The sequence below is a fragment of the Lathyrus oleraceus genome, chromosome 1 (genome assembly GCF_024323335.1).
Source record: "Lathyrus oleraceus cultivar Zhongwan6 chromosome 1, CAAS_Psat_ZW6_1.0, whole genome shotgun sequence".
NCBI lineage: Eukaryota > Viridiplantae > Streptophyta > Magnoliopsida > Fabales > Fabaceae > Lathyrus > Lathyrus oleraceus.
The window spans coordinates 409,499,310-409,564,308 of NC_066579.1; the positions used below are offsets into that span (position 1 = coordinate 409,499,310).

Genomic DNA, 64,999 nt, shown 5'->3' on the forward strand with positions numbered 1-64,999 from the left:
GCTTGCTCGCTAGGCGAGCAAATCCTTCGCCTAGCGAACCCCTCGCTATACCGCTCGCCTAGCGAAGCTTGCGGATATCAGAAAATTCTGGGCTTCATTCTAAGCCCATTAGGTCACAAAAGGAGCATTATAAATAGCCAAGCTTCATTCAGGAAAAGGGGAACGAAAACGGAACGGAAAGGAAACGAAGACGGGAGATAGAGAGAAGGCGCAGCAAACCCTGAAGGCTAACTCAGAGGATTCGAAGCAACCCTAAAGGAAACCCTGAAGGAAACTCATTCGCATCAAAGCCACCTCCGCCCAACTCAATCCGACTGGCCAATCCAAGGTTGCGATTCGATTGCAAACAGGTTTGCGTCACTATTACCGCTTTATGTTCTTAATTTGCATGTGATATTATAATCGAATTCATAAACATATTTGAAGTTTTGCATGTGAATTTAAGTGTGCCTGAATATTGTGAATGCTGAACCATGTAATTATGTATTGGATGCCATAAGCCATGCAGCAGGTTGAAGTCGTACTGTTCTGAAATTCAAAACCCGTAGCCGCTCGCTAGCACCTCGCTAAGCGAGCATGTAGCGAGTATTCGCTAGGCCTTCGCTAGGCGAGGCAGAGGCGAACGTGACAGTCGCTAACATTTTGGTTGTTCTGTTTTATGCTTATCTGATCTGTTCTATGTTAATCATGCGTTATTTTGCCTGACATTCTTACTGTTGTGTTTCTTTTTGCGGTGTAATCTTCGATTACACCCTGATTTGGTATCCTGACCTGTGTGCTGAATGTTGTAAAGGTTAACATATTCCCAGGAACAAATAGCTGGCTAGGTATTCCACTTTATTTGTGGGATACCCTTGTGAAGATTCATCCTAAATGACCTGATTATTTAGCTGATTTTAATGTGGAGATTCATCCTAATTATTTAATCGATTTTAATGTGAACCTAATTACCTAATTGATTACGGCTATCTAATTAATTGTAAAACTTTGCCTTTAAACAAGTGATCTTGGACATCTCTTTGTTACCCTACGATTACGGTATTACGGTCATGTCCCGCGAATATGGGGATACACTTAGCAAAGACCCCTCGGTTAAATCATTATAGTCCCTCGAATGTTGCCTTTGTCCCTCGATGACCCTTCGGTATAGCCTACGGTTAAATGATGATCGTCCCTTCGAATGCTAAGGTATCCTTACCAATGTTGCCTTCAATGACCAATCGATGACCCTACGATGACCCTTTTACATCCAAAGGATAAAACTACTTACTTCTCAATAGTAAGGACAGTTTTACCCTCATAAGGATAGGAAATGACCGTAAAGACCTTGGATAACTATAACTCTTAATTTCTTATTCACAACTTAAAATACTTTTCACACCTCACACCTTTCAAAACATCTTTTAGAAAATCACCACTTGGCATACATTCGTACTAGGATCATTGCCGAGTTATATTTTTCTAAACGACTTTCAAAACTAAACGAGATAACCACTTTGTATACATTCATTCAAGAATCATTACAAAGTTAAATTCTCCTTTTCAAAACATTTTCTAAACATTTCTCAAACACTTTTTCAAACAAGAAAAACATAAATGATTAAGCAATTAAGAGCCCATGGATAACCATGGATACAAAGGGTGCTAACACCTTCCCTTTGTATAATGTACCTCCCGAACCCAAAGTCTAAATTAAGGTCTTTCCTGTTCTTTTCCACCTTTCCTTATTGGATAAAAGAAAAGTCGGTGGCGACTCTTGCTAACCGCGACATTTGCTTTCCAAAAGTAAAAACACATAAAGTCAGTTCACCGTATGACAGAACTGGCGACTCTGCTGGGGACACAAAGATAGGTCACCTTAAAAAATCATTTATGTTTTCAAAATTGTTCCTTCTTTTAAGGGAATTTTTGAGTGAAAGATCCTACACCCGGATCTAGTGTACCTTAGGTAAGTAGCAATAGATCATCGCGACTATCCGGCGTATACTGGAATGGTTAAAATGATGGCTACGGTTAATGTGACACTTTGGATGTCCTGATGTTCCTCATGTTTACTTGAGGAAAAATTTGGCATTCGCGTGGTGTCATCAAAGCATTAACCAGACCTTTAGCACCCTAGTTGACTCATCCTAGCCATTAGAAAGTAGTGAGATAACTGACTTCGGTTCCGACTGGGGTTGGTTGATACTCGATACTACACTCTTTGAGATTGGACTTTAGGGAAGCTTTGGTTAACCACTTGGCGTTGCACTGAAGTGGACTTAAGGAAAGGTCAATGATTGGAGATCCTTCTAGAACCCGGTTACTATTCTTGGACAGGTTGAACCAACCAAACTTCAGTGGGGAGGGTACTTACCTATGGAACTCATGCAAGCCTTAAAACCTAGGAATGATTGTTATGTGACTTGCTTGTGCTTGTTATTTACATAACATCATAACATCATAACGTCATAACATCATGACATCATGGCATTATATTAACCATTTCAAGGGCTTTAAACAGTGAAAACATTTCATACATTGCATAGCATAACATACATTGCATAACAGGTACTCTAAAGGGATCAATGTTCTCACGGTTTTCCTCCAAACAGAAAAATGGACCTCGAACAAACTGTCAAAGATCTCCAGGCTCAGAATGCTCAATTCCAGGAGATGATCTTGAACTTATCCAAGGGGCAGGAGGAACTGAAGGCTCTCTTGCTCGAGCAGAAGAAAGACAAGAAACCTGTGAGTTGCATTAACCCGGGAAGAAGGCTTAAAGGACAGGCTCCGGGGGTCAAGTTCAGAATGCCGAAGGATCAAGAAGAGGAGACAGAGAATGATTCAGAAGAGAAGAATGTTGACCTCTTCAACCCTGAGGACGATGATGAAGATTACGAGAATGAACAGTACTCTCCAAAAGATGATAAGTATAAGCTGCTGGAAGAACGCATGCTAGCTATGGAGGGTCAGAAGGCGCCCGGTCTGGATTTCGAAAGCTTAGGTCTGGTCTCTGATGTGGTCATTCCCCGCAAATTCAAGGTCCCCACTTTCACTAAGTATGATGGGGCATCTTGTCCTCAAATGCATCTGAGAGCTTATTGTCGCATCCGCGAAAAAACAACCGGTGGGCTAAAACAAAAACACAAACAGAGCCGCCACTGCGCGTTATTTATCCCAAAATAGGGAAAGGAAACGCTCAGAGAAACCTGGAAAAAGCATGGTCTCGCGACCAAAGAGAAAGGGTAAGGGAGTCAGTTACGCAAGGGGAAGGTATTAGCACCCCTCACGTCCGTCGTACTCGACGGGATCCACGCTCTAAAAGAAAGAAAAGGTTGCTAAAAACACCACACACACACACCGAAAACAACACAGGTGGGGTTAAGAGGAAGGGAGCTCGGTAGGACATCGCATCCTATGCCTACATATCTCGTCTGGAACGAGAATCAGAGTTGCTGTAGTTCGGCTCACGCACGCCAAACAACACAAACACACAAACAGGCAAACATGGAGCCTGAATGCCAATCACTGGGCTTACATCAGCATCCGAACCAAAACAGACACACACTGGAACCCAGATGCCACTTGATGGACTTACATCAGCTTCCAAGCACACAACAACCAAACAAGTTAATAGGGAGTCGGGAACTCGAGCCTATAACTGTCAAGCACACACACAAAAAAGGAAAAAAGTGCCCGGAGAGACCTCGCACGACCTCCTGCCTACATACCTCGTCTGGAACAAGGATCAGGGCGATGTAGTTCCCCCCAACGGGGGAGAAAGACTAGCCAGACACAAAGGGAAGACACACTACCAGGGAGCTGTACTCGAGCCTAGTGTTATCATGCATCATTGCCCTATGTTATGGTTTCTACCTACTTGCACCACAGCAAGCTAATCCTATCCAGGAAGAAAGCAAGCATGCAAGCATCAACAAAACAAAACAAGCATTTCAAGCAAGTATTCACAAAGCACACACTATATCCAGTCAAGTGGGCTCAAACAATGGGTTTGACTGCCTAACCAAGTCATCTGTACAAGGGTAGTGTTAGCTCTTAACCTTGCCATTGAGGGGCTAAGGTGAAGCCAGATGAAATGTGAGTGAATATTAGACTTCACAGCTCTTATCCCTGATCAGGGAGAGCTTCAGACAAAGGAGCGTGGGTCCAGAAAGATGGAACCCTTCTACACTCAAGGACTCTGACACAACTGTACAATGTACAAGATCTTGGGTTTGTGTCCCAATGGATCAACACAGTGGTGTGAGCAGAGGGACGACTCAACAGAATAGTGGGAGATAGACTGCATATCTCTATGATCCACCAATTGCCTTAATCAAGGACTTTTCCTGCTTGGCACAAATGTAAACAAGCACAAACATTGCCTCTTAAGGAGGACTTCAGACAATTGCCTGGCCAAGTAACAGGCCAGGTCTTCCAGACTACATGGAGAATAGAAATTCTACCTCAATTGGTTTAAAAACCAAGCAACAACAAGCAAGTTCTCAAGGAACTGTAAGCAACTAAATGTACCTGAAATCAATCAGGTATCATTAGTACTCAGACAAACCAACAGTAAACAGCAAATGGTTAATCAGTTAATCTGTACAGGCAACACAAATTATGCACACAAGTGCAAGCCATGAGCCCAAACTCAAGCATCTATCCCTACAAAACAACATCATGTTAGTGGACAACATCAAACAAATTCAATTTGCAATTTGCATTTATCTCCTTAAGCTTTTTGCCTTTCAACCTGAAAATCCACACCAAATGTGAGAAACAAGACCACTAGGCCAAGCCTAGGGTCCAAAAGGGATAAAAAATTATAAACAGCAAGTGAAATTCAACCAAAATCAAATTCAAACAAATTAAAAGCAAATGCAAATGGTCCCATGCTCATATCATTCATCATTATCATTTCATGACCAAAACATCACAAACTAGGTCAAATACAACACCAAATGACCAAACAGAACTATCTCAATAAAAAGCATACCAAAACAATTCAATTAATTCCACAAAAATTCACACCTAAACAGGACACATTCAATGTATAGCATGTAAATTTTCAGCTCAATTGGACAAAAGAAAGTTGGTCAATGAAAATCAAGAAGTCCAGACAATTTCAAACAAGCCAACACAAGGCATCAACACAAGCACCAACTTCCATAATTCATAAAACAGTGACAACATATTAGAAATGAATGGGATCAAAACCATGATGTCCTACAATGTGTCTAGAATGCTCATGTCAAATTTCATCTTCATCCAATACAATATGAGCATTTCACAAATGAATTACCAACATGTGTCACACAATGTCACAAAATGAGCCAACAGGGAAGAAAACTATCAATCAATTAGAAAATGCAACACAAAATTCCAGAAAAAATCACATGTTATCTTGACATATCAATGATCATTCATGCAAAAAATTAGAGCAATCAAACATTCCTAGTCCAGGCAAAAAAAATCAGAAAGTTGACCTAGCTTGGTGTGACACAAATTGTCACACCTCAATTCAAAAAATCATATCTAATCAACCAGAGATCCAAAATTCACAAACTATACATGAAAATCACCATTAAGATGTCCAGAACAAGCACAAATATTTTCATCCATTTCTTTAAAGGTATGAGCATTTCATGAAGGTTTTGGCAAAACATACAAAAATGTGACACATTCCACAAACCCTAGGCTAATTAATTTTCCATACGTGCAAAAATTTCCTAAAAATAACCATTAAATTTTACATATAACCATGAGAATAATGCAAAAATTTTCACAAAATTTGGATGTGTTTTGAATGAGATATGAATTTTGTAAGATCATGTAACAAAATGAAAATGAAAAATGAAAAAACCAATTGAAATAATATATTAATTAAATCTGGAATGGCAATTGCGTAATATTAAACATCCTGGCCAAAACGACGCCGCATCCTTTTAATGCGTTGGCGCGTTCCTACTGGACCAGGCTTGGCGGTAAACAACATTTGAACAAGGCAAGGCGAAAGTAAAGATCAAACAGGTTATTTTCATCGTTCTTCATCATCCAATTCCAGAAAATGCAGAAAATTGAAGAACACCAAATCTTAATGAAAATCAACAAATGGATAACCATTGGAACCGTCCTTCAATGTAAATTCCAGATATGTAACTCATTTGCCCTAACTCTAACCACACCTCACGGATCAAACATTTAAAGTTATGGCATCAAACATTCAAATCCACATTTCTCATTCATCAATTCACCAATTCAAAAACTAATCATATCACGACGATCTACAATGCATGAACTACAAAACGCATACGACAATTCAAGAAATGGTGAGATTCGATTTTGCACCTTAGGTTGAAGACAATGATGATTCTTGATGTATTTTGCTCCAATTGTCCGAAACAGATCGAGATCAAGGTCGAGGAAGATGATTGGAAAGGTTAGGTTAGCTCAAGGTCGCTCCAGATGTGAGAAATCTCCAAATGCCATTGATGAGCACAAACATGACAGTCACGAATCTGAAGGTTTCTTGCACAAATTCCTCAAAACAGTTGGAGAGCAATGTATGCTGAGCACGAATCAAGAAGAATCAGCCAAAATGATTGAGAATTGGTGAAGATTGGATCAAAAGAAACTTGATGAAGATTGAAGAGTTTTTGTGAATTTGGAGGGAAAGTTAGTTACAGCTCTTGAGAATTGTGATTATCATCAACATTCTGTTATGATTAATCATTTATACTATCCCTTAATCACCTTGTTAATCTCAATTTAGCAAAAATGAATTTAATTAGTGTAATGTGAAACTTAAGTGCAAGTCCAAAAATGCCCTTGCCAAATATTACACCATGACAGCTCATGACAGCTCAAACAACTTCTAAATGTCATTTGGAGTGTGTTGCAAAAATCCTCATCTCAAAATTCCATGTATTTCTCAACTTGGACCATTTTGCCCTTGGATTTTAATTGTTGCACTTGAAAATTGACCCTTTGCATTGACCATTTTTGATGAATTTTGATTATGCACCATGAAAGTACATGTGAAATGGAGTTTGCTCATAAAAAGATCATCCATTTTGGACATTCCATGTGAAAGTTATGCCACTTTGATTATAGGTCTTTTTTGAAATTGAATGGACCATAACTTGTCAACCATACATGGGAATTTCAAGTTCTTGGACTTTTTGGAAAGGTGAGAACAAGATCTACAACTTTCATGTTGAACAAATTTTAATTTGAAGCTTTTTTGGACATGTAATTTTGTGATGAGAAACTTTCCATTTTTGGAAACTTCCATTACAAGTCACTTTCTATTTTTGGCAATTTTTGTCCTGACTTTATTTTCTTCATTCTTGAGCTTTGACATGTCAAATGAAACTTGTTTCAACATGAATGAAATGTCTCTAACCCTCTCCTACCTCCAAATCCATAAAATCAAGCACAGTTGACCACAGTTGACTTTTTCAACTGATAGATGAATTTGGCAATGCACTGATCAATCTGAGCCCCAATCTTCTGATGAAATGGCTCAAGGGTGAAACCCTAGCCTCCACAAGCTCAATACAATCATGGAATGATCCTCATATCCATCATAGACCCCATCTCCTTGCTATGCCCTGATTGGCCCAATGCAACTGATTAGGGTTGACTAGTGGTCAAAACCCTAATCTCAAGGTATATGATCCAACACTTGATGATGACAAACCATGATGATGATGATGAATCATTTCAATCAAGATGAAGACCAATCTCCTTTGAGAATCACAAAACCCTAATTTGGCCCTTCACATCCTCAGATGATTGATGACCAGTCCAATGAAACCCTAGCTTGCACATGACCTCCTATCTTCTGATCAAGACTTGGGAAGATGACTTGCACAATGTAACCACATGATATGCAATATGCAATGCTTAATGACCTAAAAATGATATGTAATATATTATGCTAGTCCCAAGAGAGGAGGGCAAATTTTGAGGTGTTACAGCTGCCCCTATTCAATCCACTGTGAACCTGTCGATATGAATAGCCTCGGCTTTCAGATGATCAGGATGAAGAGTGATTGAATACCAAGAACAGACGAACAATTTGCGCTCTGATGGGAAAATAATTAACAATGCCTGTCAGAATCGGCAAAGAAACAATCTTGAAAGAAACATCCGTCTGGAACGGAGAAAGCCGGCCTGATCACCGAAACAGCAACGTCGACCTGGATACCAAAATAAATGGTAACGCAGGGATAGCCATGGCCTGAACACCACATATCCGCTGGGGATTATTATCTCTTTTTTATGCTTTTCTTGAACCCCGAAATTTTTCTTTTTCACAAATGATCCCCGATCACTGCATTTGAACCCCGTCATCCTGCTTCTTGTGATAATTCCGCTGGCAACGTCGGAAATAACACCAAATACCACTCTGAGGGCGACATATTTGCGGGTACACCTTCAACCAGACATTTACTGATGACTGGGAGGAAACTCGACGTTTACTGGACATCGAAGCAATGATGTTGACAGACACCAAAGAAAACTCGACCAGACACTTACTGATGACTGGGGGGAAACTCGACGCTTACTGGACATCGAACGATGATGTTGACAGGACATCGACCAATGATGTTTACAGGCATCGAACAATGATGTTTACAGGCATCAAACAAAGATGTTTACAGGCATCAAACAATGATGTTGACAGGACATCAAACAATGATGTTTACAGGCATCGAACAATGATGTTTACAGGCATCAAACAAAGATGTTTACAGGCATCAAACAATGATGTTGACAGGACATCAAACAATGATGTTTACAAGCATCAAACAATGATGTTTACAGGCATCAAACAAAGATGTTTACAGGCATCAAACAATGATGTTGACAGGACATCAAACAATGATGTTTACAGGCATCAAACAATGATGTTGACAGGCATCAAACAATGATGTTGACAGGACATCAAACAAGGATCGACCAAACATTAAACAATGAATGGGAAATGACTCGACGTTTACTGGACATCGAATGATGATGTTTACTAACACCAAAGAAAGCTCGACCAGACACTAACTGATGACTGGGAAATACTGTTGCTCCAAACTCACAATGCTGAACTCCTCGGAGTATCGTCTTCACTGTCCGGCACAACCAAATCTCAAGCGGTAACCACGGCTCGAGTCACGCTGATCGCGTAACATTTCTATCTCTGTCCGACGGAAAAAAAATTCCTCCAGTATCGCACTACTGGGGAATATTGCTGATCTGACGTCATGATGCTAAACCCATCAGAGTAACATCTTCCAACTTCTGTCGAAACCACCTCTCAAACAATAACCACAGCTTGAGACTAGCCTATGCTCGCAATGATGCATGACTTTTTCTACGTAATGCTCCATAATTATGGAAATGCTACGCGATTTATTTTTTCTATGCAATATGCTATGCTTACACTACATGATGAATGTATAAAAACATCCCCCTCAAGGGATTCTGCTGAGGAGCTCGAGACACTCTGCTGAGAGGAACTCGACAATACTCCGATCACCACCCTGCTGGGGAATAGCACTGTTGCTGGGAAAAGGTAACCCTTGTTGGGGAAGAAACTCCTTTGCATCCAATCCGCTCGGGAAACTGCTGGGGATAAGAACCACCAACATTCTGTGGGGATACAACAGTCTTCGACTTGCTGGGGATATCAATCCCGTCTCTGCTTGGAGAAACCCTCACAGATATCTGGCAACTTCACTGGGGAAATGCTCACAAATAGCTCTGCTGGGAAACAGCCACCTTCAGGCCTGGCAACTGGCGAAGCATCGATTTGACACCTGCTGGGGATAACCATCCTGACCCTGCTAGGGGAAACGAATGCCACTCCGCTGGGGACGAACCATCCAATCCATACATAGGATACACTGCTGGAGATGCAGATATTAGTCTGCTACGGAAACTCATCCCATCCACTGGTAGGATGAACACTACTGGAGATATATTTCATTGAAACCCGCTCCACTCGGGGATAGCAACCTTCAGGTCTGACTGCTGAGGAAACACGGTTTTAAACATGCCGAGGATAACCATCCTGATTCAGCTAAGGGATCCACAGACCTTGGATCTGCTGGGGAGTTAGTCCTCTGACTCTGCTTGGGACCTAGCTGGAAAAATGAGAAAAGTTGGCACAGAACACCCATCGACTCGTCGAATCCTGGTATCCACCCCCCAATCTCGCATCAGCTTTCCACTTTTGAGAACTCCCAGACTCGTCTGGACCTTTTCTGCTCCATCATCTTGTATTCCCAACCGCTCCGCGCTCGACGAAGATCGAACTCCTGGGATTTATACAGATTTTTCAATTTTCCGACTTTTGAAGAGTCTTCTTGATTAATTCCAAGGGTCGTCGGACGTCTCGACGTCTCTTCATCGTCCCTCGTCCCTGATTGGACTCCCTGGGGATTTGTTTTTCAACAGCTTCCACATCACAACCTGCAAGTGAGTGAAAAATATCTAACAGTTCCTGCAAAACAGATCGTTAGATAAAACCGTGCCCCAGGCATGTCAAGATTTCAACACTTGGGTCACTCAACCTTCCGAATAAGATTTCAAGCTTCAATCTTATAAACATGCATTGGAAGGGACCTGTATGTCTTAAAATGCAAGATTCTTTATCAAAATAATCGGACGTTTTTGCAATCAAAGCGGTAATGAAAACAAAAAACAAAATTATTTGACTGAATATGCATTTTATTGATTGAAAAAGTGTGGCTCAAATTGAGCAATACAAAGGAAGCAATTCCTGAAAAGAGGTAATTGCGCACAAAAGGAAAAATCTATCCTAATGGCAATGTGAAACCCGTGATCTCATCGAGTTCCAACTCGGTTACACCCCATATGTCCTCAGACTCTCCGTACTCTCTGCCTTCTGAACAAGACGATTCCGACTGATCCCTACCATGTATTATCCATGATGCTTTAACCAAAGCGCAAACGATCATGCCAGACGCAGTTGTTCGTTTCAATCCCTCTTTTGCCTGGACCGCCCTTTCGGGTTTTCAGTCCACCGGGATACCCTTTTTTGCCCAAGTCGCCTTTTCAGGTTTTCGACTTGCCGGGTGTACACTTTTTTCATTTTATCCCTAATTTTCGCCCGAACCTTTCCTTTCTGTTTTTTTTTTTGGTTCGCCGGGATCCCATTTTTGCCTGGACTATTTTATTCTTTTCGTCCAGCGGGTCTCTTCATACGAAGTATTTTTTAACTGCGTCCGCATTCACAGGGGATGGAAAATCTTCGCCATCCATGGTCGTTAACAACAAGGCTCCGCCAGAGAAAACCTTCTTGACCACGAACGGACCTTCATAATTCGGTGTCCATTTGCCCCTTCGATCGTTTTGAGGAGGAAGGATCCTTTTCAGCACCATATCACCGACGTGATATACCCGAGGTCGCACCTTTTTGTCGAAAGCGCGCTTCACCCTCTGCTGGTATAACTGCCCATGACAGATGGTTGCTAGCCTCTTTTCTTCAATCAGGCTCAACTCTTCGTACCGGGTCCTTACCCATTCAGCCTCTTGCAACTTGACGTCCATCCGGACTCTCAAAGAGGGAATCTGAACTTCAACAGGTAATACAGCCTCCATTCCATATACCAATGAGAAAGGAGTTGCCCCAGTAAATGTACGCACCGACGTTCGATACCCATGTAATGCAAACGACAACATCTCATGCCAGTCTCTGTAGGTTACCACCATTTTCCGCACAATCACACCGTCGGTGCATTCAAACGTTATCCGGGCAACAAAAGCTCATTCACCTTAACCTCCCCATCAGACATCATAATCCGTTCGGATTCAGGGTCAGGCCCCTCCTCCGGGATCGGTTACTCTCAATCTTTCGATTAGAGCACCTCGAGATGTCCTCATCAGGGAACTCAAACTTCATCGGTTGATGACCCCCAATGGGTTGCAGAGCGATGTAATCAGACAATACACCCCTTGATTGCTTTCTGAGAGTATCCCAAATCAGTCAACATTCTTTTGCTCTTTCGCAACCCGTCCGGTTAATGCTGGCTTCTCAGATATGTACTTGATCAGATCCATCTTGAAATCCACAAAGTGATATGAACCAGCACATACTGTCTCAGTCGGCGAGCAGCCTATGCCAAAGTACATCAAGTTTTCTCGAACAGTGAATGTACTGTTTCACAGTCGGTAAACTTTTTGCTTAGGTAAATTGCATGCTCTTTTCGACAAGACTAGTCATGCTGCCCCAATACACCTCGTAGACCCCTCGAGGGCTGTCAAGTACCAGATTAACAATCGCTCCTTCCACAGGAGGTATCAGAATCAGAGGTTCCTGCAACTTATTCTTTTATTTTCAATGCCCCTTGGCAATCATTATTTCACCTGACCGTTTGATCTCTCTTTCCTTGAATGGGTTCCCACGTGGCTGTTAGGTGAGATGTGAACCATGACATGTAGTTCAATCTACCTAGGAGACCACGAACCTCTCTTTCCATTCTCGGTTCAGGCATTTTTTTTTTTTAAGCAAGATCAACCTCGATTCCTCTCTTACAATGAACCCCAACATCTTACCGGACCGCACTCTGATAGTGCACTTATCTGAATTCAACCTCAGTTTGAATTGTCTCAACTGGTCCACTCAGCTTGGCCAGATCTACCAGATGCCCCTCTTCTGTTTGGGGACTTTGCTATCATGTCATAGCATAGCATTCAACTTCATGATGAATCATATCATGAAACAAAGTCATCATGGCTCTCTGATACAGGCACTGGCGTTCTGCTTCTCTAGAGGACAATCTTCTCTCCATGGTAGCTTGTGCATAACGACATCGGTATCCGACCCTGGCATATCCTGACATGACCAGGCGAAGGTATCCACATGTCCCTTCAACAAGACTACCATCTTGCTCTCGACTTGCCTCTGAAGCGGCCCCAACTTTCACTTCCTTTCTGACCTCGGCGGTACTTGGAATAACAATCTCGCATCGCCCCTCGAGCGGCTGAATCACCTTCTCCTCTTGTTCCAACAACCTGGCTAATACTCTAGCAGATCACAATCTTCTTCGCCTTCTTCTTCGGCATGATAGATCGGATTGTCGAAGTCATACAGAGGTGTAACCAAATTGTTATCAATGAGATCCGGAGAATTACTTGTCTTAAGTCGGCACGAGACAAATCAAAAAGAAAAAAATGAAAATAAACATTGCCATTTTTATTTATTTTTAAATTGCAAAAATAAATGAAAAACAGGGAACACCGCTTTTTGACTGAAAAACGTCCATTTATTAATGATGCAGAAATGTTGCAAATTATGAACATGAGGTGGCCCTTACAATGAACCATTACGTGTCGGGCAACACGTATGGCTTTCATGCAAATAAAACTGAAAACAAAAATTATTACTCTTCAAGATGAGTGACAGTGCTGATCTTTTTTAGGCCCTCCAGTTCTGGACTTCCATCCCTAGTACGCACGATTTTATCCAACCATCAAACTTGCAGTCACTGTCATTTCTTTCACCTACCGCACAGGCGTGATCCGAATCTTCAGCAATTGCACTCACCATCGCCTGACCATGTACCGGCATGGGATTGGCATTAACATTCGGAGATGGTGCAAAATTGATAGCCTTGGAGTCTACCAGATCCTGGACAACATTCTTGAATGCTCTACAGCCCTCAATGTTATGCCCCGGTGTTCCAGAATGAAATTCACACTGGGCGTTCTCATCATAGTTAGGAGGCCTCTGATCTGATCTCATCGGAACCATCGCCCTCGGCTGCACCAACCCAAGATCCATCAGCTTTTTGAACAGAACAGCGTATGTCACGGGTGGCCTGTCGAAATGGCGATCAATCCCTTTTCCCCTCACCTGGTACCCAGCTCTCTGTTGAGGTGGCTGACGTTGCTGTCGTACTGACTGATTACCAGCAGGGGTGGTTACCGCAGCAGTGTGCTGGTAGTAACGATCCCTACCGTATCCTCTCTGGGCATACACAGCACTCGATTCACCCTCATTCTTCCTTTGGCCATTTCCGAAGGGTTTCTTCGATCCTGATGACGAAGCATTACCACCCTGAATCTTCCCCATTTTCAGCCAACTTTCAATTCTCTCCCCAGCCACCACAATGTCAGCAAAGTTGGTGACGGGACAACCCACCATTCTTTCAGCAAAAACCCCCTGCATGGTACCCATGAAGAGATCAGACATCTCTCTGTCCACCAGTGGAGGTTGAACTCTGGCAGCCAACTCCCTCCACCTCTGAGCGTATTCTTTAAACCCCTCGTTGTTTTTCTGAGACATACCCTGCAGCTGGGTACGACTCGGAGCCATATCAGCGTTGAACTGATACTGTTTAAAGAAGGCATCGCCAAGATCTTGCCAGCTCTTGATATCAGAAGACTTCAGCTTGGTATATCATTCCAAGGATCCTCCAGACAGACTGTCTTGGAAGAAGTACATCCAAAGCTTTTGATCTGTAGTGTATGCAGAGATCTTGCGGACAAAGGCTTGAAGGTGAGTCTCCGGGCAGGAACTCCCATTATATTTGTCAAATGAGGGCGCTTTAAACTTCTGTGGGATCACAACCCCCTCGACTAGCCCCATATTTGACATGTTGACAACCCCAGGAGTGGCATAGCTTTCAAGAGCTCTGATCTTTTCTGCCAGCAATTGTATCTCCTTGTTCTGTGGTTGGGCACCATATTGACCGAACGGTTCGTTGTGCATGGAGAATTGATCAGCCTCTCGGTCCTCCTCCCTGTCATCGTCAACCCCAAAGAATGGTGGGAACAGACTATCCTTCAGATTAGGACCCATCGGACCAGGTTGACCCCTTGTAGCAGTGCCAAAACCACCAGCATTGTTGTTCACCATACCTACGGTTGCTCTTTATTCACCGTCTCTGGATCCACCAAGCCCCTGGTTGGAGACACCATCCAGGTTAACACCACTATTTGCTGCTGAAGCCCGCTCGAGCTTCTCGACTTTATCAGCTAGAGCCTTCTGACCAACTGCAAAGCCTTGCATAATGTTGATCAGCTCGTTCATCTTGTCCTTCAGCTCAAGAATATCTGTGTTCGGAAGATCCATTAGTCTGGGAGTGTTGCGCCGAGTGAAGTATTTGTGAGGACGGGTTGAGTGCAAAGGTACAACTCTACGAGCACGAGCAATGATTCCTTCAGCAATCAAGCACGTTAGAACTGGTACCTGCAAAACAGCAAACAGGTTAATATGCATGAATGCAACGTCTATCCATATGAGGAAGCTTTTGTCCTTTGATTCTGGTTTCATCGAGACAGATAAAATTTCGACAATAACATTCTGACATCAGGATGTCTCTCAACCAGATTCTCAATCGATAATACTCCCCATATGGCTAAACGTGGTTTAGGTGCAGATGAATGCAAAATGGGAATGATGCAGATGCGTGAATGCAATGCATTGCCATCCTCCAAGTCATCTGATCATCTGTTGCTCTGAATCACGGCTCGGATCTCTGAACTGATCACAACCATATGAGGGAACATGTAACCACGAATCCATCTCAAGGGTTCTGAAATAAACGGAACTGACTGATACACCATCATCATCACCTGGCAATCTCTGAACAGATACCCATAATCATCTGAATTGGCCCGGGGAATCCTGAAATAAACGGATCCCCACTGATAGAATCGGCCCGGGGAATCCTGAAATAAACGGATCCCCACTGATAAATAACACGGACAGCACTCCGGCGTCTCAGAAATAAATGGCCATAAATCCGACTTATGAATAGGACCCTGATCAACGGAACCATTAATCACCCTCTGAATCACGATCTGAACATGTATCTGAAAGAATCACCCTCCCCTCACAGGTAAATTCTAATCAGGTCATCCTAAGGCGGATAATAGTCTCGACAATCGGGCGGAGATACTCAATGGGTTTGCCCTTTCGGGTGTGCCATTGTAGCTCCCTTAAGATCGTCTAAACCAAAGATCCGGGAAAGATCGGTCACCAGAGTCAATAGCTCAGAAGAGATAACTAAGCCAAAGTGGATTACTCCACAGAGGAAAGCTCTCCAATGAACCTCGTCCGGCTTGTGGTATGTCACGTTGCAACAATATACTAATATAGCAAATGAGGAACGTGAGACCACACTAATCCTAGGTGTACACTCGGGCCTGAGTTTTAGCCCCACTCAGAACACCCACCCCAAAACAGAGGAACCACCTGCACAGAGGACGACAACAACATGATAGTATGATGCATGCAAATATTTATGCAAATATATACACAGTCAGAATAATAAATGCAATAAATAAAGCAAAACAAGCAACCTAAACTATCCTAGCACGCTAGGAGAGACTCGCTTAGGGAAGATGGACCAGCACAGGTCAACACCTTGTTGTCCCCAGCAGAGTCGCCAGCTGTCGCATCCGCGAAAAAACAACCGGCGGGCTAAAACAAAAACACAAACAGAGCCGCCACTGCGCGTTATTTATCCCAAAATAGGGAAAGGAAACGCTCAGAGAAACCTGGAAAAAGCATGGTCTCGCGACCAAAGAGAAAGGGTAAGGGAGTCAGTTACGCAAGGGGAAGGTATTAGCACCCCTCACGTCCGTCGTACTCGACGGGATCCACGCTCTAAAAGAAAGAAAAGGTTGCTAAAAACACCACACACACACACCGAAAACAACACAGGTGGGGTTAAGAGGAAGGGAGCTCGGTAGGACATCGCATCCTATGCCTACATATCTCGTCTGGAACGAGAATCAGAGCTGCTGTAGTTCGGCTCACGCACGCCAAACAACACAAACACACAAACAGGAAAACATGGAGCCTGAATGCCAATCACTGGGCTTACATCAGCATCCGAACCAAAACAGACACACACTGGAACCCAGATGCCACTTGATGGACTTACATCATCTTCCAAGCACACAACAACCAAACAAGTTAATAGGGAGTCGGGAACTTGAGCCTATAACTGTCAAGCACACACACAAAAAAGGAAAAAAGTGCCCGGAGAGACCTCGCACGACCTCTTGCCTACATACCTCGTCTGGAACAAGGATCAGGGCGATGTAGTTCCCCCCAACGGGGGAGAAAGACTAGCCAGACACAAAGGGAAGACACACTACCAGGGAGTTGTACTCGAGCCTAGTGTTATCATGCATCATTGCCCTATGTTATGGTTTCTACCTACTTGCACCACAGCAAGCTAATCCTATCCAGGAAGAAAGCAAGCATGCAAGCATCAACAAAACAAAACAAGCATTTCAAGCAAGTATTCACAAAGCACACACTATATCCAGTCAAGTGGGCTCAAACAATGGGTTTGACTGCCTAAGCAAGTCATCTGTACAAGGGTAGTGTTAGCTCTTAACCTTGCCATTGAGGGGCTAAGGTGAAGCCAGATGAAAGGTGAGTGAAGATTAGACTTCACAGCTCTTATCCCTGATCAGGGAGAGCTTCAGACAAAGGAGCGTGGGTCCAGAAAGATGGAACCCTTCTACACTCAAGGACTCTGACACAACTGTACAATGTACAAGATCTTGGGTTTGTGTCCCAATGCATCAACACAGTGGTGTGAGCAGAGGGACGACTCAACAAAATAGTGGGAGATAGACTGCATATCTCTATGATCCACCAATTGCCTTAATCAAGGACTTTTCCTGCTTGGCACAAATGTAAACAAGCACAAACATTGCCTCTTAAGGAGGACTTCAGACAGTTGCCTGGCCAAGTAACAGGCCAGGTCTTCCAGACTACATGGAGAATAGAAATTCTACCTCAATTGGTTTAAAAACCAAGCAACAGCAAGCAAGTTCTCAAGGAACTGTAAGCAACTAAATGTACCTGAAATCAATCAGGTATCATTAGTACTCAGACAAACCAACAGTAAACAGCAAATGGTTAATCAGTTAATCTGTACAGGCAACACAAATTATGCACACAAGTGCAAGCCATGAGCCCAAACTCAAGCATCTATCCCTACAAAACAACATCATGTTAGTGGACAACATCAAACAAATTCAATTTTCAATTTGCATTTATCTCCTTAAGCTTTTTGCCTTTCAACCTGAAAATCCACACCAAATGTGAGAAACAAGACCACTAGGCCAAGCCTAGGGTCCAAAAGGGATAAAAAATTCTAAACAGCAAGTGAAATTCAACCAAAATCAAATTCAAACAAATTAAAAGCAAATGCAAATGGTCCCATGCTCATATCATTCATCATTATCATTTCATGACCAAAACATCACAAACTAGGTCAAATACAACACCAAATGACCAAACAGAACTATCTCAATAAAAAGCATACCAAAACAATTCAATTAATTCCACAAAAATTCACACCTAAACAGGACACATTCAATGTATAGCATGTAAATTTTCAGCTCAATTGGACAAAAGAAAGTTGGTCAATGAAAATCAAGAAGTCCAGATAATTTCAAACAAGCCAACTCAAGGCATCAACACAAGCACCAACTTCCATAATTCATAAAACAGTGACAACATATTAGAAATGCATGGGATCAAAACCATGATGTCCTACAATGTGTCTAGAATGCTCATGTCAAATTTTATCTTCATCCAATACAATATGAGCATTTCACAAATGAATTACCAACATGTGTCACACAATGTCACAAAATGAGCCAACAGGGAAGAAAACTATCAATCAATTAGAAAATGCAACCAAAAATTCCAGCAAAAATCACATGTTATCTTGACATATCAATGATCATTCATGCAAAAAATTAGAGCAATCAAACATTCCTAGGCCAGGCAAAAAAAATCAGAAAGTTGACCTAGCTTGGTGTGACACAAATTGTCACACCTCAATTCAAAAAATCATATCTAATCAACCAGAGATCCAAAATTCACAAACTATACATGAAAATCACCATTACGATGTCCAGAACAAGCACAAAAATTTTCATCCATTTCTTTAAAGGTATGAGCATTTCATGAAGGTTTTGGCAAAACATACAAAAATGTGACACATTCCACAAACCCTAGGCTAATTAATTTTTCATACGTGCAAAAATTTCCTAAAAATAACCATTAAATTCTACACATAACCATGAGAATAATGCAAAAAATTTCACAAAATTTGGATGTGTTTTGAATGAGATATGAATTTTGTAAGATCATGTAACCAAATGAAAATGAAAAATGAAAAAACCAATTGAAATAATATATTAATTAAATCTGGAATGGCAATTGCGTAATATTAAACATCCTGGCCAAAACGACGCCGCATCCTTTTAATGCGTTGGCGCGTTCCTACTGGACCAGGCTTGGCGGTAAACAGCATTTGAACAAGGCAAGGCGAAAGTAAAGATCAAACAGGTTATTTTCATCGTTCTTCATCATCCAATTCCAGAAAATGCAGAAAATTGAAGAACACCAAATCTTAATGAAAATCAACAAATGGATAACCATTGGAACCGTCCTTCAATGTAAATTCCAGATATGTAACTCATTTGCCCTAACTCTAACCACACCTCACGGATCGAGCATTTAAAGTTATGGCATCAAACATTCAAATCCACATTTCTCATTCATCAATTCACCAATTCAAAAACTAATCATATCACGACGATCTACAATGCATGAACTACAAAACGCATACGACAATTCAAGAAATGGTGAGATTCGATTTTGCACCTTAGGTTGAAGACAGTGATGATTCTTGATGTATTTTGCTCCAATTGTCCGAAACAGATCGAGATCAAGGTCGAGGAAGATGATTGGAAAGGTTAGGTTAGCTCAAGGTCGCTCCAGATGTGAGAAATCTCCAAATGCCATTGATGAGCACAAACATGACAGTCACGAATCTGAAGGTTTCTTGCACAAATTCCTCAAAACAGTTGGAGAGCAATGTATGCTGAGCACGAATCAAGAAGAATCAGCCAAAATGATTGAGAATTGGTGAAGATTGGATCAAAAGAAACTTGATGAAGATTGAAGAGTTTTTGTGAATTTGGAGGGAAAGTTAGTTACAGCTCTTGAGAATTGTGATTATCATCAACATTCTGTTATGATTAATCATTTATACTATCCCTTAATCACCTTGTTAATCTCAATTTAGCAAAAATGAATGTAATTAGTGTAATGTGAAACTTAAGTGCAAGTCCAAAAATGCCCTTGCCAAATATTACACCATGACAGCTCATGACAGCTCAAACAACTTCTAAATGTCATTTGGAGTGTGTTGCAAAAATCCTCATCTCAAAATTCCATGTATTTCTCAACTTGGACCATTTTGCCCTTGGATTTTAATTGTTGCACTTGAAAATTGACCCTTTGCATTGACCATTTTTGATGAATTTTGATTATGCACCATGAAAGTACATGTGAAATGGAGTTTGCTCATAAAAAGATCATCCATTTTGGACATTCCATGTGAAAGTTATGCCACTTTGATTATAGGTCTTTTTTGAAATTGAATGGACCATAACTTGTCAACCATACATGGGAATTTCAAGTTCTTGGACTTTTTGGAAAGGTGAGAACAAGATCTACAACTTTCATGTTGAAAAAATTTTAATTTGAAGCTTTTTTGGACATGTAATTTTGTGATGAGAAACTTTCCATTTTTGGAAACTTCCATTACAAGTCACTTTCTATTTTTGGCAATTTTTGTCCTGACTTTATTTTCTTCATTCTTGAGCTTTGACATGTCAAATGAAACTTGTTTCAACATGAATGAAATGTCTCTAACCCTCTCCTACCTCCAAATCCATAAAATCAAGCACAGTTGACCACAGTTGACTTTTTCAACTGATAGATGAATTTGGCAATGCACTGATCAATCTGAGCCCCAATCTTCTGATGAAATGGCTCAAGGGTGAAACCCTAGCCTCCACAAGCTCAATACAATCATGGAATGATCCTCATATCCATCATAGACCCCATCTCCTTGCTATGCCCTGATTGGCCCAATGCAACTGATTAGGGTTGACTAGTGGTCAAAACCCTAATCTCAAGGTATATGATCCAACACTTGATGATGACAAACCATGATGATGATGATGAATCATTTCAATCAAGATGAAGACCAATCTCCTTTGAGAATCACAAAACCCTAATTTGGCCCTTCACATCCTCAGATGATTGATGACCAGTCCAATGAAACCCTAGCTTGCACATGACCTCCTATCTTCTGATCAAGACTTGGGAAGATGACTTGCACAATGTAACCGCATGATATGCAATATGCAATGCTTAATGACCTAAAAATGATATGTAATATATTATGCTAGTCCCAAGAGAGGAGGGCAAATTTTGAGGTGTTACACTTATGTGAGAAAGATTCAGCCGTATACCACTAATAAGAAGCTATGGATCCATTTCTTCCAAGAAAGTCTGGCTGGCACACAGTTGGAATGGTACTATCAGCTCGAGAGCTCTAACATCCGCACCTGGACTGATTTAGCGACAGCTTTCTACAAGCATTATCAGTATAATTCTGAACTAGCGCCTACTCGGCTACAGTTGCAGAATATGACTATGGGATCTAAAGAAAGCTTCAAAGAATATGCTCAGAAATGGAGAGATTTGGCTGGCAGAGTCAAACCCCCTATGACGGATCGAGAATTAGTGGACATGTTCATGGGTACACTGACTGGCCCATTCTACAGCCATCTATTGAGAAGTTCCTCATCGGGTTTCACTGAACTTATATTGACAGGTGAACATGTTGAAAGCGGCATTCGAAATGGAAAGATACAGGCGGCTACCTCTGATCCTCCGGAGACTCCTAATGACATCACTGCTCCTCTGCCTAATCATGACAAGACTGTCAATGCTGTGGAAGATGCTGATAACGATTGTGACTTGGATAGCTGGATTTTCCCAACAATTGGTGACGGACTCAATAATTGGGAGGCTGAAGACACTATCCCGATTTCCTTTAGTCAGGAGTAATTGTTATTGCTATTTTTGTGTTTCAAAGCATTGTGTCTATACCCGGGGCATAATAGCTAATTTTTCAAGGGTTTTGTCATTTTCATAAGCATATTTACATTCAATAAATCAATGGACTTTTTGCATTCAAATATTGCGCTCTTTATCTTTCTTGTCATTTTTCAAACAAGCTATGTTTTCTTGCACACACTCACGTAACAATTTTCCGATCCATATCCACTCTGGATCCTGTTGATAATAATTCTGCTACTGTTCATTACGACTTTGAAAATCCTATCTACCAAGCCGAGGATGGAAGCGAGGAAGATTGTGAAGTCCCTGGAGAACTTGCCAGACTGGTACTACAAGAAGAAAAAACCATACAGCCGCATGAGGAATCAATTGAAATTGTAAATCTGGGTACTGAAATAGACAAGAAAGAAGTCAGAGGTTTCTTGGGACACTTGAATTACATTGCCCGATTCATCCCACACTTGACTGCTACCTGCAAACCCATCTTCAAATTACTAAAAAAGAAAAATCAAGAGATGGTATGGAATGATGAATGACAAAATCAAGAAATATCTCCAAGAACCTCCAATTCTGATGCTACCAGTTGAAGGAAGACCTCTAATCATGTATTTGACCGTGTTAGAAAATTCAATAGGGTGTGCTGGGGCAACATGACGAGTCTGGTCGAAAAGAGCATGCCATACACTGCCTTAGCAAAAGGTACCGACTGTGAAACAAGATACTCACAGCTCGAGAAAGCTTGTTGTGCTTTGGCTTGGGCTGCTCGCCGATTAAGACAGTATATGTTGAATCATACCACTTTATTGACTTCTAAGATGGATTCTATCAAATATCTATTTGAGAAACCTGCTGTCTCCTGAAAGAGTTATCACTGATAATGGTACTAAACTGAACTCTGCACGCAGTTCAAAATAAAACACCATAACTCTTCTCCGTACCGGCCAAAGATGAACGGCGCTGTGGAGGCTGCTAACAATATCAAGAAGATCATACAAAAGATGACAGTAACATACAAAGACTGGCATGAGATGTTACCATTTGCTCTCCATGATTATCGCACCTCAGTACGCACCTCGACAGGGGCAACTCCCTTCTCTTTAGTCTATGGAATGGAAGCCGTGTTACCAGTGGAAATTCAGATTCCCTCTCTAAGAATCATGAAAGAGGCGGGCTTAGATGAAGGTGAATGGATTCAAACTCGACTCGATCAAATAAATTTGATTGATGAGAAGAGACTTGCGGCTGTTTGTCATGGGCAGATATATCAGAAGCGCATGACCCAGGCATTTAACAAAAAGGTCAAGAGACAGGCGTATCAAATTGGTGACTTGGTAATCAAGCGTATCATTCTACCACAAAGTGATCCCAGGGGCAAATGGACTCCCACATACGAAAATCCATTTGTAGTTAAGAAGGTATTCTCTGGTGGAGCCATGATGCTTGCTACAATGGATGACGAAGATTTCCCGCATCCTGTGAACGCGGACATAGTTAAAAAAAATACTACGCATAAAAGAGACCCGCTAGGTCGACGTACCTAGGCAAAAATAAGGGTATCCCGGCGGACTAAAAGGGTTCGGGCAAAAATTAGGGACAAACATATAAAAATGTACACCCGGCAAGTCGAAGACCTGAAAAGGCGGCTTGGGCAAAAAAGGGTATCCCGGTGGACTGAAAACCTGAAAAGGCGGTCCAGGCAAAAATTAGGGATTTAAGCGTATGACTATGTCCCGTTCTCAGACAGCTTCATCCAAGTTCAAGGGACTGAACAAGCCAATCACTTATATCCGACAGCAGGAGATGAGATGCTTGAAGACATAATGACAGTAGTGGAATTAAAATCAATAGGACTTTTCCTGCATAGCTTTCTCTTTGTTTTCTTGACAATTTCCTCTTACTAGGATTTCTGTCTCCGTGTATTCAAATTGCCTGTTTATAGGCCCTCTTTCAAAATCAATACAACTTTACTCCCAAAAAGATGTTTTTGTTTTACTTTCTCTGTTTTGTTTGCGTAAACGTCCATTGATTTAATTTGAATTAATATATGCATTTGAATATGATCGGTGTTTACCAAAAATGCATGCATAAAATAGAATTAGCAATTACTACAAGACTTCAGGATCGAGGAGAAGGTCTAACCATGCTTCCCAATGAATCCGTCGCTAATTCAATTCCTCCGGCACAAAAACCAGCTATTTCCCGGAAAAGGTCGGCATTACCAGACAGACGGGTCATCTCTTCTATCCCCAGCCAGGCTCTGTTGGATATTTCCACCATCAGACGGAAATCAAGTATCCCCCAGCTAAGAAAGGGCCATCAATACAAATATCTCCAACCAGAATATGGGGATTTATTTTCCCCTGGCAAAACATTTCAGACACATAATTCATTCATGCATCATTCCGCATCATATACATTACATCATTTCATAGCATGCACATGCATACCATGTTCGCAGGCATAAAACATCTCATGCATCATGACATTGCATGAAACTAACTTGATTTTTCAGGTTAATTATCCTCCTGATCACATCCAAGATTCAGACACATTTTTCAGATAGAATCCAGATGAATATCCATTCTGACAAACGTTCTGACATCCTCCTAATGGTGGCATCTCTAAGCCCACCCCAGATATTCATTGCAAATACAACGACAAATATTATCAGATACAGCCTAACGTACGGTTCATTCTGATTCAGCCCAACATATGATTCCTTCAACTCAGATACGATCTAACGTACGATCCATTCTGACTTTCAGCGACTCCAATACGGTCTAACGTACGACCCATTTGGATCGTCCAACCCTCAGATACTGCCTAGCGTACGGTACATTCTGAGGTGTAGTCTAGCGTACGACTACTTTCTTTTTCAGATACAGCCTAACGTACGGCTCATTCTGCAACTCCAATACGGTCTAACGTACGACTCATTTGGATCTTCAACTCAGATGCGATCTAACGTACGATCCATCCTGACCCCTTTTCAGATACAGCCTAACGTACGGCTCATTCTGCAACTCCAATACGGTCTAACGTACGACCCATTTGGATTTTCAATTCAGATACGATCTAGCGTACGATCCATTCTGATTCCACCTTCGCCAGATACAGCCTAACGTACGGCTCATTCTGCAACTCCAATACGGTCTAACGTACGACCCATTTGGATCTTCAAATCCTCAGATGCTGCCTAGCGTACGGTACATTTCGGGGTGTAGTCTAGCGTACGACTACTTTCTTCTTTAGATACAGCCTAACGTACGGCTCATTCTGCAACTCCAATACGGTCTAACGTACGACCCATTTGGATTTTCAAAAATCCTCAGATACGATCTAGCATACGATCCATTATGATCCTTCATCCCCAGCAGCGTATGATCCATTCCGATCTTCCATCATCAAACTTCCTGGATGGCATCTTTAAGCCCATCTCCATCAGGAATAACTTCTGATTAACAAGTGCAAATTTTTGGGGCATTCTAATGTTCAATAATCTTCCACCTCCAGACCACGAATGGCGTATATACCATTCTAACTCTCTCGGTTCAAGAATATTGAACAGGGGCAGCTGTCATACCCCAAAATTTGCCCGTTAATATTACAAGGCATTTTTAAGGCACCCCAACTTATTTTTCAAGGCATTGATATCAAAAGAACAAAGGCCCAGCACACAGATGGCCAAATCCAGAAAATGGCCCAAACTGGCTTGCTCGCTAGGCGAGCAAATCCTTCGCCTAGCGAACCCCTCGCTATACCGCTCGCCTAGCGAAGCTTGCGGATATCAGAAAATTCTGGGCTTCATTCTAAGCCCATTAGGTCACAAAAGGAGCATTATAAATAGCCAAGCTTCATTCAGGAAAAGGGGAACGAAAACGAAACGGAAAGAAAACGAAGACGGGAGATAGAGAGAAGGCGCAGCAAACCCTGAAGGCTAACTCAGAGGATTCGAAGCAACCCTAAAGGAAACCCTGAAGGAAACTCATTCGCATCAAAGCCACCTCCGCCCAACTCAATCCGACTGGCCAATCCAAGGTTGCGATTCGATTGCAAACAGGTTTGCGTCACTATTACCGCTTTATGTTCTTAATTTGCATGTGATATTATAATCGAATTCATAAACATATTTGAAGTTTTGCATGTGAATTTAAGTGTGCCTGAATATTGTGAATGCTGAACCATGTAATTATGTATTGGATGCCATAAGCCATGCAGCAGGTTGAAGTCGTACTGTTCTGAAATTCAAAACCCGTAGCTGCTCGCTAGCACCTCGCTAAGCGAGCATGTAGCGAGTATTCGCTAGGCCTTCGCTAGGCGAGGCAGAGGCGAACGTGACAGTCGCTAACATTTTGGTTGTTCTGCTTTATGCTTATCTGATCTGTTCTATGTTAATCATGCGTTATTTTGCCTGACATTCTTACTGCTGTGTTTCTTTTTGCGGTGTAATCTTCGATTACACCCTGATTTGGTATCCTGACCTGTGTGCTGAATGTTGTAAAGGTTCACATATTCCCAGGAACAAATAGCTGGCTTGGTATTCCACTTTAATTGTGGGATACCCTTGTGAAGATTCATCCTAAATTACCTGATTATTTAGCTGATTTTAATGTGGAGATTCATCCTAATTATTTAATCGATTTTAATGTGAACCTAATTACCTAATTGATTACGGCTATCTAATTAATTGTAAAACTTTTCCTTTAAACAAGTGATCTTGGACCTCTCTTTGTTACCATACGATTACGGTATTACGGTCATGTCCCGCGAATATGGGGATACACTTAGCAAAGACCCCTCGGTTAAATCATCATAGTCCCTCGAATGTTGCCTTTGTCCCTCGATGACCCTTCGGTATAGCCTACGGTTAAATGATGATCGTCCCTTCGAATGCTAAGGTATCCTTACCAATGTTGCCTTCAATGACCAATCGATGACCCTACGATGACCCTTTTACATCCAAAGGATAAAACTACTTACTTCTCAATAGTAAGGACAGTTTTACCCTCATAAGGATAGGAAATGCCCGTAAAGACCTTGGATAGGTATAACTCTTAATTGCTTATTCACAACTTAAAATACTTTTCACACCTCACACCTTTCAAAACATCTTTTAGAAAATCACCACTTGGCATACATTCGTACTAGGATCATTGCCGAGTTATATTTTTCTAAACGACTTTCAAAACTAAACGAGATAACCACTTTGTATACATTCATTCAAGAATCATTACAAAGTTAAATTCTCCTTTTCAAAACATTTTCTAAACATTTCTCAAACACTTTTTCAAACAAGAAAAACATAAATGATTAAGCAATTAAGAGCCCATGGATAACCATGGATACAAAGGGTGCTAACACCTTCCCTTTGTATAATGTACCTCCCGAACCCAAAGTCTAAATTAAGGTCTTTCCTGTTCTTTTCCACCTTTCCTTATTGGATAAAAGAAAAGTCGGTGGCGACTCTTGCTAACCGCGACATTTGCTTTCCAAAAGCAAAAACATATAAAGTCAGTTCACCGTATGACAGTATGCATCGTTAAATGAGTGTCCTAAATGCGGTGTCTCGCGATATAAGAACAAGTTGTCTCCAGCAAAAGTCTTGTGGTATTTTCCTGTTATTCCGAGATTTACACGCATGTTTCGTAGTGAAACCGATTCAAGACACTTGACCTGGCATGCAGATGAAAGAATTATAGATGGAAAGTATCGACATCCGGCAGATTCACCACAGTGGTTGAAAATTGATAATGATTATCCTGAATTTGGAGAAGAATCAAGAAAACTTCGTTTGGCATTATCTACTGATGGAATGAACCCACACGGTATCCAGAGTATCTCACACAGTACATGGCCTGTGATTATTATGATTTATAACCTACCTCCATGGCTATGTATGAAGCGTAAGTACATGATGTTGTCTATGTTGATTTCTGGACCTAAACAACCAGGGAATGACATAGAAGTGTACTTGAAGCCCTTAATCGAAGATTTAAAGATTTTGTGGGAGATCGGTGTGGAGGTTTATGATGGATATAGGAAAGAAAGTTTCAACTTGAGGGCGATGTTGTTTGGCACAATTAATGATTTTCCAGCATACGGAAATCTATCAGGGTATAGCATAAAAGGTCAATGTGCGTGTCCTATTTGTGAAGATAAAACAGATTGGAAGCGCTTGGAGTTTGGTCAGAAGAATGTCTTTCTCGGTCATCGGAGATTCTTAAATTCAAATCATCACTACCGTGGATGGAGAAAGGTGTTCAATGGAGAGACAGAACAAGGCAGAGCTCCACCTATATTGACGGGTGATCAAATTTTTGAAAAGGTGAAAGATTTGGATACTCAGTTTGGCAAGCCTTTTGCCCACACACTTGTCAAAAGTGGGTGGAAGAAGAGGTCGGTTTTTTTTGAATTGCCGTATTGGAAGTCCTTGTATGTGAGACATTTTCTTGATGTTATGCATATTGAAAAAAAATGTGTTTGAAAGTGTTATCGAGCGCATTTGGGTGTTTGATTATGAGAAGTTTCAGATTCCTATATTTGGTTGCAAGTGGGTTGAAAATAATAACGGCATTCGAATGGATAAGTCGGGATTTTTGCAAGTGGATCTTAATAGGGTGGGATACAAAGATGAGTCTTTTATTCTAGCCTCTCAAGCTAGACAAGTGTTCTATGTCAATGATCCGAAAAGTACGAAATGGTCTATAGTTCTTTTTTCCAACAAAGTAATTGATGAAAACACTGGAGATCAAGGTGATATTGATGTTGAGATTGAATCGTTTACCAGAAATGATCAAGATGAGAATATTATATCAAATGTGTCATACGGTGAACTGACTTTAGGTGTTTTTGCTTTAGAAAGCAAATGTCGCGGTTAGCAAGAGTCGCCACCGACTTTTCTTTTATCCCATAAGGAAAGGTGGAAAAGAACAGGAAAGACCTTAATTTAGATATTTAGGTTCGGGAGGTACATTATACAAAGGGAAGGTGTTAGCACCCTTTGTATCCATGGTTATCCATGGGCTCTTAATTGCTTAATCATTTATGTTTTTCTTGTTTGAAAAAGTGTTTGAGAAATGTTTAGAAAATGTTTTGAAAAGGAGAATTTAACTTTGTAATGATTCTTGAATGAATGTATACAAAGTGGTTATCTCGTTTAGTTTTGAAAGTCGTTTAGAAAAATATAACTCGGCAATGATCCTAGTACGAATGTATGCCAAGTGGTGATTTTCTAAAAGATGTTTTGAAAGGTGTGAGGTGTGAAAAGTATTTTAAGTTATGAATAAGCAATTAAGAGTTATACCTATCCAAGGTCTTTCCGGGCATTTCCTATCCTTAGGAGGGTAAAACTGTCCTTACTATTGAGAAGTAAGTAGTTTTATCCTTTGGATGTAAAAGGGTCATCGTAGGGTCATCGATTGGTCATTGAAGGCAATAGTTGTGAGGATACCTTAGCGTTCGAAGGGACCATCATCATTTAACCGTAGGCTACACCGAAGGGTCATCGAGGGACAAAGGCAACATTCGAGGGACTATGATGATTTAACCGAAGGGTCTTTGCTAAGTGTATCCCCACATTCGCGGGACATGACCATAATACCGTAATCGTAGGGTAACAAAGAGAGGTCCAAGATCACAAAATCAAAGGCAATATTTTACAATTGATTAAGTAGTTGTAATCACTTAAGTAATTAGGTCCACATTAAAATCGATTAAATAATTAGGATGAATCTCCACATTAAAATCAAGTAGGTAATTAGGATGAATCTCCACATTAAAATCAATTAGGTAATTTAGGGTGAATCTCTACAAGGGTATCCCACAAATAAAGTGGAATACCTAGCAAGCTACTTGTTCCTGGGAATATGTGAACCCTTACAACATTCAGCACACAGGTCAGAATACCAAATGGGGGTGCAATCGAGGATTACACCGCAAAAAACAAAACAGCAGTAAGAATGTCAGGCAAAATAACGCATGATTAAAATGGAACAGATCAGATAAGCATAGAACAGAACAATCAAAATATTGGCGACTGTCACATTCGCTTCTGCCTCGCCTAGCGAAGGCCTAGCGAATACTCGCTACATGCTCGCTTAGCGATGTGCTAGCGAGCGGCTGCGGGTTTTGAATTTCAGAACAGTACGACCTTAACCTGCTGCATGGCTTATGGCATCCAATATATAATTACATGGTTCAACATTCACAATATTCAGGCACACTTAAATTCACATGTAAAACCTCAAATATGTTTATGAATTCAATTATAATATCACATGCAAATTAAGAACATAAAGCGGTAATAGTAACACAAACCTGTTTGCAATCGAATCGCAACCTTGAATTGGCCAGTCGGATTGAGTTGGGCGGAGGTGGCTTTGATGCGAATGAGTTTCCTTCAGGGTTTCCTTTAGGGTTGCTTCGAATCCTCTGAGTTAGCCTTCAGGGTTTGCTGCGCCTTCTCTCTATCTCCCGTCTTCGTTTCGTTTATGTTCCCCTTTTCCTGAATGAAGCTTGGCTATTTATAATGCTCCTTTTGTGACCTAATGGGCTTAGAATGAAGCCCAGAATTTTCTGATATCCGCAAGCTTCGCTAGGCGAGCGATATAGCGAGGGGTTCGCTAGGCGAAGGATTTGCTCGCCTAGCGAGCAAGCCAGTTTGGGCCATTTTCTGGATTTGGCCATCTGTGTGTTGGGCCTTTGTTTTTTTGATATCAATGCCTTGAAAAATAAGTTGGGGTGCCTTAAAAATGCCTTGTAATATTAACGGGCAAATTTTGGGGTATGACAGCTGCCCCTGTTCAATATTCTTGAACCGAGAGAGTTAGAATGGTATGTACGCCATTCGTGATCTGGAGGTGGAAGATTATTGAACATTAGAATGCCCCAAAAATTTGCACTTGCTAATCAGAAGTTATTCCTGATGGAGATGGGCTTAAAGATGCCATCCAGGAAGTTTGATGATGGAAACTTCAGAGTGCGTCGTACATTAGACGATATCTGAAGACATGGATGTCATACCGGGTCATACGCTAGACCGTATAGTGAGTTATCCATTAGGCTGTTGACTTCGCTGGGGAGTCAGAGTGTGCTATACGCTGCTGGGGATAAAGGATCAGAATGGATCGTACACTAGATCGTATCTGAATTGCAGAATGAAACGTCTATTAGGCTGCCTCTGGAGGGGTAAAGATCAGAATGGATCGTACGCTAGATCGTATCTGAATTGCAGAATGAAACGTCTATTAGGCTGCCTCTGGAGAGGTAAAGATCAGAATGGATCGTACGCTAGATCGTATCTAAATAACCGAATGAGTCCTCCATTAAGCGGGTGATTTCACTGGGGATAGAAGATCAGACCGGATCGTATGCTAGATCGTATCTGAGTTGCAGAATGGGCCGTATGCCAGGCCGTATCTGACGAAGGTAGCATCAAAATGGATCGTACGCTAGATCGTATCTGAGTTGAAGATCCAAATGGGTCTTATGCTAGACCGTATTGGAGTTGCAGGATGAGCCGTCCGTTAGGCTGTGTCTGATGATGAAAGGGGGTAGTCGTACGCTAGACTACACTTCAGAAATGTACCGTACGCTAGGTAGCATCTGAGGGAATGAACATCCAAATGGGTCGTATGCTAGACCGTCTCTGAGCAAAATGAGCTGTCCGTTAGGCTGAATCTGATGATGAAAGGGGTAGTCGTACGCTAGACTACACTTCAGAAATGTACCATACGCTAGGTAGCATCTGAGGACTTGAAGGTCTAACTGGGTCGTACACTAGACCGTATTGGAGTAGTTGAATGAGTCGTACGTTAGGCTGTATTTGAAGAAGAAAGTAGTCGTACGCTAGACTACACCCCGGAATGTACCGTACGCTGGGTAGCATTTGAGGATTTGAAAATCCAAATGGGTCGTACGTTAGACCGTATTGGAGTTGCTGAAAGTCAGAATGGATCGTACGTTAGATCGTATCTGAGTTGAAGGAGTCATATGTTGGGCTGAATCAGAATGAACCGTACGTTAGGCTGTATCTGATAATATTTATTGTTGTATTTGCAATGAATATCTGGGGTAGGCTTAGAGATGCCACCATTAGGAGAATGTCAGAACGTTTGTCAGAATGGATATTCATCTGGATTCTATCTGAAAAATGTGTCTGAATCTTGGATGTGATCAGGAGGATAATTAACCTGAAAAATCAAGTTAGTTTCATGCAATGTCATGATGCATGAGATGTTTTATGCTTGCGAACATGGTATGCATGTGCATGCTATGAAATGATGTAATGTATATGATGCGGAATGATGCATGAATGAATTATGTGTCTAAAATGTTTGGCCAGGGGAAAATAAATCCCCATATTCTGGTTGGAAATATTTGTATTGTTGACCCTTTCTTAGCTGAGGATACTTGATTTCTGTCTGATGGTGGAAATATCCAACAGAGCCTGGCTGGGGATAGAAGAGATGACCAGTCTGTCTGGTGATGCCGACCTCTTCTGGGAGATAGCTGGTTTTTGTTGGGGAATAGAATCAGCAATCGGACTTGTTAGAGAGCATGGTTAGACCTTCTCTTCGACCCTAAAGTCTTTTCGTAATTGCTATTGTCATTTTATGCATGTATTTTTGGTAAACATCGATCATATTCAAATGCATATATTAATTCAAATTAAATCAATGGACGCTTATGCAGACAAAACAGAGAAAGTAAAACAAAAGCATCTTTTTGGAAATAAAATTGTATTGATTTCGAAAGAGGGCCTATAAACAGGCAATTTGAGTACAAGGAGACAGAAATCCTAGTAAGAGGAAATTGTCAGGAAAACAAAGAGAAAGCCATGCAGAAAAGTCCTATTGATTTTAATTCCACCACCGTCATTATGTCTTCAAGCATCTCATCACCTACTGTCGGATAGAAGTGATTGGCTTGTTCAGTCCCTTGAACTTGGGTGAAGCTGACAGAGAACGGGACATAGTCATACGCTTTAATCCCTAATTTTTGCCTGGACCGCCTTTTCAGGTTTTCAGTCCACCAGGATACCCTTTTTTGCCCAAGCTGCCTTTTCAGGTTTTCGACTCGCCGGGTGTACGTCTTTATATGTTTATCCCTAATTTTTGCCCGAACCCTTTTGGTTCGCCGGGATGCCCTTACTTTTGCCTAGGTACGTCGACCTAGCGGGTCTCTTTTATGCGTAGTATTTTTTAACTATGTCCGCGTTCACCGGATGCGGGAAATCTTCACCATCTATCGTAGCAAGTATCATGGCTCCACCAGAGAATACCTTCTTAACCACAAATGGCCCTTCGTATGTGGGAGTCCATTTGCCTCTGGGATCACCTTGTGGTAGAATGATACGCTTGATCACCAAGTCGCCAATTTGATACACCTGTCTCTTGACCTTTTTGTTAAATGACTGGGTCATGCGTTTCTGATATATCTGCCCATGACAAACAGCCGCAAGTCTCTTTTCATCAATCAAATTTATCTGATCGAGTCGAGTCTGAACCCATTCATCTTCGTTTAAGCCTGCATCTTTCATAATTCTTAGGGAGGGAATCTGAACTTCCACTGGTAAAACGGCTTCCATTCCGTAGACTAAAGAGAAGGGAGTTGCCCCTGTCGAGGTGCGTATTGAGGTGCGATAACCATGGAGGGAAAACGGTAACATCTCATGCCAGTCTTTGTATGTTACTGTTATCTTTTGTATGATCTTCTTGATATTGTTATTAGCAGCCTCCACGGCGCCATTCATCTTTGGCCGGTACGGAGAAGAGTTATGGTGTTTTATTTTGACCTGCATGCAGAGTTCAGTTTAGTGCCATTATCAGTGATAACTCTTTCAGGAGACAGCAGGTTTCTCAAATAGATATTTGATAGAATCCATCTTAGAAGTCGATAAAGTGGTATGATTCAACATATACTGTCTTAGTCGGCGAGCAGCCCAAGCCAAAGCACAGCAAGCTTTCTCGAGCTGTGAGTATCTTGTTTCACAGTCGGTACCTTTTGCTAAGGCAGTGTATGGCATGCTCTTTTCGACCAGACTCGTCATGTTGCCCCAGCACACCCTATTGAATTTTCTAACACGGTCAAATACATGATTAGAGGTCTTCCTTCAACTGGTAGCATCAGAATTGGAGGTTCTTGGAGACATTTCTTGATTTTGTCATTCATCATTCCATACCATCTCTTGATTTTTCTTTTTTAGTAATTTGAAGATGGGTTTGCAGGTAGCAGTCAAGTGTGGGATGAATCGGGCAATGTAATTCAAGTGTCCCAAGAAACCTCTGACTTCTTTCTTGTCTATTTCAGTACCCAGATTTACAATTTCAATTGATTCCTCATGCGGCTGTATGGTTTTTTCTTCTTGTAGTACCAGTCTGGCAAGTTCTCCAGGGACTTCACAATCTTCCTCGCTTCCATCCTCGGCTTGGTAGATCGGATTTTCAAAGTCGTAATGAACAGTAGCAGAATTATTATCAACAGGATCCAGAGTGGATATGGATCGGAAAATTGTTACGTGAGTGTGTGCAAGAAAACATAGCTTGTTTGAAAAATGACAAGAAAGATAAAGAGCGCAATATTTGAATGCAAAAAGTCCATTGATTTATTGAATGTAAATATGCTTATGAAAATGACAAAACCCTTGAAAAATTAGCTATTATGCCCCGGGTATAGACACAATGCTTTGAAACACAAAAATAGCAATAACAATTACTCCTGACTAAAGGAAATCGGGATAGTGTCTTCAGCCTTCCAATTATTGAGTCCGTCACCAATTGTTGGGAAAATCCAGCTATCCAAGTCACAATCGTTATCAGCATCTTCCACAGCATTGACAGTCTTGTCATGATTAGGCAGAGGAGCAGTGATGTCATTAGGAGTCTCTGGAGGATCAGAGGTAGCCGCCTGTATCTTTCCACTTCGAATGCCACTTTCAACACATTCACCTGTCAGTATAAGTTCAGTGAAACCCGATGAGGAACTTCTCAATAGATGGCTGTAGAATGGGCCAGTCAGTGTACCCATGAACATGTCCACTAATTCTCGATCCGTCATAGGGGGTTTGACTCTGCCAGCCAAATCTCTCCATTTCTGAGCATATTCTTTGAAGCTTTCTTTAGATCCCATAGTCATAGTCTGCAACTGTAGCCGAGTGGGCGCTGATTCAGAATTATATTGGTAGTGCTTGTAGAAAGCTGTTGCTAAATCAGTCCAGGTGCGGATGTTAGAGCTCTCGAGCTGATAGTACCATTCCAGCTGTGTGCCAGACAGACTCTCTTGGAAGAAATGGATCCATAGCTTCTTATTAGTGGTATACGGCTGAATCTTTCTCACATAAGCTATCAGATGCATTTGAGGACAAGATGCCCCATCATACTTAGTGAAAGTGGGGACCTTGAATTTGCGGGGAATGACCACATCAGAGACCAGACCCAAACTTTCGAAATCCAGACTGGGCGCCTTCTGACCCTCCATAACTAGCATACGTTCTTCCAGCAACTTATACTTATCATCTTTTGGAGAGTACTGTTCATCTTTATCATCGTCCTCAGGGTTGAAGAGATCAGCATTCTCCTCTTCTTGATCCTTCGGCGTTCTAATCTTGACTCCTGCGGCCTGTCCTTTAAGCCTTCTTCCCAGGTTAATGTAACTCACAGGTTTCTTGTCTTTCTTCTTTTCGAGCAAGAGAGCCTTCAGTTCCTCCTGCCCCTTGGATAAGTTCAAGATCATCTCCTGGAATTGAGCATTTTGAGCCTGGAGATCCTTGACAGCTTGTTCGAGGTCCATTTTTCTATTTGGAGGAAAACTGTGAGAACATTGATCCCTTTAGGGTACCTGTTATGCAATGTTATGTCATGCTATGCAATGTATGCAATGTTTTCAATGTTTAGAGTCCTTGGAATGGTTAGTACAATGCCATGATGTTATGATGTTATGATGTTATGATGTTATGATGTTATGTAAATAACCAGCACAAGCAAGTCACACAACAATCATTCCTAGGTTTTAAGGCTTGCATGAGTTCCATAGGTAAGTACCCTCCCCACTGAAGTTTGGTTGGTTCAACCTGTCCTAGAATAGTAACCGGGTTCTAAAAGGATCTCCAATCATTGACCTTTCCTTAAGTCCACTTCAGTGCAACACCAACTGGTTGACCAAAGCTTCCCTAAAGTCCAATCTCAAGGAGTGTAGTATCGAGTCTCAACCAACCCCAGTCGGAACCGAAGTCAGTTATCTCACTACTTTCTAATGGCTAGGATGAGTCAATTAGGGTTCTAAAGGTCTGGTTAATGCTTTGATGACACCACGTGAATGCCAAATTTTTCCTCAAGTAAACATGAGGAACATCAGGACATCCAAAGTGTCACATTAACCGTAGCCATCATTTTAACCATTCCAGTATACGCCGGATAGTCGCGATGATCTTTTGCTACTTACCTAAGGTACACTAGATCCGGGTGTAGGATCTTTCACTCAAAAATTCCCTTAAAAGAAGGAACAATTTAAAAACATAAATGATTTTTTTAAGGTGACCTCTCTTTGTGTCCCCAGCAGAGTCGCCAGTTCTGTCATACGGTGAACTGACTTTAGGTGTTTTTGCTTTAGAAAGCAAATGTCGCGGTTAACAAGAGTCGCCACCGACTTTTCTTTTATCCCATAAGGAAAGGTGGAAAAGAACAGGAAAGACCTTAATTTAGATATTTAGGTTCGGGAGGTACATTATACAAAGGAAAGGTGTTAGCACCCTTTGTATCCATGGTTATCCATGGGCTCTTAATTGCTTAATCATTTATGTTTTTCTTGTTTGAAAAAGTGTTTGAGAAATGTTTAGAAAATGTTTTGAAAAGGAGAATTTAACTTTGTAATGATTCTTGAATGAATGTATACAAAGTGGTTATCTCGTTTAGTTTTGAAAGTCGTTTAGAAAAATATAACTCGGCAATGATCCTAGTACGAATGTATGCCAAGTGGTGATTTTCTAAAAGATGTTTTGAAAGGTGTGAGGTGTGAAAAGTATTTTAAGTTATGAATAAGCAATTAAGAGTTATACCTATCCAAGGTCTTTACGGGCATTTCCTATCCTTAGGAGGGTAAAACTGTCCTTACTATTGAGAAGTAAGTAGTTTTATCCTTTGGATGTAAAAGGGTCATCGTAGGGTCATCGATTGGTCATTGAAGGTAACAGTTGTGAGGATACCTTAGCGTTCGAAGGGACCATCATCATTTAACCGTAGGCTACACCGAAGGGTCATCGAGGGACAAAGGCAACATTCGAGGGACTATGATGATTTAACCGAAGGGTCTTTGCTAAGTGTATCCCCACATTCGCGGGACATGACCATAATACCGTAATCGTAGGGTAACAAAGAGAGGTCCAAGATCACAAAATCAAAGGCAATATTTTACAATTGATTAAGTAGTTGTAATCCCTTAAGTAATTAGGTCCACATTAAAATCGATTAAATAATTAGGATGAATCTCCACATTAAAATCAAGTAGGTAATTAGGATGAATCTCCACATTAAAATCAATTAGGTAATTTAGGGTGAATCTCTACAAGGGTATCCCATAAATAAAGTGGAATACCTAGCAAGCTACTTGTTCCTGGGAATATGTGAACCCTTACAACATTTAGCACACAGGTCAGAATACCAAATGGGGGTGCAATCGAGGATTACACCGCAAAAAACAAAACAGCAGTAAGAATGTCAGGCAAAATAACGCATGATTAAAATGGAACAGATCAGATAAGCATAGAACAGAACAATCAAAATATTGGCGACTGTCACATTCGCTTCTGCCTCGCCTAGCGAAGGCCTAGCGAATACTCGCTACATGCTCGCTTAGCGATGTGCTAGCGAGCGGCTGCGGGTTTTGAATTTCAGAACAGTACGACCTTAACCTGCTGCATGGCTTATGGCATCCAATACATAATTACATGGTTCAGCATTCACAATATTCAGGCACACTTAAATTCACATGCAAAACCTCAAATATGTTTATGAATTCAATTATAATATCACATGCAAATTAAGAACATAAAGCGGTAATAGTAACACAAACCTGTTTGCAATCGAATCGCAACCTTGAATTGGCCAGTCGGATTGAGTTGGGCGGAGGTGGCTTTGATGCGAATGAGTTTCCTTCAGGGTTTCCTTTAGGGTTGCTTCGAATCCTCTGAGTTAGCCTTCAGGGTTTGCTGCGCCTTCTCTCTATCTCCCGTCTTCGTTTCGTTTCTGTTCCCCTTTTCCTGAATGAAGCTTGGCTATTTATAATGCTCCTTTTGTGACCTAATGGGCTTAGAATGAAGCCCAGAATTTTCTGATATCCGCAAGCTTCGCTAGGCGAGCGATATAGCGAGGGGTTCGCTAGGCGAAGGATTTGCTCGCCTAGCGAGCAAGCCAGTTTGGGCCATTTTCTGGATTTGGCCATCTGTGTGCTGGGCCTTTGTTTTTTTGATATCAATGCCTTGAAAAATAAGTTGGGGTGCCTTAAAAATGCCTTGTAATATTAACGGGCAAATTTTGGGGTATGACAAAATGATTCATATATTAGAAATGATCATAATGAGGGTATTTGGATCAATCCAACCGTCCGTGTTGTTAAGAGACATGTAGAACATATTCCAACCAAGAAAAGAAAGAGAACTTAGTGAAAAAGGTACAGGCCAAATGATTTTAATTGTTTTCTTTATTACAGGTAAAATGACTTTTATTACAGCAAATCGAGTCAGTTGCATAAAAAAAAAAGGTATAAACACAATTATATGATATTTATGCATAGAAAATGTTAATTCTTGATCTTATACTTCACCTAACTAATTTTATGATATTTTAGGTTCATGCTATTGATATCACTACGCCAAAAATGACTTTTAACAGCGCATCTTAGACAGCGCTTTTAAAAGAAAGCGCTGTCTAAGGTTAAAATTAAAATAAAACACGGAAAATGTTCCAAAAAAATAATGAAAGCGCTGTCTAAGGGGGGGTCTTAGACAGCGCTTTCTAAAAGCGCTGTCTAAGACCCCCCCTTAGACAGCGCTTTTAGAAAGCGCTTTTAAATATAGACCTTAGTCAGCGCTTTTGATAAAGCCCTGTCTAAAGTCTTTAAATTAAAAAAAAAATTAAAACCAAAAGCGCTGTCTAAAGTCTTTATTCCCTCCATGTCACGAAAAAAAAAGTTATTCCCTCCCAAATCCTAAAAATCCTACATTCTTCTCCCAAACCCTCAATCAGAGCTTGCTTCTCTTTCTCCCAAATCCACTCCCCCTTCTTCCAACCCTCAATCAGAGCTTGTTTATCCTGTGTGAAAGATTCTTCCCCTAAACCCTAACCCTTTCCCCCATTATATGTATGATTCTTATCCTGTGTGGTTTTTCCACTACTGATTGGATCCGTGCAGGCTCGCTTCATAAACATGCTTCCTTCTATTACGAGCTCTCCTTCCCCGGACGAGCTTCCTTCAACTTGTAAAAACTCTCCTTCAACTTTATTTGTTCTCTCTGTATGAATCTAACCCTTTCTTTTTCGCAGGTCTTAAACCCTAACTATTAAAGACTTTGTTTGTTCAAAATTTCTCAAACCTCAAAGAATTTTTGAACCTTTCATTACTAGTAAGTTATTTTTTTCCATTCGGTAATGTTATTCCTAACAAAAAATGGTTATTTCTACTCTAGTTTCTTATTTAATAAATTTTTCTTCTTCTATTTTAAATTTTGCTCTACCTTGCTAATTGGTACTACTTTCCCTATTCTTTCCATGATATTTTCGTTTTGAATGCAGGGGATGAAACATAAAGTGAGTGTTAAATTGGTTTTAAATTTGGGTGGTTAGAGGTTTTCATTATATAGAATGCCAAGATGAGAAGCTTTTGGTATTTCTTATGACATGATACTAATCTGTGTGTTCGACAAGGATCAAAATGGTTTCATCACTGCAGCTGAGCTCTGTCATGTTATGACAAATCTCAGCTAAAAGCTGAAATATGAAGAGGTTGACGAGATGATTCGCGAAGTTGATGTTGACGGTGATGGTCAGATCAACTATGAGGAGTTCGTTAGAGTCATGATGGCTTATTTGTTTTTAAAATAATGTGTTTCAAATATTGTGTATAATTAAATTTTGATTTTTAATGTCAATAATGGCTGAATGCTTGCCCTTGGTCTTATAGGAATAAATAAATTTGGGACTGCTCTAGTTTTATTGTGTAAGTGTCATGCTACTATCACTTCCCTCAGCGTGGTTGATACCCATAAGAGGTCTTTGGTACTAAGTACATGGTAGTGCATTTTTTAGATTCTATTTATTGATCACATGTTCTTGGGTTTACTATTCTATTCTAATTATGTGTATTTTTATTGTGTTAGTCGGAAGAGTTTAATTTTGAGTACATGGCAGTGCATGTCCCCAAGAGCAACACTGCAACTTTTCATTTCTTCACAAAGAAATTACGGTACAACAATGATGCTGAGGAGGAGAATGCTTATGTCATAAGGAAGCAACTTAAGGTATATGATCCTATAATCCAATTCACTATTTACTTGATGGTTGGTCACTAGTCTGTAGGGAATGATAATTTGCTTTTCAACTAGCTAAATTCCTTTTGATGCAATGTGTTACTCTTATATGGATGAATGTTCTTAGTATGTATTTGGTAACCGTTATGCCTGTTGTATTGGAAGACATATTCAACTTCAACTCTAGTATATTATTCTATTAGAAAGCTCAAAAGAACTAAGTAAGAAATATCCTATGGTGCTAGTTCTCATATAGATATGTTATAATTTCGTAGGACTTTGTCAAAAAGACACTTTCATACCTATTAACTTGGTCCACAATTACGTAAGCAGAACTTGAAAAATAATGTTATAATTTCGTAGGACTTTTTGAACTTTTCATGACCACTGTCGTGGGTATATCTCTAATTCTTTATTTTCTTGCTGCTATGCAAATCAGCCACCCATAAGACTATTGATGAATGACGAGACATCAAGCGAGGACTAGTGAGGTGGAACTACTCAAGTGCCTTCACAACTTACAAGGGCACTAAATTCTTTGTATTGATGCCAATTGGATTTGTCTCCAAGAGGTAAGTATCTATTAAAATTGAAATCAAATTGAAGGAAGTATTGGAATCAAATTGAATTCAAACCTAAATGGGACAAATTTACTTACTTAAGTATTCTGCTTGTTAAGTGTTTCAGAACACTCTGTTTTTATACTTAGATGACACTTCATCTACTTTGTTTTTACAAGTGCAGAAGCTCCTAACCAATTTCTCATTGAAGATAAATGTTGGATTGGAGAAGGAAAATATGAGATATGTTGCTCCTGTGATGGCTATGTAGTATTGAAGATCTTTCTACATTTTGCTACAAGTATTGGTCATGAAAGAGAGAATCATCAATATATGCTCCAAATAATAATCATGTAAGGTTGAATTGTTTTATGCTTTACATTCTAATTATTTTATAGTCTTCAAATAATAATATTATTTCAATTATATTACTTTTATTTTGCAGATTATGAATGATGATATTGATGAAGATTACTGTTTGTTGTAGTGAGTGGTATGTTGCCAATAATTATTTATCTTTGCATTAGCTGTAAACGGAAGTACTAAATCATTCAAATCATTTTTATTTTATGATTCAATTATCAGGGGCTTAAGAATTTTACTAAGTCAGCCCGGGATCTCGTCATGCGATTGCAGAAGGTCGACGGTGACAATTACCCTGAGGTGTGATATCTCATGTCCTATAGATTGCTTTTGCTATTATTTTTTGATGTTACTCAGTTCTTGGAATTTCCAAAGGGGATATACCATGTTCAGTGATTACCGGTTGTTTTTTGTGCTGATACAGACACTCTGCCAAATGTTTATTATAAATGCCGGCACTGGATTTAGATTGTTGTGGAGCACTGTCAAGTCTTTTCTTGATCCCAAAACAACTTCAAAGATCCATGTATGTTGAACTCCATCTTCTAGTTATTTAAAACTCTGTCTAATTAGTCCCGTTAAGCCAAATCAATTGGTAGCTGTGCAGGGACATCTGGTGCAGGGGTGCGGGTTCGAACCCGCGACATCCCACTTATTCATCTGTTTAATTATATAGTATAAATTGCTGAAATTGCTTGATGCTTGGTTCGAAATTATTAGTTTCTTGGAAACAAGTATCAAAGCAAACTACTCGAAGTAATTGATGCCAGGTACATACTGGCTTCATGATGTTTTTATTTTCTCTTGACAAATACATTCTTTAACAGACCTAACACATTGTGCACTTTATAAAGTGAGTTGCCAGAATTTCTTGGAGGTACCTGCTCATGTGCAGATGAGGGAGGCTGCCTTAGATCTGATAAAGGGCCATGGAAAAATCCTGAAATATTGAAGGTCATATTCTATTCTTGGTTGATTTTTTGATAGATATTTGCAAATGTTATACTATATACCAGTCTGACTTGTAATATGCTGACAGTTGATTGTGTTTGCAAAATTTTGTAGATGGTTCTCAATGGTGAACCACGCCGGGCAAGGCAAGTAGTAAAGGTTCTCAACAGCGATGGGAAGGTTATTGCATATGCAAAGCCTCGATACCCAATGGTAACTCTTTGCATGGCCGATTGTTACCTTGATCAAGTGGAGCCAATTTGGTGCTTCACACATTTTTCTCAATGGTCTATTTGTCATATATCACTCTCACTTATGCTACTCCCACCTACAGGTAAAAGGAAGCGATACATCTACTGCTGAATCAGGGTCAGAAGCTGAAGATATAGCTTCTCCAAAAGCAAGGAAGAGTTATTCGAACCTTAGGTTGACCCCTGTTCGTGAGGAAGTGAGTCTTGATCTGTTATACAAATTTCTATTTGCTTCAGATATATAAGAATAACTAATTTGACAGGATATTGTGGTGTTGTTTGATCTACGTAGCTGACTCCATATTGTGGAAAAAGGCTTTGGCTGTTGTTGTTGTTTGTTGCAGTCCACAATATTTAAAGATATTGTGAGACGACGATGATGTAATCAAAGTATAACATTAAGATTCTCATTCACTTTGTGTTTTTGTCAGGCTAAGGTGGTAGGAAAGACAAGCTTTGCTAATAACTTGTCCGGGTATGATGAATACGTTCCAATGTTAGACAAACCTGTTGATGCTGAATGGAAGAGGCAGGTATCTCTACAGAGGACTTATACCTTTAAAGGTTGGTGACTTCTTGGCATTTATTGATGCACCCTTTTGATCTATCTTCTTATTTTTCTTATTCACTAAACTTTCACCCAATTGCACAAATAGGTCTATGATGACTGTTTCTGGACTATGCCACTATAACTTAGGTTTAGCGTTCATGGTTGTAAAGATTATTTATATTGCACTTAAATTTCAAAAAGACTTTTGATGATAGTGTCTGTTTAAGATCTAAACCATTCGTCGACTTATATTCCAAGAGTTCTAGATTTTTGGAGAGTTGGGGATTGTAGGCATTGCTTAGTTTCTTGATGTGAGTTAATATTTAATATGATTTTGTCCAGCAAAGATTAACAATGATTTTCAATACAGGAACACGTCCTCTTCCTGACATTCAGAATACTCCAGAAGGGGTTAAAGCTCGGATTTGGGTAGCACTGACTGCCTTTTTCTTGATGGTATACCTTAGACAGCGCTTTTGTAAAAAGCGCTGTCTAAGGGGGGGATTAGAAAGCGCTTTAGGCAAAAGCGTTGTCTAAGGGGGGGGGGGGGGGGGGGGGGGGGGGGGGGGGGGGGGGGGGCTTAGACAGCGCTTTTTGAAAAGCGCTGTCTAAGGTATACCTAAAAAAATTAAAATAGGAGGGTCTTAGAAAGCGCTTTTGGCCAAAGCGATGTCTAAGGGGGTGGGGCTTAGACAGCGCTTTTCAAAAGCGCTGTCTAAGGTATACCTAAAAAATTTAAAATAAGAGGGTCTTATAAAGCGCTTTTGGCCAAAGCGCTGTCTAAGGGGGGGGGGGCTTAGACAGCGCTTTTAAGATTTAAAAAAGCACTGTCTAAACCTTTAGCAGCGGAGGTTTAGACAGCGCTTTAAAGCGCTGTCTAAGGCTAAAAAAATACGCTGTCTAAGGTCTTGTTTGTTGTAGTGTATTGAACAAAAAGAGGTTGTTGCTAAGAAGACTACGGCTAGCAAAAAAACATACATCTCAGAGATGCTTTTGCTACTTAGTTTTATTTTTTTTTAAGTTATGAATTGGTTGTATATTTAGAATCTTTAGAAGTTAAACGATTATATATCAGTGGATTGTTGTATATGTATGGATTGTTGTATATAAGGCTTGTTGAATGCAATGTGTGAAAAAGGGCTTCAAATTATACAGTTTTAGGTGTACTGCTTCAATATACAGGTTGTCTAAAATAAATAAATAAATATAGCGCTTTTTAAATAAAAAAAATTTAAATAACCACTCACTTTAGAGGGCGCTTTCCAAAATAAGCGCCCTATAAACCCTTTAAATTTCCACTTTAGAGGGCGCTTTCCAGTAAAAGCGCCCTCTAAACCCTTAAAAGTTTCCACTTTAGAGGGCGCTTTCCAGTAAAAGCGCCCTCTAAACCCTTAAAAGTTTCCACTTTAGAGGGCGCTTTCTTTAAAAAGCGCCCTCTAAAGTGGCCCTTAAAGGGCTTAAAGAGCCACTTTAGAGAGCGCTTTCACCAGGAAAAAAAGCGTTGTCTTTACCTATGCCAGCGCCAGATTAGAGGGCGCTTTAAAGCGCTGTTATAGGTCAAAAAAAGCGCCCTCTTTTCCCTTATTTGGCGTAGTGACTATTACAATTCGACACACTATGCATTTTGACAACAACTGGGTATGTCAAAATTTCTGAATTGACATAACAAATTACATTCTCAACAGAAAGAAGATATAAAAGGTATTAGATGTATGCGATTGATATCATATTTAAAATGATATTTCACTAATTTCATCTTAACTTTGAATTAGTTACGTCTCCCTATATACAATGAGTGATACAAGGTAATATAATTAGAGTTTGACTTAACTCCTTACAAAATCGATTTGTAAGGTGAGATATGTCACTCTCTATATATAAATTCTTTCAATATTCTATCTTTAACTAATGAAAGACTTATGATCTTCCTAATAAACCACTCACGCCCACCACTATTGGGCTTGATGTGTGGATTTGAATGGTGGGCGGCCAATGGTACGATGAATAGGCTCGAATATTATAATAGAGTTTGACATAATTCATCCTTAGAAAATCGACTTGGAAGGTGATGTGTGCCACTCTATAAACTCTTTAGAGGCTATATGTCTAACCAATTTGGAATTTAGAATATTTCTAATATACCCCCTCACGCCCAACATTATTGGACTTTGTGCGTGAATTTAAATGGTGGACGGCCCATGATACGATCGATAGGATCTTCAAACTCTAATAAAATTAAAGTTTGACATAATTTATCCTTATAAAACCGGCTTATAAGGTAAGAGATATCACTATCTATATAAACTTTTTAAATGCTCTATCTCCTAATCGTGTGACTATAAATTATCAATACAAGGTATAGAGTTTCTTACCCAAGAAAAATCACTAATAAATTTTATTATGATCCATCTAAGAATAACCAACTAGCCTTAACATTTACAATTTCTAACTTGTATCTCTATTATATTCTTATTTTAGATTAAAAAATTTAAAAACCTTATTTTAAAAATATGAGAAAGTCTTGCATTGATTAAAAAAAGTGAAAACTTGAATATTTATAAGTGAGAATACTCACATACTTATCACATTAATATTTTAGATGAATGTATCTAATATGTCTCTTACAATATGTTGCTTATATAAAAAGACCTCAATAAATACAAAAATACTCTCTCGTATTGATCCTAAAAGTTTGAAGACCCAACATACCACTCTTTATAGTCTTGTAATGTTTTTACTTCATTTTACTATTCATTTCCACAAGAATCTAGCCTAACAGAATGGCCAATGGCTACATAACCTTTTGGTATCATTTTCGTTCCCTTGACCAAACACACTGGAATTTTGGTCAATGTCGTTTTCTCCTGTTATATGTTCTTGTCAAGCTTTTGAATAAAGATGTGAAAGAAAAAAAAATCTAGAGGCCACAGTTTTGATCACAATCGAGAATTTCATATATTAGATATTTAACCACAATTTTGCATATTATCCTCAATTAAAAATATATATTAGATATTTAACCACAATTTTGCATATTATCCTCAATTAAAAATATGATTTCTTGTGATTTTTTAGTTACATGTATAGACAGGTCCTCCAAATGATCTATTAACTTTCAAGATCAAATAATCTAAATTTTAAGTGAAAAATTACACTCATTTTTCTGAATTTCGTTAAAATCATACCAACATACTAATTAATTTGAAAATATAAACTAACATCACATAAATTTATATATACTATCAAAAAAATTTAATGCCAAACAAAAAAACCGTAGATAATGTTTGATCTCGACCTAATAGTCACTATAAAATAGGGGTGTTTGGATGATAGAGGGTGTCATGGAAACTTAAAATAAGAATTTCTATTATCAACAAATTTGGCTACTCGGTTATAACTTCTTTCATAAATTCATAGTCCAATTTCTAATTAACGGAAGTATATGATCAATGTAACACAGATGTATCATATCAACATTGGGAAACTTATTGAAGACAAAAATAGTACACAACACAAGTAACTATTATACATGCAAATTTATATCAAACACACACACATATATATATATATATATATATATATATATATATATATATATATATATATATATATATATATATATATATATATATATATATATATATATATATATATTTTTTTTTTTTTTTTTTTTTTTTTTTACTTTAGAGATTATAACTTTAAGTTCAACTTTAAGAATGCAACAAGTGTTTTGTCGTTCATTGTACTTTCGGGTTGAAGAATTAGTCTCTATTATCTAGTACTTCTTCCCGAAGACTGTGATCCACTCCCAGATCCATACATGTTACTATATTCCATCATCATCATCATTGAAGATGAAAAGTCATAACCATAAACACAACCAACACCTTCACCAACATTCCCTTGACCTCTCTGAAAACCTCTTCCAATCATAGCATTCTTCTCCCCTTCCATTTCCCTATACTTACGCAAATAGATCTTCAATGGCTCAACATAATCCTCAAATCCAACTGTTGTCATAGCCCAAAGAAGATCGTCACCGTTGATTGTTTTCCTCTTCTCTTTCTGGCACTTATAAGAAGCTTCACTTGTTATGAAACTGATGAACTCAGATACACACTCTTGTAATGTTTCTTTTGCTTCTTTCGAGATCTTTGCGTTTGTTGGTAAAGCCTTTTTCATGATCCTGCTCACGTTTGCTATTGGAAGAAACCCGTCTTGCTCTCTGCAACCTGTTTGAGCTCCTCCTGACTCGTTATCTGATTCAACCATAGCTCAAAATCTAAGAAATGGTACCAACTAAACACAGTCTTACAGTATATGTATGTGTCTGTTCACATTTATATACTCCTATGATGCTGACATAGTAAAGTATTGGTGGGAAAAAGCTTTGCGTCATGTACCCAAAAAAAGAGTGTTTAACATTAATTAAATTAATGATTGTAGATATTTTTTTCTTGTGTGGTTAACGAGTTAAAAAGTGAAATATTGGAAATAAAGAAGTAATGTATAGTTTCATAATATGGAAAAATTAATGAATGAAGAGAGTTGTGTGGCGGGTGAATTATAGGAGTGGACAAGTGGGGTATAGATGGGTGTTGATATTTTTATGTGTATTTATGGGTTGGATTTAAGAATAAGATCAATTAAAAAGGTTTGAGTTTTTTTCCTCATAAAATGAGGACGATTAGTTAAATTACAAAAGAACCTAATGAATATTATTTATTAAAAAAAACTAAAAGAAATGTATTAAAAAAACCTTTCAAGCATAAAGAGTCTCTAAACATGAGCATTACAAGATATTTAAAAATAAAAAATTCGGATCAACATTAGCAATAATCAAATAAGAGTTATATGTTAACAAAATAATCGAGTCTCTTTTGTGAGGCAAATTGACTTGATACCTTCCTATAAGGGGCTAATCAATTTGGTTTGGACATGTTTTTTATAAAAAAATGTTTGAACCGATAGATATCTCTATCAATATCTATCAGTTTAGTTTAATTTTGTTTTTTACTATTTCTTAAAAATAGAACAAAACAAAATCAAACTAACCGATTTGATTAGGTTTAATTTGATTCGATTGATCGGTTTATAATATTTTTTTTTTAAACATTATATTTATTCGCGTATTTTCCGTTATCATGTATAAAAATTGTTACCTGACAATGACTAATATAACTAAAATAAGGTCACCATAATATCAAATATCAAATATAAAATACAACCAAGTTCATTATTCCCGATCAAATGAAAAAATATAAGTTGTAATGCCCTAATTCTCTAATGCTTGTAATGATGAATTTTGTGTTGATTATTGAAGATAATTATAGTTAATCACCGATAGCGGCAATCATTAGTAAATTGGAATAATATTCAAGGGCAAAAGTGACTTTTCCTTAAGTCACTATATAAGACCAATAAGAAATCAATTCTCTCATTTCTCATTCTACAACTCAGAGTTTGGAGGGAAAATTGAGGGGAGGAAAGGGAGTTATGTGAAACCTTGAAGGTGGGGGAGGAATTCTTCATCAACCCCATCTTCTTTTAGTACATGTATGAGAAAGTGGTAGATTTTTTAAGATGAATCATTGAGGAAGCTTTTGATCATCATCAATTTTATCTCTAAGCATCAAGAATTCAGGTTTCATCACCCTGAATGTGAGGCTCTTAGCTAGACTTTAGCCTTTGCATGTTAGGGTTTTGTTTGGAATGTTGCTTGAATGAATAATAACTTGCCATCATGTTGAATGTATGCTTGGTTTGAAATGATCATATGTGAATAATTGTATATGTCTTAGTATAAAAATCCATGATGATCCTAATTGTGTGAACTGAACTTCTAAGTGCATTTCTTGTAACTAAGAAGTTTGAAAAAACTTATTAGAGATGCATAGGTCATGGAATAGATGTTAAATGAATTCCTATTTCATGTACTAGCTTTGTAGTGTTTTGAATTCCTTAGCATGTTGGTATATGTTAGATGTGATTTATCATGTTTTGGTGTGCTAGAAACTAAATTTGAACTGGAATATTTTAGATAAATTGCAGAAGAAATCAATTGCACTGTGAACGATAATCGATTGACATCCTGGAAATGTTGTGATTTTTGGAAAAGAATGATAAATGCAATCGATTGCACCCTAGAAGCAATCGTTTGACACTCTTGTCTTTTTTAAAAATGAAAGGCAGAAAGGACCCTACAATCGATTACACCCCATAAGCAGTCGATACCCTTTTTAAAACCACTTGTTTTCACTTGTATTTCCTTGTTGTGTAATTGTGTGTTAGTATTTATTCTTGTAGTGAAATAACATGACTCGATATGGGTGATTGTGGATAGGATAGCCTCGTACACTTGGTGATCATTACTCGATATGGGTGATTGTGGATAGGATAGCCTCGTACACTTGGTGATCATGACTCGATATGGGTGATTGTGGATAGGATAGCCAAATCATCCCATTTCTTGGTAGTGAAAACCATGTACAAGATTATTCATCTTGCAAGATTGTCTATTACAAAAATTGTGTTATTGCATGGTGTTCTTTATAGTATCATCTTCGACTGGGATCAAAAATTTACTTCGAGATTTTGGAAAACATTTTATCATGCTATGGGGACTGACCTAAATCTAAGCACACCGAATCATTCTCAATCTGATGGATAAATCGAGAGGATAATTCAAACCATGAAGGATATATTGCGGACATAAGTTTTGGAGAGAGCGGGAAATTGGAAAGATTATTTACCCTTGATTGAATTTTCCTACAATAATAGTTACCATGCAAGCATCAAAATTTCTCCGTATGAATCATTGTATGGAAGAAGATGTAGAACGCCTCTATGTTGGGAAGAAGTTGGAGATAAGAGGATTCTTGGACTTGAGATAATCCAAGAAACCGACGACTAGATCCGAATGATTCGGGATAAGATGAAGAAAGTCCAAGACCTCCAAAAGACCGTTGGAGTTCTAATATAGATATTATGTCTTCTTGAAGGTCACCCCGAAGGCAAGTTTAAAGGGACCATTCAAGACGAGAAAGTTGAGCCCAAGATACATCGGACTGTATCTGATTATAAGACAGGTAGGTCAAATGTATTACCTATTAGCGTTACCACCTTCGCTATTCGGGCTTCATGATATATGCCATGTGTCTAAGCTTCAGAAATTTGTTCCAGATTTGTTTCAACCTGTCCTTATGGATACAATTTAGGTAGAAGCCGAACTCTCCTTTCAACATTAACCAAGCCATATCGTCGATTTTGCAATTAAGACATTACGAAAGAAGGAAATCCCTCTCGTGAAATTTCTTTGGGAAGAATCACATCCGGAGGAAGCCATATAGGAATTGGAGTCGAATATGCGAGATTCTTACCCTCATTTGTTCAAGTAAATTCCTAAATTTGAGGATAAATTTTATTTAAGGGGGGAGGATTTAATTCCCTAATCACCTGATGCTTGTATTGATGAGTTTTGTGTTGATTATTGAAGAGAATTAGAGCTAATCAACCATAGTGGCAATCATTAGTAAATTGGAATAAAATTCAAGGGGGAAAATTACTTTTCCTTAAGTCACTATATAAGACCAATAAGAAATCAATCTTCCCATTTTTCTCATTCATTTCTCTTTCTAAAACTCAGAGTTTGGAGGAAAAATTGAGAGGAGAAAAGGGAGTTATGTGTAAACTTGAAGGTGGAGGAGGAATTCTTCATCAACCCCATCTTCTTTGAGTGTATGTATGAGGAAGTGGTAGATTTTTTAAGATGAATGATTGAGGAAGCTTTTGATCATCATTAATTTTATCTCTAAGCATTAATAACTAAAGTTTCTTCACCCTTAAGGTGAGGCTCTTAGCTAGACTTTAGCCTTTGCATGTTAGGATTTTGTTTGGAATGTTACTTGAATGAGTAATAACTTGCCATCATGTTGAATGTATGCTTGGTTTGAAATGATGATATGTGAATTATTGTATATATGTTAGTATGAAAATCTATGATGATCCTAATTGTGTGAACAAGACTTCTAAGTGCATTACTTATAACACGTGTTTCTTTGATTTTCATAAGAAGTTTGAAAAACCTTGTTAGAAACGCATAGGTGATGGAATATACTTCAAATGAATTCCTATTGCATGTACTAGTTTTATAGTGTTTTGGCTTCCTTATCATGTTGGTATATATTAGGATGAGATTGATCATGTTTTGTTGTGCTAGAAGTTGAGTTTGAACTAGAACTTTTGAGAAATATTGCAGGAGCAATCAGTTGACTATAAACTACAATTGATTGACATCTTGGAAATTTTGTGATTTTTGGAACAAAATGATACAGACAATCAGTTGCACCATAAATACAATTGATTGGAACCTTAGTCTCTTATAAAATTTCAAGGCAGAAAGCAGTTTACAATCGATTGCACCCCATAAGCAATTGATTGCACCCTTTTCAAACCACTTGTTTTCACTTGTAATTCCTTGTCGTGGAATTGAGTGTTAGTATTTATGCTTGTAATGAAATAACATTCTTTTTCATGATTAATTATGATTGAATAGCTTGTGTAAGTAAAAACCCTATTTGGTTAATCGGTACAAGTAAGAAATCCTAGTTGGTTAATAATGAATATGTGAAATCTAATTGAATTAGATAATCGTATGCAAACTCTGGTTGGGTTGAATCATGGGGTTTGTCTTAATCGGGTTGAATAATCATGGATAACACTAGTTGGTTAAACAATTGTGTACGTATATACTTACCTAAAGCATATTAATTGGTAAGTGTAGATCCTACCCCTTAAAGGAATTTAATTAGGGAAAGGATGTTAGCTAACCCTTCTTGTGTGTGTTCACTTACCTAAAGGATATTAATTGGTAAGGGAGAACACGTTAGAGTGTCTTAGACTTAATGGTGAATATCGAAATACCTATATCGATCGAAATTTCGATAATTAGGTATGTAAGTCCCCAAGGTGGGAATTTCCATAACTCTAGGGGTTAGGTGGCTCTATAAATCTCTTGCCCAAATGGATATGGTCTAATGATTTACTCTGATCAATAAGACTAGCCTTGCCCTAATGTATCTATCGACTACATAGTTAGGAGCCGATGTTCATGCATTGTGAAAGTAATAAGAGCTATGTCCTCTTATACGCTTGTTTACGACGAGTATGATATTAGGTGATAATGGGATCACATATTGTGGGAACTTAAGAGTTTTGATCTCTTAGTTTCTTAACCTAATAAGAATGCATAATATTAGTTTAATTGAGTAGTAGTAGGAACCCTTTGGCCGAGCGGACCCATAAGATTAGTGGGCTCTACTAAGATAAAGTGTATCCCCTTCCATGTTCAATATTTCAGGTAGTTGGAAAAAAGATAAAGGTAAAGGGAATGCTTGAAGACTTTGTCGTTTTGGCCTATGTTTCCACTTTGGAAGTTTACATTTTGTTGTATTTGTACTTAACATCCTTATTATGTATACATTATATTTTGTATTTGGAAAGTATTGTGTACTCTGTGGATGCTATTTAGACTATGAATGTACTCCGTACTAGTTAAATATTTTGATATAATACAATTCTAGACGTGTATTGTATTGGGGTATTACACAAGCAAAAATAAAATTTTAATTTCCCACTGGAAACGTCACTTAGCCATCCTAAAGTAAATTTAAATAAACACATCATGTTTTGACTCCATCGTTGTTAACCTCAATACTAGTTTGACAATTTAATTAATAAAGTAAACAATAAAAAAATATTTTAAAGTTTCACATCTTCTTCATATTGTTGCACTTCATCCATTTCTTATTGTACGAAGAATCAAAATAAAAATAATAGGAGCAATAGGCAGAATCAGAAGAAAATTAAAAAAAATTGATACAATTAATTCAAACCAATCACCTTGTCCTTTCACAAAAACTTCTCTAATAGGGTAACTATAGCCATCGGTTTTGTTCACCAATTTGACGGTTACTAAAATCTAAAATCGATAACTGAACCAAAGCACCTCGGTTTGATTCGGTTTTTGAATCGAACAACAAAATTTTATTTTTCTTTTCGGTTTGATTTAGTTTGGATTGTCGGTTTAATTGGTTTTTTGATCGTCTTACGCCCCTACCTTTTTGTATTGTATTTCATAACACACCCGCGCACACACACACACACGCGCGCGCACACACACACACACACACACACACACACACACACACACACACACACACACACACACGCGCGCGCACACGCGCACACGCGCACACACGCGCGCACACACACGCACACGCACGCACACGCACACACACACACGCGCGCGCACACGCGCACACACGCACACACACACGCACACGCACGCACACGCACACACACACACACACACACACGCACGCGCACGCACACACACACGCACACACACACACACGCACACACACACACACACACACACACACACACACACACACACACACACACACACACACACACACACACACACACACACACACACACACACACACATATATATATATATATAGAGAGAGAGATAATTTAAAACCGATAACCAAACCAAACCACCTCAGTTTTCATCGTTTTGGTTCAATTTTTGAACCGAATCATACAAATTAGTTTTTCTTTTCGCTTTGATTTGGTTTGGATTGTCGATTTAATTGATTTTTTTGATCTACTTACACCCTACCTTTCTGTATTGTATTTAATTATATATATATATATATATATATATATATATATATATATATATATATATATATATATATATATATATATATATATAGTGTTAGTAGTTATAGGTAATTAGATATAAACCCATGCGATGTTGGGGATGAGATAAAAAATTTAAGTAGTATTATAAAATGTGGATTTTGATTTTAAGTATAATGAAAAATTGTAATTGAGACGATAAGATAAAGGTGATAAAATGATAGAGTGAAAGTTTAAGTGAAAATAATTATGTTTGAATCATAGATATGCAAATAAGACATAGCAATTTAATTTTAAAATGTATAATAAGTCTAAAGAATTTCAATAATTATTTTTGTATTTCCTTTCTTTTTCAACATCTCTAAGAATTTATATACTTCATTCTTTTCTGGATGAAAAACATTCCAGATTCAAACTACTTACATTCTATGTAAACATTCATGAAGGTCACATTAAAATAGTAGATAAAACGCAATTTTATGTTGAATTTGTAGTCTAGAAAGGAAGTGAGTATGAATGTTGAATGAGTCTCTATCGATTGGACAATGATTTTTGTATTTAAATATGTCAAATGTTGGTATTTTTTACTATATCATTCATTTGCAATAATTATCATAGATCTAGTTCAATTGAATTAGCCCATCAATTTCAATTATTTACAATTTAACAATATATTATTGGACATTTTTATGTAATGAATTATAAATGATTGTTAAAAATTGATGATTTAATTTTGTGATATCTATCTGCATTGTAATTCAAAATTATATTTTAGAAATAATTTGACGTATTTATTTGTCTATTTGAAAATTATATGTTAAATTTGAAAGAATTGTTTGATACTTTATTAACATTGATATGAGATTTATTATTTGAAGTTAAAATTTTGGAACATATAACCGCATTTATAATTAAAATTACCTTTTAAAAAGAATATTATTTTAAAAAAAATATTGATAGACAAAAAAATATAGATACGGAAAAAATATATATATTTAGCATATAGAAAATAAAATAAGTTGTATTTATATAATTATTTCTACATTTATCTCTTTGTTTTAGCAATTTAAATAGTGATAATGTTATCACTTCTATTAAGAGACTAAAAAGTGTTTTCATTTTTATAGGAATTAAATTAGTTCTTATAATTATTTTAACAAATTATTTTAAAATTGATTAATTTTTATTTTTGTAGGAATTGAATAAGCTCTCATAGTTTTTTTATCGAATTATTTAAAAATTGATTAATTTAATTTTTTATTGAAATAAGTGTAAAATATTTAGATTCACAAATATTTTTGTTTTTGTGAGAAATTGAACTTGAGACTTCCAATAGAGAATATTTTCGTCTTTGGGAGGAGTTGAACTTGTGACTTCCAATATAGAATAAATATTGCATTTTTTTGTCTTTACAAAGAGTTAAACTCGTGACCTTTAATAGATAATAATTATTGCATTTGACATTTTGAAAATGAGTTTAGGGAGGTCTCACATAGGACAATGAGATGATATGACACAAATTAATTTAAAAAGTTAGCATGTGTCGTCATATAATTTGTCGCTTCCGATTTAATATATTGTATAAATATAGATTACAAATTCATAATGACCGACTACAATTCCTAATGACTAGTCTTTTATTCTATGAAAATAAACTACTCACGATAAAGGCAAATATTAATTCCTGACACTTGTAGCAATTCGAATGACACTTGTATTGTTAGTATAAAGTAGAGTTGGCTCTAGTTGGAGAAATCTAAGTTCAGCCAAAAGACCACGAATACAAAGCATTTCTAAACAAGCATCAGACATGGCACAATACTCAGATTCAGTTGAAGATTTAGATACTCTTGCCAGCTTCTTACTTTTTCAAGAGACCAATGAAGAACTAAGAAACATGCACCAACTAGTAACAGGTCGGCGAGTATCAGGGCACCCTGCACAATCAACATCACTATAAGCATTCAACTGAAGAGAAATTCCAATGGGAAAGAATAATCTACAGTGTGAGGTTCCCTTCAAGTAGCAAATTATATGAATAACCGCAACTAAGTGAAGATGGAACGAAGAATGCATGAATTGACTTATTTGAGTAATATGTCCATAGTTAATTATAGATGAATTTAAGTTGTTGATACAATAAGGGATTAGGAAAAATATCTAGTGGGTTAGAGATTGTAGACCAACCATAGAAATAAAATATGTAGCATACTTATGTTGACAGAGAAAGATGCCCTTGGATATAGAATAAAACTCAATACCGAGAAAATAATGAAGTTTACCAAGATCTTTCATATGAAATAAAGCCTGTAAATCCTAATCAAAACTCTGAATGAAAGCACGATCAGAGCCAATAATAACCATATCATCAACATAAATAAGAAGTAAGATAATTGTCGTGGATGTGCTATGAATAAATAAAGAGGAAACATACTGACTTTCAGTAAAGGAGAACCCAAGTATAGTGGATCCAAATATCTGATACCATATATGGGTTCTTATTTTAAACCATATAAGGAGTGTTTAAGTTTGCAAGCACCCTTGGATAAAGAGAAGTGGTTAGTTACCATTTTTACTATATTTATCATCACTTTAACAACAATTTGTATGAGTTAATCCGTACTTGCATTTTATTTATGAATGGTTTAGATGAAATTTACCCGTATTAAGAAAGTTTTCATGTTTAAGAGTACTCCTTACGTCATTTGATCTTTTGGAAAGGCTTCGATGTATTGGACATATTTTGGAGACAAAGAGAAAAGCAACCAGATCAAACTCCAAACCAATACGCTTACGCAGACGCATAAGGAACAAGAACATAAAATTCATACCCATATGCATATCATTTGGAGAAAGATCTCACATACGCACTTCATTACGCGTATCAGATCCAGCAAAGAAGAAAAGACCTTCTTGCTCATACGCATACTAATACACATATCACATGGCCTAGTAGCTCGCATACGCTGCTTCATACACATATCATAATTGGCCCAACAAGCATCATTTTCCCATACGCGTATCCATATGTGTATAGGGTGTTGCAGCAGGCAACTTACGTGTATCCAGTTGCGTAAGAGCAAAGAAATTTGAAAACTTTCATGTTTCATATGCGTATCCATCCCGTGGGAGCCCAAAATTTTAGAAAAAGCCCAATTTGAGTATTTAGCATAGGAGAATGATTTTTGGAGGTTTCATCTTGATTTTTGACCACAAGTTACGAATTAGGAGCAAAAGAACAAATTAGTAACAAGGTGGATCATCAATTTCAAGGGATTTATCCATTGAAAATTCTCCATTTTTTATTATTGTGTAATGTTAAACATTTTTATCATATCTTTTATCAGTATTATGCGTAGATAAACATTTAGATTCTAGGGATGAGTCCTTGTTCTGAAATGAGTTGAACTTTATGAATTGATCTTTGTAACGACTTAAATTTTATTTCCTACATGATTTACTTTTTTCCATTTTCAATGCTTTATCTCTTTGACAATTTGAGAATGATCTATGGCTATCTGTTAGGAAATACTTTCAACAATAATGTTTGATTGATGTATTTTATATTAGATATCACCTAAGACTAGGGATACCATATAAAAACTGATATTTTCTTGATAATCACATGCTTAAATTCATTTATAATTAACTATGGACATATGAATTAATTTTAATGTTTAAAGGTTTATTCACTAAGGACTTACGAAAACATCCTTAAGAACCAGTAACCTATAGAGATAAAACAAGTTGTTATAAGGTCATTATAGGATATTAAAAAAACTCAGGTTCAAACTCTCATTCCTAGCATGCTCTTTTATTATCATTTTATACTCTATCACATTTGCTCTAATTTTACTATTTTGCAAACAAAACAATCTAAAAACCCCTAAATACCTTTTGTTTAACTAAAATCAAACCGCACTCTAAATTATAATGCAGAACTCAAGATCGATACTTGGGCAATTACCAGTATTACTACTTGGGCATATTAGTACACTTTTTAATTTTCCCATCGAGTTTTTTGCGCTTTTGCTAGGGATGCAAAAGTTTGTTGAGATGGATTATGCTGCTCCAGAAGTTTGATCTAGAAATCAGAGATAAAAAAGGATGTGCTCCAGGATTGTTGTAGATCATATGTCTAGGTTATCCCACATCGAGGAAACTAAAGAGAAAGACCAATAAAGGATGAGTTTTCTGATGAACGTATCCTAGCAGTTACAAGTGTACCATTGTTTTCAGACTATGCGAATTATTTGGTAGGTGGTATCATTCCCCCAAATTTTGATTCTAACAAGAAGATTTTTTTTTACATGATTGTAGGTTTTATCTTTGGGATGATTCATTACTTTACAAAAGAGGGATAAACAAATTGATTTGAAGATGTACTAGAAGAAGAACAGGAAGATGTGATCAAACACTATCATAACTCTAAATATGGAGGACATTTTAGTGGAGACTGAACAATAGCTAAATTACTTCAATAAGGGTTATATTGGCCAACATTTTTCAAAGATGCATTCTACCATGTGAAAGAATACAGTCACTGCCAACGCACTTGAAATATTTCCAAAAGAAACGAAATGCCCTAAAATCCTATGTTAGAAGTATAACTTTTTTATGTATGGGGTATAGATTTCATGGGACCGTTTCCACCGTCATTTGGTAAGAATTATATTCTGGTTGTCGTTGGTTATTTTTCAAAGTGGGTGGAAGTTGTGGCACTACCTACTAATGATGACAAAGTGGTAGTCAATTTTCTCAAGAGAAATATCGTCTCAAGGTTTAGGGTACCGAGGGAATTAATGAGTGATGAAGGGACACACTTTGTTAACAAAATGATGGAAGTTTGGTCAGAAAATTAAATGTGAAACATTTAGTAGCTATACCATATCATCCTCACACAAGTGGGAAAGCGGAGGTGTCTAATAGACAAATCAAGCAGATTTTGGAGAAGACTATGAGTGCCTCGAGAAAAGATTGGTCAGTAAAGTTTGATGATGCATTATGGGCATATCAAACAACATTCAAAACTATAATAGGTATGTCTCCCTATTAGTTAGTTTATGGAAAGGCATTGCGGGCCTCCAAATTCCTTAATTGTGATCTTTCTAACGCCGGTGAATCTCGAGTTCTTCAACTTCAGGAGTTAGAAGAATTTAGAAACACTGTGATAAAAAATTTAAGAAAAAAACCATTTTTTTTAAAGAAAAAACCAAAAAATGGTATGATAAAAAAATCTAGAAAAGGGAATTATGGGAAGGGTAATTGGTTATCTTGTTCAGTTCCAGGTTAAAGTTATTTTCTAGGAAGTTGAAGTTTTTATGGTCTGGACCTTACATGGTTAGTAATGTTTTTCCCCATGGGCTTGTCTTATGATTGGTTAGTTTCCCATATTGGCGAGGGCAAACAGATCTATAGTCGTTATGATGGGTGTACTATTCCTTTCTACGAGTCTCTTTTCACTCAGCTAAAATTTAGGTTACCTTTTACTGCTTGTGAGGAGGGCTTGCTAAATAACTTAGCCATGTCTCCTTCGTAACTTCATTCTTATGCATGGACCTTTGAAAATGTGTTACAATATTGGTGTGAGTATCGAGGGGTTGAACCATCTGTTAGTCTCTTTTTCTATTTGTTTCTCGTATTCCAGACTTCAAAAGGCTATGTTTGTGGTCAGGAAATCATTTCAATTCTCCAGTCAAACAAGATGTTTGAAGTATACTTGCACAACTAGAAGACCTTCAAAAACCATTATGTTTTGGTAAATCCTCTGAGTTTGGGGGCTCATTCAGTTTTTTGCAAAGTTGATCGGGATGATCCAAATTCACTTTCCCCCTCCTCTCGATGATGAAAAAGAGTTAGGAAGTATTGGTCTTGGGACCCTTTTGAATAAGAATCCCTCAAATATTCTCTTGGGAATGATAAACTTTCCCCGAAAGATGATTTGTTAAAGAAGGATCTAGTATCCGTTTGGGAAATGCTAGGTTATGAGAACGATAAGAGCCCTGAATAAGTAGGATCTATGAAGTAGAAAATATGGGTTATTAAATCTCAGAATATCTTGGATGCTTCTAATGCTGAGGAAAGGAAATGACTTTTTGGTGAGGAGAGTTTTTTTATGTGACTGACTATCCCTCATTGATTGTAGATTCAATGGCATCTATCAAGAACCTTTATAAGAGGAAAAGGCTATGCAAGATATGAGTGCTTCCAAGATTCTCCCTTCTTCTGGTCCTTTTAATTCGAATTCTGAATAATTGGTTCAGGTCTCCGTTAGTTAGTTATCTCCCGACCTTGTTATCTCATAATTTGCCCTTCCTCCTCTAAGTTCGACCAACAAAGGCGATAAAAGGAGTAAGAAGTCTCATGAAAGTCTTCATTCCTTATTAGATGGCTATAGAAAAAGGGGTCGAGAAAATATCTTGTTTTCTACGGTGATAGAAAAAGACAAGGACTTCTTACTCTTAAGGCTTCTAATGTTGTGATTGTTAAGCTTCATGTCATTCTCTCCTCATGGGTCCCTCAGACGTCCCAGGAAGTGAGGAAGTCCTTCTCAGAGCAGGATGCTACCTACGTCTAGAATATTTTCAATACTAGAAAGATGGAGTTGATATCCAAGACGAAATAACATTTATTCCATAGGGATTCTTTGTTGACCTTAGTTGCCGTTGGATGAGGTGACATGCTCGTTCCTATTGACCTTATCAAAGCAATGGAACAACTGAAGAGTAACTGTGAATCATCTACCTATAAGCGGACTTCTCTGAAGGAGAAGGTGTCAAAACTCCAATCACGGTTTAATCAATCTAAGGAGGGGGATGATTTCTGGAAGTTCAAAGCTGGAAAGCTTTCAAATCTTCAAAAGGAAATAGAGACACATGGTACTCTTTCGATCTTGGTGGATAAAATCATCGATCTACACAAGACTCTAACTGGGAAAGAGAAGGATTTAGAAGAAGAAAATGATTTTTCTATGGTGTCGTTGTCCCAGATGGTTTTCTCCCAGAAGGATCTGAAGGAGGAACAAAAGTCTTGTCATGGATGGATGAAGGAATATAACAATGCTATCGACAAGGGTATTCAGGATGACCAAACTGCTTTTCAACGGGACATCTATAGTGGTAAATTCATGACCATCGAGCTATGGATAAACTCGACAACAATAAAACCAGAGTCTCCACCACACTTTTATTGTTTCCAAAGGAAAAAGGGCAAAAGTACGAACAAAACCCAAAGATAAGAAGTTTTTAAATAAAAACTAATAAAATGTCATAGATTACAGGTAAGGGGGTTGATTACACAGAGGGAAGGTATTAGCACACAAAGCGTCATAGGTACTCCTAGGGAGCCCTTTTTTGTGTGCAAGTGTTTTGGTTAAAATGATGTTTGATAAAAAATATAGAGTGAGGGGATGAGGAAAGAATTCATTAATTATATTTTTTATGTTTGACAAGACCTTCTGTCTTATGCCTATGTACCAACATAAAAATGAGGGATCAAAACCTTGTAGTTCATGGTAAAAAATTCAAAGAAGTTGGTAAATTGGTTTTAACAAAAGTTTAACAAAAAAAAGGCACAAAAGACCAAAGACTTGAATGGGGTTGTTAGTTCTTTTTGTCTTTTTGAAATTAAAGTCAATATGGTTAAGTTCATTCACAGGTTTGATTAAGAAAAAGAGTTTGAAAATTCATTGGCATAAGGCCAAAGTTTCTACTCATTTAAAACATGTCTAAGTTTGAAATCACAAGCAAAGAAGATTTTGAAATTAAAGAAGTGGGAGGAGGTGAAGAGAACTACCCTAGACAAAAATTAAAAGTTAAGAGTTGAAAAGATCTGACCAATGGGATGCAACCCATAAGACAAGAATGTCAGATAGAAACCCATTTCTTTTGGACTTTTTTAGCAAGCAATAAGCATAAGCAAACATCCAAGCAAATTATATGAAGACCAAGGCATCAAATAAAGATAGCCATAACATTCAAGCAAGCACTCCAATAGCCATTAGTTTTCAATGTCTTCCAATGTATCAGATGAAAATATTCCTTGGCAAATTCTTAGAAACAATCATCAGATATCAATCACAAAGTTAAAATAACAGCTTAAGCAAAGAGGCAACATAACAAATGAACTAGGGGCACTCAAGGTTTACATCAGATGAAAGGCGTAGTCAAATATAACTCAGTCTCCAATAGTGGCATTGGCCAAGTCCTCAAAGCATAGGGAGATTGCCTATTCTAAGTCCAAATGTTAAGATCAAGTCCAACAGTCCACCAAGATATTTTTTAAGGTTTTTTGTTTTTATTAGGTATTTTAAGGTCCTAAGACCACAAACAGAACAAAATCACAAGCACACAATATATACAATCACAAGATATGGCTCAAGTGAGCAAAGTAAAAATGACTGAAACATAAACATCTTGCATGAAATGTAAATGGCAATGAATGATAAAGGTACTAAAATTTAAATTGCATAAGTAATGACTTGAAAATAAATCAACATTAATAAGGAGTTAGTCAAATGTTAGTTGAGGAATTCAATTTGTTTAAGTCATTCTTCGGAGAACACTCAACCATTCATTCACAAGTAAGAAGACATGAACCAAGACATCATCCATGAGAAGGGTTACAACTTGGATAAATCAATAAGTATGCCACTTGCTCCCATGAATGGAAAAAAGGACAAGTCTTCACACAATGCCATAAAGAATGGGAGACTTATAATCTCACTTACAAGAATGCTATGCCTTTTGGGACAAATTTAGCTCTATGTTAAGCAATCGTAATTGGACTTATGTAGAAGTCACAACTATCTGAGGTCGGGCAATAAAGATATTAGTGTTAATGCATGTTAGAGACTTGGTACAAAGAACCAAACTCCTAAAACATACCACTCACAAAAATAAAATGGGAGGGACCTATCTCAGTCAGGCTCATGTTTATTCATCTGACACAAGGTCATTAATGAATCTACTAGCATTAGACTTGAATAAAATTTATTGGTCAATGATGGATTGGGGAGGAATAGGGATGAAGATGAAGAGGGAAGGGGAAATAAAAACCCAAATTTATCATAGGAGGAATTTCATCTGATCAATACTATCCATTCATTTTGGGGGATGAAATGTACATTTTATTAACCCCCTAAATCTAATAATATTGATCAAATGAGAGTTCAAATCAACCATGATCAAGGCCAGACAGAAAGTCAAACATCACAAAGTTAATCAAATTGCTCAATAATATTTTTAAATAATTAAAAATTAAATTAAAATGAATTAAAATGCATTTTTCAAAAGAAAAAATCTCAAATTCCTTCAAATTGCCAAATAAATGGCCAAGAGATTTATCCTAGGTCAAATAAGGTCAAAGGACCTTAGACAAAAATTTGAGAATTTTTGGAAAGTCAGAAGTATTTTAAAATATTTAAAAACAAGTCCAAAATCAATTAATTCACAAAAAATATCAAAATTAATCCAAAAAAATGATTTTAATTCAAAATATGGAAGAGGAAAATATTTAAAGATTTTTGGTGAAAGTCCCATATTTTTTGGATTAATAATGAATTTAATATGAATTAATCAAAATAAATGGATTAAACATAAAATCGGAAATAAAATAAAAATAAGAAAAAACAAGGGCCATCAGATCTCCCTCATTAATTGAGGTGGTAAATCTGATGGCCACGCGTGTGCAGTCCATGGTGGACTCTGGTCAACGTGTTGCAAAGTGAGTCATTCAAATCAAGGGCCAGGATTATAACATTGAAGCGTGATCAAAGGGATGTGAGGGTGCCAACACACCACCGGAGCTAGGGCTCCGGTCATCTTCTCCGGTGGACCTCACTAGAGTGGCCCACCATCAACCTTCACCAAAATGAAAAGTGTATACACTAATTTGAAGAGAAAATTGCCAGGAATCCAAATTTGCACTAAAAACACTCCAATTCTAAGTATATTGAAAGATACATGGAATTGAATATTGAGGAGTGTGAACTGAGTTGCTTCGATTTGACCTCAAAGCAACTCAATCTTGTTGCCTATATTGGTAGGTTTTCAGACAACCAAAGAACAAGCAAAATAATGGAAAATTGAGGGAGAATCGAAGAAGAGAAAAATCAAAAAATTCACCTTCGGTTTGCTTCAATTGAGCTTGATCTTACTTCCAATTTTTCTTGGCTCGACTCTAACAACTTGCAGGAAGTGAAATGGATGATTGAAAGGCTTGAATTCTTGGAGTTTCAATTCTAAAACAGAATGAGAATTGAAACTCGATTTCAAAAGAAATCCTCAAGTTTATCCTTTAATGGAGGTTAGGGAAGAAGCATGTCAAAGCTTGGGAAAGAGGGATCTATTTCTGAGCTGAGGGAACATGTATATATAGGCTACACATTGCTTCTCACACCATTTGAAATTTTGCCAAAAATAGTAATGTAATTGTGCATGCTTGTATGAGTGTGTGCTAGGCCCAAAGAATGATTGAAATGAGTCCAAAATCGTACACATGTGATGCTGAAACCTTAACATGAGACCATGTAATATGGAATGAAAATTGGACATGAAGATTTTCCAAATGGGGCCATGCAATGTACCCATGTGTAAGTCACTCAAAAATGCTCCAAATTCCATGATCTTAAACTCTTTGGAAAGGTAACATGAAGGGGAGAAACTTTGATGTTGACATTTATTCCATTTGGAGCTTGGATCATGATGAATTTTGAGGTGGAAGTTGGAGAAATCAAACATAGTGGAAAATGTTCTAAGTTAAAAGTCAAATGATCACTTTTTCCACCTTGAATAACTTTTGCTATGAGCTTCAAATGAAAATGGTTACTTATTCAAAGTTGTATCTCTTTCATTCCTCTTCAATTTGGTCACAAATTGGACACCATTTTAATCTTTCGTGAGGGAGTTATAAATTTTAGAAGTTGAGGAAAATTGCTTGTTAAATGATGATGGCATAAAATGACCTATAATGTTTCCTCTTGGTACATGCTCTTGCAAGTAGATTTTGACATTTCTCAAAGAATAAAATTTGAACAATACATCTTAAAACTGATCATGAAACTTGGATGGACTTCATATCATAAAAATTTAGCAAGTAATGGTTCTTGGAAGTTGACCTTCCATCTAGGGCACAGACAAAATGACCTATAATCTTTTACCATAAAAA

At 38.2% G+C, this 64,999-nt stretch overlaps 2 protein-coding genes across 2 annotated transcripts; one reads left to right on the plus strand and one right to left on the minus strand.

Annotated features, from left to right (window-relative positions):
• Positions 1 to 41,532: 41,532 nt before the first annotated feature.
• On the plus strand, positions 41,533 to 46,880 carry LOC127112076 (phosphatidylinositol/phosphatidylcholine transfer protein SFH8). Its single transcript, XM_051046266.1, has 9 exons — positions 41,533 to 41,671; positions 41,796 to 41,897; positions 42,092 to 42,141; positions 42,226 to 42,325; positions 42,437 to 42,535; positions 42,657 to 42,770; positions 43,005 to 43,137; positions 43,494 to 43,620; positions 46,811 to 46,880. The coding sequence occupies exons 1-9, from the start codon at positions 41,633 to 41,635 to the stop codon at positions 46,878 to 46,880; spliced, it is 834 nt and encodes a 277-aa protein (XP_050902223.1). The 5' UTR covers positions 41,533 to 41,632.
• Positions 46,881 to 46,894: 14 nt separating this feature from the next.
• LOC127115833 (nuclear transcription factor Y subunit B-3) lies at positions 46,895 to 47,424 on the minus strand. The gene has a single exon (XM_051047277.1). It carries the CDS (start codon positions 47,393 to 47,395, stop codon positions 46,895 to 46,897), a length of 501 nt encoding a protein of 166 aa, XP_050903234.1. The 5' UTR covers positions 47,396 to 47,424.
• Positions 47,425 to 64,999: the final 17,575 nt, after the last annotated feature.

Excerpts from the sequence above, each read along its gene's own strand:
- LOC127112076 (XM_051046266.1), top strand. The coding sequence starts at position 41,633 with ATGCGATTGCAGAAGGTCGACGGTGACAATTACCCTGAG. Across the intron at positions 42,536-42,656 it reads CAAAGCCTCGATACCCAATG|GTAAAAGGAAGCGATACATC; the intron begins GTAACTCTTTGC and ends TCCCACCTACAG. Across the intron at positions 43,138-43,493 it reads GAGGACTTATACCTTTAAAG|GAACACGTCCTCTTCCTGAC; the intron begins GTTGGTGACTTC and ends TTTTCAATACAG.
- LOC127115833 (XM_051047277.1), bottom strand. The coding sequence starts at position 47,395 with ATGGTTGAATCAGATAACGAGTCAGGAGGAGCTCAAACAGGTTGCAGA.